Below are 72,089 nucleotides of genomic sequence, written 5' to 3'. Positions count from 1 at the left end.
TGAGATCGAGTCCCGCATCGGGTTCTCTGCTCAGCAGGGAGCCTGCTTCCTCCTCTCAATCTGCCTGCCTCTCTGCCTACTCGTGATCTCTCTCTCTCTCTCTCTGTGTCAAATAAATAAAATATTTAAAAACAAACAAACAAACAAGTTTCCCCGGAGGCTATAAATTCTTTGTCCTACATGTGTTGGCCATGAGGCTGCCTACTTACACGTTGGGACGAGGTAGGGGGTGGTGAGTGCTGGAGGGGATTCTGACTTGGATAAGTGGTTCCAAAACCAGGCTATGCTTGAGGATCAATCTAAAAATGTTTCAATTCAGATTCCTGGCATCTTGCCTTGACGTTTTTAAAAGAAGGCCTAGGGGAGGGCCTAAGAATCTGTATTTTTAAAACACTCACCAAATGCTTCTGATGTAGCCTGCATGTAGGCCAAGAATTGAAAAATGCTGAAGTAGACAACCTCTAGAATCTCTTTGAATTTTGAAATGATAGATTTTATTAGCTGTTATGTGGCGATGTTATTTAATACAAAATGTAGCGAGAATCAGATAATAAAGGGTTGTCAACAACCCCATCCACAGTTCTTTGACTCTCCGACTAGGACCTACCTAAGGAAACACGAGAAATAGATTTTCCTCCTACAAATGAATGCGTCTGAATTGCAGTCCTCAGACAAATGAAACTCCTTGCAAAATTATGAGTTATAGGTTAATAATTTGCAGACAAAGCCTCTTTGGAATTCTGTATTTGAGTGTGGGGGGTTGGGGTTCATGATCTCAGAAGTTAATTTTATAAGGAGACAAATACATTCTCTATTTAAAATGAGCCATCGATAAAGAGGACGAGCTTTGGGTCGAACTCGCTGTCCACCTCAATCTCCTTATCTCTAAAGTGGGGGCGACAATCCGACAAGAGCGACTTTGAGGGGATTTCCCCTCAGGATTAAATGAGATTGCCCAGAAAGTGTCTACCACCGGCACTTGGCACAAAGAAAATACTTAACTATTAATTTCCTTGCATTCTTTCCCTCACAGACCCAGGACTCTATTTTTAACATAAGCTTGTTTTCTTCTTTCTACAAAGCAGGAAGTCAGAAAAAAGTTTGATCTTGATATGGTGGTTGAAAAATATTACCAATAGTGGTACCCCAGTCATTGCTGGCGGGGGAGAGTTTGGGGAATGGTACAATACATGAAGGGGATTAAGAGCTACTGACTTCCAGGGGCACCTGGGTGGCTCAGTGAGTTAAGCCTCTGCCTGCAACTCAGGTCATGATCTCAGGGTCCTGGGATCGAGCCCCACATCGGGCTCTCCACTCAGCGGTAAGCCTACTTCTCCCTCTCTCTCTGCCTGCCTCTCTGTCTACTTAAGATCTCTCTCTTTCTGTCAGATAAATAAATAAACTCTTTAAAAAAAAAAGAGCTACTAACTTCCAGTTATAAAATAAGTCAGTCACAGGGGTATAAAGTACAGTATGTGGAATATCGTCATTAATACTGTAATAAGTTCATGTGGTAACAGATGGTAACTAGACTGATCATGGTGATCATTTTGTAATGCATACAAACATCTAATCTCTATGGTGTGTACCTGAAACTAATATAATATTTTATGTCAACTATACTTCGGTAAAAAATATTATAAGCATTTTGATATATTTGGCTCCTTCATGATAACTATTGAAGGTACATACTGTTTGATCTCTGGATGCTGACCAAACATTTCAAGGATATTTAAAGGAAAGTATTTATATTCAAGGAAGAGAAATATTTGGTCGTAATAGGGACATTTCAAAGGTCACGAAAGGAAGGCTATTTTCAGAGTATTTTCATCTGTTCTGAAAGGATTGAATACATTAGTCTTTTCTTTACCTTTCAACTGGTTATTTTGGGTTTTAGCCATTTCCTCAAGTCTAATATTCAGTTAATGTTAAGCTAACTGAATATTTTTTCTACTAAATAAGACAGTGAAGGCTCGACTTGCCCAAGGGCCCCCGAATAGCATAGGAATTTGGAACTTGGTCACTGAGTCTCAGGTTGTAGTAAGGGGTAGTTAACCCTTTGGGTAAGAGGAGACACCTAGAACTTTTTCCCTTGGGCCAGGTGAGCAGATAGGTAGGTCAGGCTCAGTTTTAATCAGGTTGCCAGGGACAGGGGATCTGTCTTACTTGTTTTTGTGAAATAAATACTCGATCCATCATCAGCTCTCAATAAACGCACCTCAGATAAATGAATGAATGAAATAAGAACTAGGAGCTAAGAATTGGAAACAACAAAGCCTGAAGGGGAAAAGTTAAAAAGCAGTACCGATCAGTCTGGTTTTAGGCATATGGAAAACCAGAAGACCCCACACTGTTTCCTTATATCACGGTCCAATACATATTTTGGGTAATTAATGGAGAAAATATCCCTGGAATTCTTTTTGCAAGAACACTGTATCGGTCTAGAAGAAATACTTTAAGAAGCCCTTTGAGGTCGTAGGTGAGACACCCCCCCCCCACAGGACACAGCATGGGAAGTTGTCCGTATAAGGCCAGGGAGGACGGATGGATTTATGACTCCAGAACGGTGATGGGGTGAGAGGATCCTGAACTTGCCAGAACTCCCACGTGCTGTGACGTCCACGTGCTGTGACGTGAATGAAGTCTACGAGAGAGCCAGCGGTGCTTGCCACTGTTGAACCGCATGTCGACAAAACAAGAGAAGAGGCAGCTTGGCAAACGGAGGCACCCAAAGGAAGCAGGCCTGGAGCTGAGAGCATTGAGGCCGAGAAGTGCAGAAGGAAATGAAATGCAAGAATTTGCAGAAGTTATGAAGAGAGTTTGGGATTATCTCAGGCCTTGGAGTTAGGGTTTAGACAAGTTTATCAGACCCAGGGAGACTTGTGGCATCTTTTTTTTTTTTTTAAGAGTTATTTATTTATTTTAGAGAGTGAGAGAGCATAGGGGGAGGGGCACAGAGGGTATCAAGCAGACTCCGAGCTGAACAGAGAGCCCGACGTGGGGCTCGATCTCATGACCCCAAGATCATGACCTGAGTGGAAAATCAAGAGTCAGATACTTAACAGGCTGTGCCCCCTCATGCCCCCTCGTGCCCCCAGGGACTGGTGGACACTTACGCGAGTAGGCTCCAAGAAATTACATCCTTGGAAGAAAGCTGACTGGCCCTTCTAAGGCTGAGTCTTTCCCTGGGTCAGACATTGCTGCTTACTTTATCTCATGAACGTCCACTGACAACTTGACATCCTTTGTGTTCCTGAGACTATAGCAGGCTAGGGAGTTTCAAATAGTTATAATAATAATATACATTATTATCTATACATATTCATCAGATGTATGCACACACATATACACGTGTAATTTTTTTTCTCTAGGAGCTTACAATCTAGTAGGATGGACAAGGCAAGCTTCCTAACCTCAGTGCAGAGAAAAATATGTGTATTCTGAGATATAAAGGCATAGCACAGGCTCACAGGAAGGAGTCCCTTTAGGCTGGAAAGAACCCATGAAGCTGCTTCTGAGTGAGCTGGCCAGTGAAGCACGAGTCATGTTTCCACAGGCAGCCATCTGAGGGGAGGGCACGTCAAGTGTTTGGGATAGCAAAGGGAAAGCAATGGAGATGAGAAGAGACGCATCGTTTCAGGCAAAAGCAGGGCAGATCTGTTCTGCTGAGCAGAAGGCGCACAGCTTCCTTCTGGTTCTTGAGCCTGGACATCTGGCCATGAAACTATCCGTTTCTCAGAAGAGCCCAACTGTGTTTATTGCCAGACTATGACCAACAGGTAATTGTGGATGAGCTTATGATTCAGTCTGTGACTGAGCTAGACCTAGTGCTTTTAGGAAGGCTTATTTCACTGTCCTTAAGTGAAGCTTGAAGTTCACTTTAGGATTGTTACCTATGAGCTTAAGGGGGAGAATATTTCAAACCACTCCCCCCAAAAACACCTACTGAACCCACCTTATCTGCTGGATTCTACCCAGTAAAGGCCACCATTCATTCATCCATTCATCAAACATTTATTGAGTTTATTTATTGGGTCGAAATGTTCTTACACTAGCTAGAGGGCTGTGCGTTAACATTAGTTCCCAGTTAATACAGAGAGCTAAAGGGATTACCACACCCAACCCAATGCCCTAGATATTTTGGGTTTAATTTGTCTCTGTTCTGGAGTTTCCAGATATCCTAAAATTATTAGTGTAAGGACACTCTTTCCCCTTCTCCAAAATATACAAATATGTTAGCCTCACAGAAACTGCCATTGCTTCCACCAAGCAAAAGGAAAGCATTTTTTTTTTTAACTGCTGCAAAATTCTGCTGGAGTAAGTCAGCGGAGTATCAAAGTTAGGTCTCCCATCTGATCTTTCTGCCATCTGCACCAAATGAGCAGTTGTTTCTATGGGCTTTGTGATGGTGCCAGGATTCGATACATGTTGCCAAAGGCCCCGAATCAAGCTGGCAGGTTGAGGCCAGTAGCTTATTCCTCTGCGGGGAGATGTCACTGCCTACTTCACACTTTTGGCTAGAGTGCTCAGTTTCCTACCCCAGACCTTTGATTACTAAAGTCCTGTCCTTGGAAAGCCGGGAGTTGAGCCTACAGCTTTGTTTGTTTCCTAGCAAGTTGATGTTCTGGACTGAGTAGTGACATCTGCTCCAAGTCCATACTGCTGGAAATCAAGCTTTTGTTTTATGAACTCAGATGGTCCGCATGTCTGGAAATGATTCCACCCAAAACCAAAATGAAAGGCCTACGTGGCAAGGCATGCTCTGCTTTCAAAGCCTCATTATTTTCAAGCATTTCCCCAAGATCCCTTTGATGTAGCTCTTCTCGGAAAGCCTTTGGTTGTGCAGAAACATAAGCCTCAGGAAGTAAAATGAAAAAAATTTCAAGTTGCTGAATTGAAGATGTAATTTTTTTTGTTAGTTCCAATATGGTTCCTTCTCATTGTTATAAGGTTGACCCTGCCATTCCTATTTGTCAAGTTTGGGCATTTCTATTCCTTGAATTTCCAAGTGCTTTCTCCACCCCCACTGTACCCTTGGGCATCTTTTCTGAAAGACATTTACTTGACCTTAAGCTTCATCATGGCAGGATTTTGTTGCATGAATAAATGTTGCCCAACTGTCATTTTCAAATATTTCAATTCAACTTATTTTATCTCGATTCAATTCAATTTTAATTTTTATAAATCAGTAAAAGAATGGGAAGCTGGAGAGAGTGACTCTACTTTTCTTGGACTCCCCGGGGGGGTCAAGACTTGTTAGGAAGTTCCGACAGAGGAGCAATTTTGGGTCCTTATTACTGGCCAAGCATCTAGCCTCTGGGTTACAGGGAAGATAGGACTGAATTATTCATGGTTTCTCTGATGGGACCTGAAAAGGGAGGCTGATCTTTCAGAATGGACGGTTAAATACTGAAGATGGAAAACCGATCAGGAAATCCAGTCTTCTCAGTGGTACAGGAACACAAGGACACAGATGACAGTCTATCCAGGCATGTCTCCCCCTGCCCAGTGACATTACAGTCCCCTATAAATTTAAGACTGGGCTATTTCACTAATGTGAGATTAGCATAGGTGCAAGCCTAAGCATCATTGAAAATCCACAGGAAAGTGAAATCTTCATGAACGCATAACTCCAGAAAGGGGGAGGGTTGGGAGAGCTATATCAGTGATAACTGTGACAGGATCAGAGTCATGAGGAGACAATGTCCCCAGTCAAATGACACTCTGGATGTCCCTGCCTCTCTCACTTAACAATGTATGTCTTTGTTTCTGCAAAAATAAACAACATTTCTGACTGTGTGTTTTAAAGCGTTGTGTGGGGACTGGTGCAGTTCGAAGTACCATAACAGTACAACAGAAAGCACAAAATTCCTTAGAGCTGGCTCTCCCACAGAGCCCAGGAGTCTGATGCTTCATGTTTGCCTACCAGTCCTAGCCGCGTTATAATTAGTTGTAATAATCCTGACCACCAATCAACATCACAGAAGATCAAACTTTCCATTTGAAACTCTAGAGAAATACTAACTCCTTGTGTAATAAAATCCAAGATACTCTTACAGAATTTTTATTTCTTCTTCCTCCTACCCTCAAATCTACCCCCCCTCAAAAAACAAAACAAAACAACAACAACAACAACAAAAAACCCAAGTCTCTCAGGCATTTCTGTTCAACTTCACTAGACTGAAGCCCCTCATTTCTTTTTTGTTTTATTTTAAACATTTTTATTTATTTATTTGACAGAGATAGAGAAAGAGCACAAGGTCAGAGTGGTAGGCAGAGAGAGAGGGAGAAGGAGGTTCCCTATTGAGCAAGGAGTCCGACGTGGGGCTCAATCCTAGGACCTTTAGGTCATGACCTGAGCTGAAGGCAGCTGCTTAACTTATTGAGCCACCCAGGTGCCCGTTTCTTAATGAAAACACAGTCCGGATAGTCCTTTAAACACGGAAGGGGTTTTTCTAGGTTAGCTGTGCATCTTGAGATCGGCACTGGATTCTTCAGGCCCCACTGGTTCCTACCTTCTCCTTTTCTGGTTCCCCTCACAGATCACAAAATTGCCTTTGAGTCAAACAACCCACCCTCAGTCCAACTTATCATGAATGTCTTGGCTTTTCCATGGTTGAGGAGATATCTCTGAAAATCTCTCTTTGCAGAATCTGCTCTATCTCTTTTGTCCTAGTCTATGCTTAGAACCATGAAGGGTGATTAAAGACATCTTCACCCTCACATGATTCCACCTCAATGTAATTCCTAGCCAACGGAGATTCACTTGACACTCTCTGACATCCATATGATACTCCCTTTTCCCCAACCCTGTTATCCGGATATAACTGAAAGAGGTTTCTTGTGGTCATAAAATATGTCCAAATCTCTCCCACTGCATTTTCCTTGCCAGTCCTATTTTGATTAATTTGAAAGAGATGCCTCAAATCTACTGTTTCTTTCAGCTCTTGTTTCTAAAGAATACTAATTCTTTTCATGGGCAGCTCTTGTTGCTTTCATCTAAGGAGGTCTGAATGGCTTCCCTGTAAATTAAAGAAGGATGCTGAGCTCCCATCTGAGTACCCCAGGCCCCAAGGCAGTTAATTACTAGCAGAATGTCTCAGTGAACTACATTGTCCTCACATTTCATAGAAGTGCATTGGGTTGAAGGCAATTTTCTTGAGTGGAAACATGAAATGCTCTAAGATCCCTAGAGTCAACTCTGCCCCTGGCATTGCTATAAAAGGAGAGAGCTTCTAACCATGGAAGACCATCCAATAACCCACATAGTCCCAGGCACAAAAGGGGATAAACCTGGCAGAAGTCCACACTTTCAGTCACATGCAATGCAAACCATCTGTAGGCAGTTTATTTTGAAATCATCCAATTAGGAAAAGAACTTGTTCTTAAAGTCTACTTGTTAATTTTGCTCACTGACCTCAAATGACATTGAATGTGGAGCACTCATTTCATTATACCACACACAGGTACCTGTAAGACACCATGAGGTATGTGTGCCTCTCCTTTCTCACTCTCTGCCTAACCTATGAACATAGTTATACTCAGCTCTGCTCACCGTAGACTATTCTGGGCAAGAGGTTGGACCACTACCTGGCACTGTAATGGTCCTCTGATGTCCATTTTTTAAAAAAATAAAACATTTTATAGTAATAACAGTCTATTTTAAGCTGGTAACTTGAATTCAAATGTATACAAAAACTCTACATTTATAAACTTCCTCCCCCTTTTGTGGCTTTGATATCATAGTTTTTACTTTTTATGTGGTGTATCCATTAATAAATTATTGTAGTTATAGTTATTTTTAATACTTTTGTCTTTTAACCTTTGCACTAGATTTGTAAGTGATTTACCCACCAGCATTACAACATCAGAAGGTTCTGAATTTAATGATATATTTACCCCGCCCCCAGCTTTATTGAGATATAATTGACATACAATATATATTTACTTGAGATTTATATTTTTATATATTTTCCTGTTAAGATTAGCATCTTTTTGTCTCAATTTGAGGAAATCCCTTTAAGATTTCTTGTCAGGCTGCTCTAATGCTGACAAACTTCAGATGGCTTGTCTGAAAAACTCTCTCTCCTTCAATTTTGAAAGACAGCTTTGCTGGATAGAGTACTCTTGGTTGGTCATTTTTTTTCTTTCAGCACTTTGAATGTATCATGGCACTCACTCTCTTCAGGCTTGGAAAGTTTCTGCTGAAAAGTCTGCTATTTTTAGGGGGGTACCCATATAGGTAACAAGCTTTTGACAATTTAGTCTTAAGTCTTAGTGTGGGTCTCTTAGGATTCATTTTATGAATCTCCTCTGGTCTTCCTGGATTTGGATATCTGTTTCTTTCCCCAGGTTAGAGAAATTTTCAACTACTATAACTTTGAATAAGCTTTGTCTCTTTCTCTCTTTTCCTTGGAACCCCATTAATGTAGATATTCATTCAGTTGATGCTATCTCATAAGTCCCTTTTGCTGTCTTCCCTCTTTCCCCTCCCTGCTTTGAGTAAATGAATTCCACTGCCCTGTCTTCAAGTTCACTGATCCTTTCTTTGCTTGATCTAGTTTGCTGTTGAACCTCTCTACTGAATTTTTCAATACATCAGCTCCATGGTATCTGTTAGGTACATTTAAAAAAAATCATCTTATTTTATTTTTCATCATGATAAGTATACTCTTAATCCCCATCCCCTATTTCTTCTTTTTTTAAATTTATTTGACAGAGAGAGAGATCACAAGTAGGCAGAGAGGCAGGCAGAGAGAGAGGGGGAAGCAGGGTCCCCGCCAAGCAGAGAGCCCGACATGGGGCTCCATCCCAGGACCCCGGGACCATGACCTGAGCCGAAGGCAGAGGCTTAATACACTGAGCCACCCAGGAGCTCCCCCCATCCCCTATTTCACTCATCCCTCCACCAACCTCCCCTCATAACCATGAGTTTGTTCTCTATAGTTAAGAGTCCGTTTCTTGATTTGTTTCTCTCTCTCTTTTTTTTTTCTTTTCTCATTTTGTCTTTTCTTAAATTCCACACGTGAGTGAGTCAGTGAGTGGTATTTGTCTTTCTCTGACTGGCTTATTTTACTTAACAATTGGTACATTTTAATATTTTCTATCTCTTTGTTCAAATCTCATGTTGTCCATGCATTTACTCTGAATCTTGGTGACCATCTTTATGATTATTATTTCGAATTCTCTGTCACTCATCTCTGTTTCATTAAGGTCTATTCTGGAGTTCTGTCATGTTCTTTTGTTTGGAACACATGCCTCTGTTTCTTCATTGTCTTTAACTCTCCACTGGTTTCTGTGCATTACGTAAAACAGTCACCTCTTCTAGTCCTGATAGATTGGTTTTGTGTAGAAAATGAACCCTGGCAATCAGCCTGGTTTGAGCTCTTGGTCGTGTCTCAGACCTTTGTGATTGCAATTGTTCAAACTACGTTTTTGCTCATGGTAATTCCCAAAAGTTGAGGGTATGCCAAGACCCATTGGTGTCCTGAAGGGACAGCATAGTAATGAGCATATATGCAGAAAATTATTGGAACCCAAGCCCACAAACCACAGCTTGGGAAGTATGTAGCCAGGCCCCTTCCAGGGAGAAACTGGGAGATGGGCATTTTTGCTTCTTCTCTCTGCACTTGTCCAAGGTTTACAGCCACTGGGGGAGGGGAGCTCCTCTTGTGCCCATTAATAAAGGCTTGTTCATTTGCTACAGTCCTGAAAGACTCATGAATGCAAGCTCCATTGGCCATCAGAACCAGGCAGTCCAGGGGCCCATCCTTTGACCAACAGCTGTAAAGACTGGGGAAGCTTTGTGCATAAGCTCCTTCCAGGGAAAGACTGACAAATTGGAGTATGTGCAGATTAGAGTGAGAGAGAGAGGACAGGAAAGACTTCCCTAGTCTTTAGAGAGGTTCCTGATGGTCACTTATTAAGTATTTATGGACTGGTGAAATTTCCTACAGCCTAAAAAAAATTTTGCTCCATGAGCCACAGGTTCTAAAGTCCAAGTACAGAAAGGAATCAATTCCAGAACCTCCATCATAGGATTTATCTCAGGGGTACCTGGCTGGCTCTATTTGAAGAGTGTGCAACTCTTGATCTTGGGGTCATGAGTTTAAGCCTCATGTTGGGTGTAGAGATTACTATAAATAAATAAATAAAATTTAAAGAAGAAGAAGGTCTATCTGACAGTGGGAAGAGCCTTGGTATTCAATGGCTCAGAACCAAATTTTTGCCAAAGATCCACAGACAGGAAAGCCACTGGAACCCAGAGTAAACCTGAGGTGGCTTCAGAGTCACCAGCAATCTCAGTTAAGAATAGTGTCTGTGCAGATGCAAAATGGACTGAAACCCTGAGTCAGAGACAAAGGCTAAATCAGAAATGACATTCTCTTAAAATAGCTCACAGAAGAAAGTTCGTTTTCTTTCTTTCTTTCTTTCTTTCTTTCTTTCTTTCTTTCTTTCTTTTTTTTTTCTTTCTGTTCCTTCTCTCAGTGTCTCAGATGGGAGGTTTTTGTTCTGTTACCTAAATATTTTAAAAAATTGTTAGTTTTTTCCCAGAAAATAAAATCATGGAAAGCATGTTTAATTTGTGTCTTGTGCTTCACCTTCTGATCTTGCTTAAATACATCAAGAATGACCCTGGAGTCTAGGTTCTAGGACATAAAGAAAGTTATGGTAGGAGTCAACAACCACGTGAAGGTTGAATCCCAACATATTCATACCTGTCTGTCTTCTGAGCTATCCTCCACCAGGAGGTGAGTTGATGGTATTGAGGGCTGCCTCTTTGAAGTGGCTGTTGAACACACATCTTGGGAATGTCATTGCTGGTATAGGAAATGACAACTTCAACCTAAGTCAGCTCCATTCCTTGACTTACTTTATATTTGGGAGGTTGGAAACTACCTACTTTCTGTGGATCCTTTGTTTTCCCCAAGGATGTAGTATTATGTCAACTAGATACTGTAATGTAAGAAAAAATTATACGCCCAGGAGTTTACAACCACTTTAATAAACAGCTGTGTGTGTGTTTTCAGTTTTTGCAGTTCAGAACAATGACCTCTAGGTGGTGGTAAAAGTTCCAACCAGTTTTTTGTTTTGTTTTGTTTTTACAACAGGAATGAACAGCTAGTCCTCAATTGCCCTACAGGGTCTTAAGGAGTTAATTGGCAGAGCTCAAGCAAAGTTGACTTTTTCCTTGTGGTTTCAGTATCACGTTTGCTCTCCTGATTCTTGGTAAAAGGTGCATTGTGCATGTCAAAGAGCCCTGAAAACCAAGCATGAAGTTGAAAGCAAGGCTTAGAGACTGCTTATCGTAGTTTACACTTAACTTGAAACCTTAGGTAAACACATTGCAAACCAAATCCAAATGTCTTCAAATTCTAACTTGTTTACTGTAAGAAAAGTATAATTTCCTGTTTTTCACGGGAAGTTAGGTGGTTATCAACTGCCATTAACCAGGAATCTGTTGGATGAGTACAGGAAGCATACATATAGATTGGATTTCTTATATATATTTTTTTAATTTAAGAGAAAAACACACTTGAAGAGTGTCTCTTAGCCTTAAGAAATAAATTTTTCAAAAAAAAAATTAAATTAAATGGGTGACAACAGTAGTTCACAAACACTGGGGTCCCAAGGAGTCGACATACTAGATCTTGTCTTTCTGGAGGTCAGTCTGTCCTGAATATCAATTCCCAGAAACAAGCCCTAGATAGATTTTGAAGGTCTACAGATTATTTTTCACATTTGTTTCTTACTTAGGTGGTATGAGTATCAGACTCTGAAGAACACGTCTCAGTGTGCCCTGAGCTATCTGTTGGGATGGACCTGGCTCAGGGCTTCTGATAAACGTTCCAGTTCACCTCGGGAATTAGGACATGGGATATCCTACTCCGACAAACAGGCCTTGCCTACTATTCTTATTTGTTGCCTTAACTAGACCACAGCAATATACGTTTGCGTCAACCAACTTTATTCTAAAATCACAGCAGCAGCCAAGTTAATTATGAGTGTGGTAAATAAGACTGTTAATCGAATGGCCAAGTTGAATAACGTTTGTTGAGTACCTACTATGTGCAGAGCACTCTGCTGGAATTTGCTGGCCAGGCTGCGATTTTCTGCCTATAGATACAACAACTCTTCCAGATTTGATTTCTTCCTCCCAAACTACCTTCTGCCTCTGTAATTTCAGTTCTCTAACTACATCCCCTTACAATTTGGGGAGGGAGGACCGGTCATACCTGTCCCGCCCTTTAGCCTAGACCTATTTGATGTGGCTCACTCCTATAACATTTGTCTCCCCATTCAATTTAGAACTACCAGATATAGCTGACTTTCCCATATAGACTTTTTTTAAAAAAGATTTTATTTATTTATTTGTCAGAGAGATAGACATGAAGCACAAGCAGGGGGAGCAGCAGGCAGAGGGAGAGGGAGAAGAAGGCTTCCTGGCAGAGCAGGGAGTCCGATGCGGGGCTCGATCCCAAGACCCCAGGATCATGACTTGAGCCAAAGACAGATGCTTAACCCACTGAGCCACTCAGGTGCCCCCCCCATATAGCCTTTAATCCAGAATCCTGTGTGTTCTATTTATTGCCTGTGCCCTAGCATAGATGCTCTTAGAACCTCTGGCCCTTACATTATGGAGGAGACCAGTCACTAAGATGACAAGCCACATTACAAGCTGTGAAGAAGGAACAGGAGTGCCTACTAAGCACTTTTTCATATTCTGTTCATTTGTTGTCACAACCAGGCAGCATGTTGTACTAAAAAGGGCACAGATTTTGGAAGTGGCAGGCTACAGCTGCGCTCCGGGTTAAGCTATCTGCTAACCTGTTGACCTCCAACAAGTTATTCATGGACATGAGAGTCCTCAGCTAAAAGTTCAAATGATATATCTGGCAATGGGTTGGTATCCAAAATACATAAAGAACTTATCAAACTCAGCACCCCCAAAATGAATAATCCAGTTTAAAAAATGGGCAGAAGACATAAATAGACATTTTTCCAAAGAACACCTACAGAGGTCAACGGACACATGAAAAGATGCTCAACGTCACTCATTATCAGGGAAATAATTGTAAGACTACAATGAGGTATCACCTCACACCGGTCAGGATGGTTAAAATCAACAACACAGGAAATAACAGGTGTTGGCAAAGATGTAGAGAAAGGGGAACCCTCTTACATTGTTGCTAGGAATGAAAATTGGTGCAGCCACTCTGGAAAACAGTGTGGGGGTTCCTCAAAAAGTTAAAAATAAAACTACTTTATGATCCAGCAATTGCCCTACTGGTGTTTACTCAAAGGATACAAAAATACTAATTCAAAGGGATACATGCACTCTAATGTTTATAGCAGTGTCATCTATAATAGTCAACAATGGAAACAGTCCAGGTATCCATCAAGTGATGAATGGAAAAAATGGAAGAAGTGGCACACACACACACACACACATATACACATACACGGGAATATTACTTAGCCATAAAAAGAACAAAATCTTGCTATTTGCTATGACATGGATGCAGCTAGAGAGCATTATGCTAAATGAAATAAGTCCATCAGAGAAAGACAAATACCATATGATTTCATGCATATATTGAATTTACGAAACAAAAGAAATGAGCAAAGGGGAAAAAAAGAGAGAGAGAGACAGACTCTTGACTATAGAGAACAATCTGATGGTGACCAGAGGAGAGGTGTGGGCGATGGGTGAAACAGATGGATGCGGATGAAGGAGGGCACTTGTTGTGATGAGCGCGGATGATATATGGAAGTGTGCAATCGCTGTATTGTACACCTGAAACTAATATTATACTGCATGTTAACAGGAATTTAAATAAAAACTTAAACTAAAGTAAAAAACAAAAAGCAGGATTCTTACAACAGTCCCATTTTGTACTGCTGTAGGAATCACCAAGTGCTTAGGTCCCACACAATGTTGTTCTTACTTGTTTTTGGTGTGGGGAAAAGTAGAGAATAGGTTATAGGCTGAGTAGGTATGTTTTATAAAACCAATCATCAGCTCTAATGCAACTTCACAAACGAAATGACGTATTTCAACCATTTCAAGTAAAACTGATCCCAATACATTCCTCGTTTCCTGGAAAAAAATTTAGGTTAACTCCCTTCTCCTGTAGTTGCCTGAGGGGTGCAACCTGACTCATTCTGAGATGTTTGGCTGGATCATGTGGAAGAGCTAGCTTGTTTTCCCCAGAGAAAACCCGGTAGAGATACTCCAGTTCACCCTGTAAGATTCTGATGTTGCCACTTATTACATAAATGATTCATTTGCCTAGGAAAACCAGCTGAAAGCTTTTAAACCTCTCTCTTAAATTGTCGTAAAGATGCTGGTAACACATCAACCACCATATTTTTCTTTTTCGTTCATGTGTAGTTATGAACGTCTCCGGAAAGCTAGACACAAGGGCTGGAATCAGAGCTAGGATGGGCAGATTGGCAAACACAGAGGACATTTACCTTGCAAGTTCACCCACCTCACTTTCTATACCTTTCTCCCTGTTCTTTTGCTTCTAGTCCCTTCTTGCCATCGCCAATTTTAATAATCCCTATAAACCCAGGAAGCGCCAATCCTATAGTTCTGTGGCCCAGCCTCTCCCCTCAACAAACCCATTATTTGTTCCATTTCAACTCTGCTACACTTGGGAAAGCTTTGGCAGACTAATTCATCTTATTGGCTCACAAATAGTTTTCTTTATTACCCCTTGGGGGTGGGGGAAGGGAGGAAAATATTGTTTTGTTGATGTAGGCTGGATTCACTCTCTCATTTTTATCCCAGAGACAACCATACAAAGTGTTGTTGGGTCCATGGTCAAAGGAGCGAGACTGATAACAAAGCAAAGGTCAAGAAAAGCTTTATTTTGAGCCAAGCATCGAGAATCAAACTTACCGGCCAGGGCCGTCTCTTGCAAAGAGGCAACCTCTCTCTGCCTTACAGACTAGCTTTTAAGGGCAAAGGCCATGTGGTTGGGCCTGGCCACGCACAGGTGACCAATGAGATTGTAACACAGAGAAAGTTGCACAGTCCTGCTAGGTCACACATAAGTGACCAACTGAATTACAATTTACCCTCTAGTGGATATTTGAACTAGTCTATCACCTTGGTCAGAATTGGCACCCAAAAGGCACCCAAAGGGCGGGGCCCATACTCCTTGGTAGCTAGGGAGACAGTATGCGCCCCCACTGATTGAATACCTCCGCCTGTCCTGACCCACTCTTGTATTTGGGCTTTGTTACCTGGGACTGGTTTCTGGGACTTGCTTTTAAGTAAGTCCCCTAGGGGGAGGGGGGCAGGGACAGTTTAAGTTTTACTGCATAAACAACAAAATCACTGTTTAACCGGATGGCATCACTCTGGCTAAATAGGCCCTTACAGTATAGATCTCAATTTCCTTAAGTGCAGGTGAAAACATGGATGCTTTGAGAGGGAACATTTCCCCAAGTAGGAAAGGTCATAAATGGCAGAGGTAGAACTTGGTCCCGGGTTTTTGAAATTCAGAGCACAAACACCATTCACCATTGTCCTAACTGTGTTAGTATGCTTTGCCTGGAGGCCTTGAGCACAAAGGTCACGAATCCCCAACACAATGGCTGCCTGGGGTAGAGGTCATAAACCTCACAGAGCCTGCTTCAAGCTAGCCAGATCCTGGTAGAAATCCACTTCTCTCCCTTTGTCTTGCGTTCTAATTCAGGAGATGCCTTTTGTTTCAGAACTAACACAATGCGGCCGGTTCCTTGACCCGCTATTGTTTTCCTTGGCTAACCCAAGGGCAACCCCTTGAGAAGAGAAGGGAGAGCCTGTGTATTGTGGAAGGTGGTGAGAACGAGCAGCTCCTGTGGGCAGCACAAAAGCCCCCAGAATGGGCTCCTTGGAGAGAGCTTAGCTGAGCCTCCTCTGATGTGGGCAGAACAAGAGGCTCTGAGAAGGACTCTGGGAACGCTCTTTTCTAGAAGCCACTTCAGGCTCTCAGTGGCCAGACCTTGCTTAAAGAGAGAGAGACAAAAAAAAAAACAAAAAACAACTCCCTCGAGTTTCATAGAACTGAACTGATAATAATAGGCTCATAATGGGATGAGAATTCTAGCGTGTATGGACAACAGTCCTAGTTTTCCAAGGTCAGCATTCTATGAGTCATGGTTAAAGGGTGTGAAGAACCACGGGTCTGAACCACACCCCAAACTAGGGAAGAGCCCAGCATTTCCTTCTCAACAGTACTGCTTGGTTGCCCTTCAATGAACCCATTTGGAAACTGAGAAGGCATGGAGGAGGGTAGAGAAGAAAGAGAGGTGTGGAATTTGAAGGAGCCTATTGTGTGTATTTTAGGATCAACATTGCAGGTTGTTTGCCCTGAGATTCGATCAAGTCACCAAAATGAACTCATGCGACAACATACTAAATATTTTAACTTTTCTTCTCCTCTTGCCCCCACCGCCTGGCTGGATTGATGGCAAGCGGGGGGGTGGGGGGGGGTGGGGACTGGGTGGGGTGAGTGAGTCAGGATAGGGCATTTAAAATAAACAAATGGTATTGCAAAGAAAAGTACAACTTTGTTAGACGAATGTTGGTGGCTTAAAACTCAAGGTCTGTGTGCTTATATTTAACACTCTGGAAAATAAATAGGCCGTTTTGCTTGTGTTCTGGAATTTACTGCCATCCTTCCAACCCTCCAGCCAAATGAGGGCGTAACCTGCAGAGTCTGTGGGCAAGGAAGTGAAACACCTCCCAACACCAGAGACAGTTGCCTTTTCAAAGGGAGAACAAATCCCATATTATCTGCTGCCCTCGACCACCAGTTCGAGATCTTTCCTTCACCTCATCCATGTTTAAAAGAGGGGGGAAGTGGGGCTGCGTGTTAAGGCAGTGGAATACAATGTTGAACAATATCAAGGGAAGAGAGACAGCAAAATCTCAGCTGTGGAAAAATTCCAGTCTGTCCAAACTGTGGAGAAACCATTTTCTCTTTAAAAAAAAAAAAAAAAATTGCACCCCTGCCAGAGAGATAGAAAGAGAGAACTTTACAAGTTAAAGAGACTTAGGAGACATGCCAACTAGTTAAAAATGTACGGATATTATTTTGATCCAGATGAAAGCCAACATGTAAAAATAAATGAGTAAGTAATGCAAAAAAAAATATTTACAAGGCAATAGAATTTCAACCCTGGCTGGATATTTGTTTTTTGATTTTAGAAGACTTATTTTTTTATTTTTATTTTTGAAATATTTTATTTATTTATTTGACAAAGAGAGAGAGAGCTTAAGCAAGGGAGCAGCAGAGGGAGAGGGAGAAGCATGTTCTCCCCGCTGAGCAGGGAGCCCGATGCGGGGCTTGATCCCATGACACTGGGATCATGAATTGAGCCAAAGGCAGATGCTTAACTGATTGAGCCACTCAGAAGCCCCCAGATCTATCTATTTATTTGAGAGAGAGAGCATGCATGTGGCAGATGTGGCGGATGTTGGGGGAGGGGCTGAGGGAGAGAGAGAATCTCAAGCAGACTCTCCACTGAGTAGGCAGCCATGCAGGGGAATTGATCTCACGACCCTGAGATCATGAGCTTGGAGACAGTGTGAGGATTTGGGCCTGATTTCTCTTCATAGACACCTTGGGGGAGTTTCAGTTACATCTTCTGGATGGTGACCCCAGGCCGCTGGCTCACAAACGAACAAGAGGACTTTATCTCCATGTCAGGCAAGTGGAACAACAGGGCAATACCAGCCCAGGCTTTAGGGAAATACCGGCTCAGATACCAGGGTTGAGGCTGGAACTGAGTTGTTTCCTGGGACGGACTGTGGAAAACAGGGGCCAGGAGCGAACGGGAGCCTGAGGAGTGGGCCAGAGCCAGAGCCACCACAGGCCTACCGGAGGGCAGCCTCTGGCAGCCTCGTGACTCACAGCTGAAGAGGCTCGAAGCATTTCTGTTTCTGTCTTACTTTGTAGGCTTGACCCACAGTGTCCCCAGACTAACAAAGAACGGAGAGGCAGGAAAGAAACAGAGAGAAGAGAAGGAAAGAGGTCTTTGACCACAAATATTCATGAAATGAAGGTAGTGTGTCTGTCCCTCTTGGGGCTCTGATTCTTCCAAACCACTCCCCCCGTCCCTCCCCACCCTCTTCTCTGCCCAAATGAGCCTAAACAGACTTCCACGTGCAAATCACACTGCTCCTTGGGCTGACACGGGTAGGTCGTTTGAAAGAAAAAAACAAAAAACAAAAGGAATCCAGAATATAATTTTACATCTTTCCAGGGTCATTGAGATCTAATGGACCTATAACTTTGCATTAGTTTAAGGTGTACAACACAATGTTTTGATATGTATGTGTAGATTAGGAAGGGATTGCTATAGTAAGTTTAGTTAACACCCATCACCTCACACACTTAACGATTTTTTTGTGTGACAAGAACTTTAAAGATCTACTATCTTAGCACCTTCAAACTTACACCACAGTATTATTATTATTTTTGAAGATTTTATTTATTTATTTGAGAGCCAGTAGGGGGAGGAGCGGGGAGAAGGAGAGAGAGAGAGAGAGAAAAACTTAAAGCAGACCCTGTACCGAGCACGGAGCTCAGTGCAGGCTGATCTCAAGACCATGAGATCATGACCTGAGCTGAAACCAAGAGTCAGACATTTAACTGACTGAGTCATCCAGGCGCCCCTACAACGCCGTGTTAGTAACCATAGTCACCACACTGCCCATCACATCCTCTGGCTTTATTTGCCTTATAACCGGAAGTTTGTACCTTTTGACTTCCTTCACAGGTCTCCCCCACGGCCCATCCCCTGAAACCACCAATCTGTGCCCTGCTTCTGAGTCCAGTTTTCTAAGATTCCACATACAAGTGATACCATGCTGTGTTTTGCCTTTCTCGGTCAGCATATTGCCCTCAAGGTCCATCCATGTTCATGCAAATGGCGGAATTTCTTTCTTTCTCATGGCTGATTACTTCTCCATTGTGTGTGTATACACACACGCATCTCCTTTACGCATTCATCCACGGACAGACACTGAGGTGGCTTCCATGTCTTGACTGTTGTGAATAATGCTGCAGGGAAGACGGTAGTGCAAATATCTCTCTGAAATCCTGTTTCAATTTCCTTTGACTATATGCCCAGAAGTGGGATTACTGGATCATATGTTAGTTCTGTTTTTAGTTTTCCGAGGAAACTTCCATACTGTTTGTTACCGTGGCTGTACTGGCCTGCGTCCCCACCAACAGGGCACCACGCCCACCCCCTGTGTCTTTGTCAACACTTGTTGACCAAGTGTTTTTGACAGTAGCCGTTCTAACAGGTGTGCAAGGATATCTCGTTGTGGTTCTGATTTGCATTGCGCTGATGATGAGTGACGCTGGGCACCCTTTCATATGCCACTCTTGGCTCAATTCTACTTTCTGTGGCATCTAGAGGAAAGGTGTGCCCATATTATGTTTCAAGCTTCCTTAACTTTTTAAAAAATACCCTCAATTTGAGAATAGTTTTAGATTTACAGAAAAACTGTATAGACAGTACACAGGGTCCCCACATGCCCTGCACCCACTTCCCTCTATGATGAACATCTTACATTCGTGTGGCTTATTTGCCACAATGAATGAACTGATGTTATTATTATTAACTGGAGCCCATAATTTATTGCTACTGTCTCAGTTTTTATCGAAGGTCCTTTTTCTGTTCCAGGAATTTGTCCAGTAAACCAGATTACAGTTAGCCTTCGTCTTCGTCTGTCTTTTGGCAGCCCTTGGCTGTGAGAGTTTCTCAGACTTTCCATGTTTTCCGTGACCCTGGCAGTTTTGAGGGGTACTGGTCAGGAAGTTTGCAGAATGTTCATTGGTTACGCTTCAACTGGTGAGACTAGGGTTATGGATTTTGAGGTGGAAGCTCCTTCACTGTTTCGTCTCTGAACATCACATGGTTATCCCTTAGCTCTCTTCAAAGTCAGATATGGGGCTTTAGGCTGTAGGAAACTCAGCGCTGGGGACTTGTTGTTCCTGTGCCCACATGGCCATTATTATTTGCCTTCAAGCACCTTTTGCTGTTTACTCTGCAAAAGAATAAAAACATTTTTAGAAACTGCAGTGGTGTTTGGCAATCACAGCATAAAGGAAAGGTATAGAACTCGCTTCTAATTATAGTGGCTGTGCAGCATTAAGAAATGGAACAGTAGCAATGGATTATTTTCATCACAAACATGAATGGCATATAAATCCTCTTTCCCTGTGAAATAGGGTATCTGTTATTTTTCTTCTGAAATAATTTGTGCCCTTTCTATTTTTAGTTGTAATTGCTACAAGACTTAGGCTTCTCTTTAATACGGTGCTATTTTCATACCTTCCAGCAGAACTAAGATCTGGAAAAACTACTAGAAAGGACACAAGATTGCATCAGATAGAGAACTCTCCACCAGTATCATTTATAAATATCATTGCAAAAGTCTTAAATAAAACATTAAAACACACAGTATAGCAGTTCATGGAAAAATAAGCAATCACAAACAAGCAGGATTTATTCTAAGAAAGCCAGGATGAGTCGTTATTGGAAAATTTAATAATATAATTCTTTTATTAAGAGAGCTAAAGAGAAAGATCATCTAATCATCTCCATAAAGACATTTAATAAAGTTAACTTTTATTCAGGTTAAAAGTATTCAGTAAAATAGTAACTAAATTAAATTACAATTTCCTTTATATGGTCTTGGGGTGTGTGTGTGTGTGTGTGTGTGTGTGTGCACACATGCCAGCGTTAGCTCAAAACCCAGCATCTTAGTTAACGTGGTAACACTAGGAATTTTCCAGTACAGTAAAGAGCAAGACAAGGATGACCATTAACCTCACTACTATTTAATACTGGGTTGGAGGCACTAGCCAATACAATTGGACAAGAAAAATTGATTAGAAGGATAGATATTGGAAAGGAAGAGGCAAAACTCTGTAGGCAACGTGCTTTTACACATATTCACCCAAAGAACTGATGAAAAACTACTTTAAACACAGAAAATTTAATAGAATTCCAGATGACAAAATTAATATATAAAAACCAATAACCTTCCTACATACTAACTAAAAATCAGCTAGGAGATATAATGAAAGAGATGACACTGCTTTTGATAGTAAGAGAACAAAAACAAAAACCCTAGGCATGAACCTACATACTTAGAATTTATTTGAGGTTAACTATGAAGTTCTGCTGAATATACAGAGGAGGACCTGAGCAGGTGGGAAGGCATACCACGTTCTTGGGTAAAAAGCCTCAACATCAAAAATATGTCACTGCCACTAATTAATTTAAGAACTTAATGCAGCATTCCAGTAGAATTAACATTGGAGATTGTCCTAGAGTAAGACAAGACAACTTGTTTATAAATTCATCTAGAAAAGCAAAAAAAAAAAAAAAAAAAAAAATAGTCAGGAAAAGCCAAAAGCCCCAAACTACAAAGCAGAAGCGGAGGCTAGCCCTCCCAGAAGTGACATATTATGAAGCCTCAACAGTAAAACAATAAGATATTGTACATGAATAGACAGGCTAATGGAAAATAATAGCAAATACAGAAATAGACCTCATGACCCACACGAATGTAGGATGTAACGAAAGGGGGAAGCTCAACTCAGAGAGGAGAAAAGGGATTTTTATTAGTGGTGCCGGGATCACTGAATGACCATATAGAAAGAAATTATGTCTTTTTCACACTATATACCCGTGTATATTCCAAACGACTCAAAGACCTAAACGTAACATATGAACCACCCATGTACTAAAGAGGAATGAGTTTCTTTCTAGCCTGGGGGTGGGAAAAATGTCCTTTGTTGTGATTCGGAATCCAGAGCAATTTAAAAATTTCAAAAAGTTCTTCAACATACAAGGGGGCATAGCAGAAGACACCTTCCATAACGTAAAGCAGAAAATGGCAAGCCGGGGAACATACCAGCCGCTTAAGTCACAGGGCACTGTTGGTGCCTTCTAGACAAAGACCACCAGGCACACATCTGTGCCTGGATAAGGGAGGCTTATCGCCTCGCCGCAAGAAGACAGAGCACCGAGGTGAGAGGCGGGGAGTGGGTGGAGTCGAGCTGTGGTGAGGCAACTTTGAAGGGGTTTGAGGAAGTGGGGTTTTGCTCTGGATTGGATGCTTTCAGGGAAAAAAAGGAACAAATCTATTACTATATATATGTATATATTTATGGTATATATCTATGAAATATGGCTATACACACACATACATACACAAACCTTACCTTACCTCTAACATGGGAGAATGAATCAAGGTGACACCTACCATTGCTAGAGTAGCAACAGTCACTCGTGTTAGCCAGGATTGGAAGACACGGCATTTTTGTGGCTGGTGCGTAAGCTTCTTTTTTTTTTTTTTTTTTTTTTTTTTTAAGATTTTATTTATTTATTTGACAGAGAGAAATCACAAGTAGACGGAGAGGCAGGCAGAAAGCAGGCTCCCTGCCGAGCAGAGAGCCCGATGCGGGACTCGATCCCAGGACCCCGAGATCATGACCTGAGCCGAAGGCAGCGGCTTAACCCACTGAGCCACCCAGGCACCCCCGTAAGCTTCTTTTGACTGCCCGTAGACCAAACTCTCAGATGGTGTTGTGTTTGGTGGGGGGGGGTTCACTCCATCGCAGCTGCCGAGTGGCCTCTCTGATGTTGGTGTTTTATGAGACCGTTTCCATCCCACAGGACAGTAGCCCAGGCTAAGAGTCAGTCCTGGGCCACCTTTGGGCAGGGAACAGGCTACGTCTCAGATGCTGGGCCTGCTTCTCTTTCTCTGGGAGCTAAAACTCCTAATATATAAAGAGCTTCTAAGAAGACAGACAAGCTCCCAAATCCTCATTATACCTGTGTTATCAAATGCAGCTGTCAATTGTCATGTGGGGTGATTTGAATTAAAATGAATGAAAATGAAATCAAATTAAAAAATTCGGTTCCTCAGTTGCACCAGCCACATTTCAAATATCTGGCAACACATGAGATTAGTAGCTCCTGAATTACATAATGCAGGTGTAGAAAGTTTCCATCATGGCAATTACATTAAAGAGCCCTGCTAAACAAAACTGCTAGAGAAACAGAGAGGTTACTGAACAGGAAATGAAAATGGCTTTTAATTATATGACATGCTGCCCAAACTTGCATCCATTTTGCCCTAAAATATTAGCAAAAACCTAAAAGCTTGACAGCATATGATATTGGTAAAACTGTGGGGAGGGAGGCATCTTTATATAGTGTTGGGGCAGACACAAAAAAATGTAGAATCCATATAGAGGGGAATTTGGTCGTGTCTGGCACATTTACTCTCTGACCCAGCAGTTGCACAGAATCCCACTAAAGATGACAAGGAAAACACAAAAGGACAGATGGACAAGGCTTGTCGTGATCAGACTAATTTCAGTGGTAAAGACTGGAAAGAAACCAAAGGTCGATCATTAGGAAAGTGCTTGAATAGACCAGAGCATACCCGTATGATGGAGTATTACGCAGCTGTACAAAGTGCTGAGGCCCATCTCTCCGTGCCAATATGGAGAGCTCCCCCCACAAAAGTATAAAAGATGTACTTTTAGGTGAGATAACCCAGGGGGACAAAGTGGGCAGGGTCTGATACTGTTTGGGACACATACACACGTGCTTGTGGGTACACATACACATAACCTGCTTATATTTAAAAACAAACAAGAGATGGAGGGTTAAACATAAAAAAAAAAAAGGCAATTTTATCAGGGAAGGGCAGAGTGATAGAAGCTGGATTTCTCTGGATAAACGTGGTGTTGTTTATTTGACTTTGGAACCCTGTAAAGATTTTATGCAATTGCAAAATCTTCAAGTCCTTGAAAACTTTTCCATTGAAAGGAACAATCTGTGAGAACGGAAAATAAAACAAAAACAATGAGCATGAATGTATACCCATTTGTGAGGGCAAGATGAAGCAGTGAAAATTATTCTTAGTGATTTTACACGAAAGCTAGATCGTATGTCCCTAATGAAGTACCCTCCAAGAAAAATGAGGTCTTCCAAAAGCCACAAGCAAACCAAATCAGCCTACACTGTTTTCAAGAATCATCTTCTTGGGGATAGCATCAGTATTATTATTCTGAACTTGTAGGGTGTGGTTTCCGGGATAAAGCAAATGAGTAATTATATTTGAATTCTAGCATCCTTGCTGTTTTGGACTTCCAGATTCTCCGTGTGGGGAAAAAGGAGGTCCAGATGAAGACCAAGGGTTAGAAGAGAGTGTGATTTTGTGTCAGTGAGAAGCAGATGGAAGAGAAGGTGTTGGGGGGAGAACGGGGCTGCCCACGCCCACATCCCACCGCATACCTTCCCAGACTCTGCAGCTGGTCGGGGAATGCTCAGGGGCCCTCCGGGTGGTCAGTAAGCAAAGAAACATGAGAAAGTGCTACCTCAGGGGTCAAGTATTTCCTCCCCAGTGGGGCTTGGCAACATCCCCCCTTCCCTTGCCCGAGAAACCTCTCTCTCTCTCTCTCTCTCTCTCTCTCTCTCTCTCTCTCTCTCGTTGCTGCCCTCTGCCCTGGGTCAGGCAAGTTCCAGCTCGGAGGCTTATCCGGTTACTCGCTGGCTGAAGTTCTTTTTTTTTTCTTTTTTAAATAAAGATTTTTATTTATTTATTTGACAGAGAGAGATCATAAGCAGGCAGAGAGAGGAGGAAACAGGCTCCCTGCTGAGCCGAGAGCCTGGGATCATGACCTGAGCCGAAGGCAGAGGCTTAACCTACTGAGCCACGCAGGCGCCCCTGAAGTTCTTTTGAATCTCGGTTTCCTTAGACTTTTCCCATTTGTCTGGCTAACTCCAGGGAGCCCTTCAAAGTAAGACGTGGTAAACTGCGCCGAATAGAGTATTTCTGGAGGAAACGCAAAGCGTATACTTAAAACATTTCGCTTCAAGCGGTAGGACCAAGGGCACTTTTCCTATTTTGACAAACAGAATTTGAGATAAACCCGGGGACTGTTGAGGGGCAGGCATGAAGGGGTTTATCACGATGGGTGGAAACCTGAGCTGGGACTTCAGGCTCTTGTCCAACGAATCTAGATTCAGGAGGAGCGATTCTGCACGGACACTGGCGTGTGGACAACTCCAAGACCATTAACGCTGGGGCCTTGCTCTGAATCCAAGGCAGTTCAAGGTGGGGGGGGGGGAAGCCACCGTGACTTTTCATCTCAGCTGGCTTTGTTCCATCCATCCCTGGAGAGCCACAGACCATGAACTGATTTGAAAAGAAGAGTAGTGTTAAAGAAGGCCTATTGCTGATTGTTTTCTGTTATTAATTATTCTCCACTCTCCATATGTCTTTGAAATAAACACTTCAGAAAGAAGCAGACTGAAAGGGTGAATTTTTAAGCAGAAAAAAAAAATTGTTTTAAGATCAGACCGAACACGCCATTAAGCATTTGTTCTACATTCATTCCTCTCTTAAATATTTCTAAAGCACCTGCTATGTTCCCAAAGGCGTTGCCCAGGTTCTGAGGTGACCTAGGGGACAGGGTGGTCCCTGGCAAGGACAGGCTTTGGGTGAATGATGCGTTAAGTTTGACTTCCATTAGATCAAATTAAAAACCAGTTGTTATTTAAACATTTATATAATTACAGGCAGTCATTATCCGGGTTGTTTTCCAAAGGCCCGATTGGAGTCGGTGAAGCCCTTTGAAGACCCAGACAAGGCAGCAGGCCCATGAAGCATCTTTCCAGAACAAAGCTCACCAAAGAAACTGTTACACAGGAGGCTTAGCCCAGGAAAAAGGAACAGAGAAATAGCTCTGCGTACAAAGCTCTTATCTCCGTTTCCAAAGTGCAGTGGTTTAACATATAAAAAGGGCACTTTGGGGAAGGTTTTCCCCTGGAAGTTCCTTTCACACATTTACAGTCACGAACTACAATAGAGCCATGAACATCTTCTACTCTCCGGAGAGGATTTTCCTCCTTTGACTTACGTATTAGATTAAAATAGCACTTCACTTCTCTTCAAGCCTGAAAACAAGATTGCCTTGGAGTCTGGGTCTTCCATTTGGAAATGAGAATTGTTCACCAGCAGGTAATGAGACCTGACTCTTGACGGGCCAGTCCTCGCTATCGTGAGGGTTGGTACCTTCTGTCCATAAAGATCCCCCCAGGGAACATGAGCACCAGAGGTCTGTAAATATCCACACTGTCACCTCTGTCCCCTTGTCCCCTTGCACGGACAAAACATTTTTTTAAAAAGATTTTTAAAATTTATTTATTTGACAGACAGAGACATCATAAGTGGGCAGAGAGGCAGGCAGAGGGGGAGGGGGAAGCAGGCTCCCTGTTGAGCAGAGAGCCCGATGTGGGGCTCGATCCCAGGACCCTGGGATCATGACCTGAGCCGAAGGCAGTGGCTTTAACCCACTGAGCCACCCAGGTGCCCTCAGACAAAACATTTTAATGGTTGTTTTTCCTGGTCCAATCCCGCTGCCTGAAGACATTGCAATATTCATTTCTCTCCTGAGAAATGACTTATTTCTCTCCTGAGCTCCCGGAGCTTTTCACTCCTTAAAATAAAAGGAGAAAGTGAGAGTGAGTAGATCAGTGTCCTTTTAGACGCATTTCTGGTTTAAACTGTTGACGCTCCAAACCCTAGACAAGATAGGTCTGCTGTGATTTTACACCTTGTCAACATGTCTGAATCTGAATCGTGTTCCCTGATTCAGAGAAATGCAAGGATGGTACCAACTTCTCTTTAAAGAATCGACAAAACAAAGCGATCTGACAGGTAAACTCATTAACTGGGAGTATTGACTACTTGGATTTCTGATATTTAAAAAAATGTGAATTGGTAGAAAAATCAAGTCATAGCTAGATGGGTTTCTGACATGTTCTGTAGAACACATGTTCTCCTAGCAACATTTTTCTAATGAGATTAGACATGATGAAGTTCTACTAACATAATATAATTAATGATAATATATTAATATTATAAAGCGCCAATAACGCCCAGGGTTATAATCTCAGAGCTGCAGAGACTTGTATTGGCAATCCAGCCTCCTTATTTTGCCATCATGGAAAACGAGGACCAGAGAGGCTAAGGGACTTTTCCAATATCACATCACTAGACTTCAGTCTACGCCTTTCTGCAAGATAATTGCATTAGAGAATGAAAGAAGGAAATATCTAAAGAATGTCCCCAAATAAGAAGTCTTCTTTTAAAAGAAGGCCTTAGTTCAAGTGACACACTTACTTGGGATGCCGGGGTGGCTCAGTCAGTTAAGCGTCTGCCTTTGGCTCAGATCTTGATGCTAGGATTCTGGGTCGAGCCCCGCATCAGGCTCCTTGCTCAGTGTGGAGCCTGCTTCTCCCTCTCCCCCAACAGCGCTCCCCCCCAGCTCATGTATGCTCTCTCCCTCCCAATAAATAAAATCTTAAAAAAAAAAAAATGCCATCTCTGGTCACAAGACATCTTTCTGCACATCTTTGCTAAAAACACCAGACCTCTTCCTGAGTGCATGTATTTATCATACTCTGGTGTCGTCTGCACTAGAATGTCAGCTCCGGGGGGCAGAAGCCCTGTCTGTTTCGTTCACGGCTCTGTCCGAGCTCCAGGACGGTGCTTGGCTCCTGGGTGACGCTCAGTACTTGAAAGAATAAGTGAACAACATGAAATCTGGTTCCCACCAGAGCCGAGGACCATGACAGGAGGAACAAACGGAAGATATGAAAAGGCTGAATGTTCTTATACTACAATTTAAAAAATAATAACAAACTGGAGCACGTGGGCAGCTCTGTCGGTGGAGCGGCCGACTCTTGATTTTGGCTCAGGTCATGATCTCAGGGTCATGAGATCGAGCCCCACATCGGGCTCCGTGTTCAAGGCGGAGTCTGTTTTTTCTTCTCCCCTGCCCACTTGTGTTCTCTCCTCTCTCTATCTCAAATAAATAAATAAAATCTTTAAATAATAATAAAATGAGAATAAACTGAGTGGCTGTCTTGCGAATTTTCCTATAAATTCCATCCTCCCTCCTGCCCCATGAAGGCTAGGAAGACCCCGGGTATTGCAATCTTCTATACCCAATACCCACGCCCTTCCTTATTAGGGTGAAGCTCTTGGCATTTAACCATTTAATTTATGCTGGCTAGACATTTTATAACGATATTTCCAATATTAGGATGAAAAGCACCAGTGGTGTCAGCAAGAAGAAAGGGAAGCCAAGACCTAGAACTAAACGTCCAGCTCCGGACTGTCCCGAGTTGCTCCAGTAGAGGTCTGGGGACCTCAACATGCCCCTGGCATTGACGTCCTTCTTCCTGGGTTCCCAAACAGCTGAAACGCATGCATGTTGCCTGTCATCTTGTGGGGACTCTAAAAATTCAATTTGACTTAATTCGAAACAATTTCAGATATTGAGTGTCTAATCCACAAATTATTACACTCAGCGTTTCAGGGAGAGCTATACAAAAAAGGTCGTGTTCTGATAAATGGTGACTGTTTGATGTATGGCCTGCTTGGCCTATTGCCTGCGGGATGCCCATGACAGAGAATTTTATATCTTACAATTATGAGGCAGGAAGGATAGGGGAGGAGCCCTCTCTGTTGGATTAATAGGCAGATAATCAAACCTGAGGACAAAGATGTCAGATCTGAAATACGTTCAGTGGGAATAAAGAGCCTCCTAATGACCCAGATGAGAGACCTTTTCAATGAAGAGAAAAACAGGAAAAATAAAAATGAAACAATCAGGCAACGAAAGCACTGGCTGCTCCAAAGGCACAAAAGATTTAAAGATTGTTTTCTTAACATTTATTCTTTTTTTTTTTTTTTTTGACAGACAGAGATCACAAGTAGGCAGAGAGGCAGGCGGAGAGAGAGGAGGAAAGCAGGCTCCCCACGGAGCAGAGAGCCCGATGTGGGGCTCGATGCCAGGACCCTGGGATCACGACCCGAGCCAAAGGCAGAGGCTTTAACCCACTGAGCCATCCAGGCGCCCTTAACATTTATTCTTAAACGCAGTTTTCAGTGCCTTGATTTTATGCAAGGTCAAGAAAAGCAGGAAAGGAAGAATAGAGAGCTTTCAGATGGAAATAAATGTGAAAGAAAGATGGCCCTCTAGACAGGTGAACACAACCAAAAGTCTCCAGACGTCCTCACTGACAGCAGACTCATCAAGAGATTGGGCATATGAGGAATTAAAACAGGGTGTTCAGCATCCAACAGGAAAGAACCTTAAAAAAGAGAAAAAGAAAATTTGTCATAAAATCCCAATAAGTTGTCCAAATAGAAGCCAACACAAATGTTTCCCCCATAAAGGTATTGTTGACTTCAGTTTCTAGCGTTTCTTATTGGTTGAATCGGGTACCAGTGGCTTCACAGGTAGCAAATGCCAACTTGTAAGCTAGAGACAATGACACAACAGAACAGACACCAGTGGTGTCTCAGCGATGGTATACCAGATTCCTGCCCTGCATTCCTTGCAGTTGGTTATTGGCGACAGCCCTTCAGGAAGACGCTAGAGCCATTTCTAAGAGTGTGGGGTCCGTGTGTTAATCATGATGCTTTGGGCTGTGGGGGATATGAAAACCAAATAAAGTGGCTTCAACAATAAGAATAAAAAAATGAGTTACCACCTGTAACAGTTGCATTGGGAGGTAGTGGGTAATGCGGATCGCTGGACCAGTGAGCTCTGCTGCTTGGAGCTGTTGGGCTGACTCAGATTTTTTCCATGCGTGTGGTCTGCCATTCTCTCCACGTGTGCTGCCCCCCACCCCCAGCCCACCGCCCAGTCTTCACAAAATTGCTGCTCCGGGCATCACGTCTTAACTCCGTGTCAAGAGCCGGAAAAAAAACAGTAAGTCCTAAAAGGCACATGACTGTCCTGGAGCCTCTATTGGAAGAGGAAATAGAACTCGAGCAGAAGCTTCCAGACCTAACCCCCTGCTCCGCCATCTTGGATTGGCACAAATTCTATCAAATGCCATTCTTAGCCAATCAGCGACCAGAGGAATTGGATTTTTAATTGGTTTAGATGAATCAAGATGTATCTTTAAGCAGCAGGGAAGGTCAATCCTCCCCTGAATAAAATCAGGATGGTGTTTGGCAAGAAGTTGGTTCGGTGTGGGAAGAAGGCTGTTGTGTGGGCAGCAAAGGTGTGTACATACCTCCTCTCTATTTATACACGATAGCGATCCCTCCTTGTGGTCTGTAGTTCTGGGGTTTTGACAAATGCATAGATGTGTGTAATCACCACCACTACCATCAGGATTTAGAGAAATGTATTGTGAGAGTGGTTGGTAGGTTTATGATCAAGGTCATGGGCTTACTATTGTGGTATAGACAAGCATGAGAGAGTCATGGTCCTTCGCCCTATATGAACACACTTCCAGGTGATAGGCAGAGGTTTAAATAGCTGATCTGGGGGCTTACAGAAGCTCCCCACTCTGGAGCTATAGTTGATCTCATCCTTGGGATGATGTATGGTCACCCAAAAAAACAGAGGCTGCAAGGGACCTTATTCCTGAGAGGACGAGCTAGCCTCAGGATGGCACAGTGCTAACTCGGGTTTGCCTTTTGATCTTTATTACGGCAGGTAGATGATGCTGGTGAACTATTTTCGGAGACAGGCATGGCCTCTGCGAAGAGTTCGAACACCGTAAATAACATCGTGAACTAAAATGATTATAGTAAGAACGACAAACACAGCAGTCAACTTTTACAAACCCAAAGACTGTCTGGTGAGAGCAGCTTTTCAGCCCCACTCAACAATACTGTCAGTGTTTAGAGTCCCAGAAATGAGCCCAGTGCTGGCTACGATCACAGTCATCTATCCCGGCTGCTTTCTTCCAGGAAGCTGGGGGCGGGTCTTTGCTGCCTGGGGCAGGTCGTTGCCCATAGAGTGCCTTCGGGAAAAGTACAAGAATCTCCTCTTCCTTCACTTTATTGACATCGATTAGAAAAATCATTGCAGTAAGCATAAAATTGTACTAGTCCGTATACAAATCCATGGGGCATGAACTCTGAATAGTGTCTCTTAGGTTGTAATCAACAGATCAATGCGTCATTGCTCAGAACCCGGTTGTTTGGAGGACAAGAACAAGACCCATTGCTTCAGAAATGTAGCAGGTCTGGACCAATGGCTTGGAAGATCCCTGGCAGTTTATTAATTTATTCGTTGGGGATTTACAGAGTGGTATTCTCTTCTACGTGCCGTGCTAAGGGCTAGATGAGCATTAGCTCATTTAATCTCCGCAAAATAACTGTGAACAGGTATTAATTCCATCCTTGTTTCACAGACAAAGAAATCAAAGTGTAGAGAGCTTGTATGGCTTGCCTCTCATTCACAGGGTCAGGAGCTAATGGAGCTTTGCTGGCATCTTAGCTCAGCTCTTAGCTGATACTAACAGCTCTGAATGTCCGTGTGTGTATACGTATAAATATATATTTACAGATAACAATTCTGGTGGAATTGATGTCAATGACTTTCCCATTGTATCTCTTTATTTTAATAGGTTTTGGCTGCATTTCTCAGAAAGAAACGAGGGGCCCCCATGGTAACTAAGGTGTGGCAGGAGGTGATGATGTAAAGATGAAATTAAAAATTGCAAAGATGAAAGGGAAGTATTTATCTGTTTCCGATCGGATGGCTGAAGGTACAAGCAGCCGGGCAGAGGTCCCGGTGAATGGCACGGTGCTTCCGTGGCGCCTGTTTCAATGGGGGACCGGTGTCCTTTTGCTCAATTAGGAGGATTAGCTTTCCAAATTGGGAGCATGCTGGCCACGATTCAAGCCTGAGACGCTGAGCTTTCTCAGCGGTAATCCTCAGGGTCTTAGGAAAGGCGATGTGGCAGCTTCCTCCCCAGCACATGCCAGAGGGGAACCTCCGTGGCCGGAGACCAGGTTTTTCTTTCTTTTCAGTTTCTGTCGGCGTGGGAGCACAGCGTCTGGCCCGACAGCACATCGGCGCTCAGTCTGCCTTTCTGGCCACCGTGTCTAAGGAAGCTGAATAAAGTGAATGGGAATGGAAAAATTTGCCCGGCAGCCTCTTCCTGGTTCTCTTACATGAGGGATTCTTCCTAATTAGATTGAGCTGTGAGGATTCCCCAGGAAGCTCAAGTTTTCCTGTGGAAGTCCTGCCCTCCATCCCATCTGCCTGCCTCCCAGCACCATACAGCCTCCTACTTGCACAGAAACCCAGGTCTCCTCTTCAAAGCAGAAGAGAGGTTCGGTGCCAGATCCCAGTGTCACTGCAGGTGCCGAGCACTTTGCTGGCCACTCCGGGGCGATGGGAAAGTGGGCAGGATAGTCTGGGAGCACTAGGATCCCATGAACCCTTCATGCATTCAGTTAATGCCTATTTATTGAGTACTTACTGCCTGCCAGGCACCGTCTTAGGCATGGGGGATACGGTGGCAAACAAATGAGACAAAAAATCTCTGTACTTTCTGGTGGGGGAGATGGACGATAAAGAAAGAAGCAAGCCAATGTAGAGTGTGTTCCATCGGGGGAAGGACAACAAAGCAACTGTTGAGATCTGTATTCAGAAACGGACCCCTTCTGTGCTCTGTGTTGGTGCAAAGTGCTCTGGGTTTACAGTGGAAGAAGAAATTCTTTTTGATGGAGGAGGGGAGATTCGTGGAAGGATTCGAGCAAGTGGTGAGATGGAAGCTGGCTCTCAAGAAAGTTTCGGCCCAGCGAATGAAGGTAGCCGTCGTGCGGGGAGGCAAGGACAGCAAGGCTCCCCAGGCGTTATGAGACACGGCAACAAAGCCTCAAGAGTGAGGAAAGAGGTTGAAAAGTACACTCAGAGGAGCGGAATAGCTTCTCCAGGCTCAACGATGGGTGGGATGACTCGTGGAGCAGGAAGAGTCTGGAGAGGTATAGAGAGGCCGAGTGATGGAGGGTTTTGCCTGCGAAGGATATGGGTCGAGCTCTGCATGCAGTGGAAGATTACACCGAGTGTTTTCTTTGGGGAGTGCCCAGGTCTGATATGTTTACAGAGGGGCAGTGTGTCCGCCGGATGCCTTGTCCAGGTACAGGGAGACACCTGGATGGTGGTGACTCTGGTGGTTGACCCCTAGTGGCCTTGAGACAGGAAAAGTCTTTGGTTTCCCTTAAGTACCAGGAGGCATTGTCTTACGGCGCAAGTGATTCAGGATAACAAGCTGGACATTTCCATTCGAACGCTATCTTTCCTTCCTTCCCAAGCCACTGATATTCAAGTTCAAGGGGAGTAAACTGAGTTTGGCACAGACAGGTTCAAAGTTTCTTTTACAGTTGTGGTGGAGCAACCCAGGAGGCGATGATCTCAAGAGCTTCTGGTAACTCGCAGTGACTTCTTGCATCAAGCCCCTGTGGAGGCTTGAATTAAGATGGCTGACCTGAGTCTTCTCTTGACAAATCGCCTGTAGATGGTCAGAGAAATCTGGAAAGGAATGAATTCATCATCTTCACCGCCCTGACCTTGCAATCTACCCTCATGGTTTAGGAGTAATACAGAGCGCCAAGGAGAAGAGAGGAAGCGGAGACTTACATTTCACAAGTTTCATTAATATTCTCCTGTTCACTCAGCCAACAAAGCTATCTGGTTCGTCTGAGTTAAAGAAAAACATCTAACTCCCTGGTTCTTTCTCTTCTTCCACACTTTCCTTCCCTGTATTGACTACGCTCATCGTCTTTTCTGCTCTCTTTGTTGGTATTTATAATGTCTGGGAAGGAGGAACATACATGCTTACATGGGCGATTTGAGACATTTTTGCCACACTGTATGTGGGATGTAAATCTTGCCCCAACTTTCCTTGAGTTTTGAGGGAAGCATCCATGTCTCAGGAAAGTATTTGGGCCTTTCTCCCGGGTGTTGTGGGCCTGGAACAGGGGGTGCCCTTGTGGGGGGCCGTTCACAAAGAGTGTGTGGGACCCGTATGTTCTCCCCTCAGACTCAAAAGCCTAACTGGGCCCACGCTCTCATTCTCTCCCCAGGGATTAGTGGTGGAAATTTGAAGCCAGTTGAGGATGGCTGGCAAAGAAATGGATATTAACATTGATACTTTGAAAGTGCAAAGGCTTGCCAAGACCTGACGCCTTCAGTTGTTTTGACGATCCTTTTAAACACACAGCGCTGGAAGTCCCAGAATCCTGATCTCATTTGGCTCTACCTGTATGCCTTCTGACTGCGCACAGTGTTTTGCCCCTAAAAAACAAAGCAAAACAAAACCAAACCACCTGGTACTTACCAAAAGATAGTGTTGTGAAATTGCTTCCTGGGAAAGAGTTGGGCTGCTTCTGAAGTTCTGCTCCTTCTGAGAGGGGACGTGTGAGAACCGGAATGAAGGAGGTCCACGGCACTTAAAAGCTATACCTTCCAAGCTCCAGGGCTTGGGATAGAATTGGGGCTGTTAGTAACACTCCTTAGAAAAAACAAAGCAAACAAAAACAAACACGACCATTCATTGCCTTTCTGTCCCTTCAGATGTTCTGCGTGAAACATCTGAGGCCCTGTGTCCTTTCAAGACGGCGTCGGGAAGTTAGCCCCGTCCTTCTGGGTTTTTATGGAGACTTAGCTCCACAGACACGAAGGCTATTGGTCACTGATTTGACTTTCAGTCCTTCTCTTGATCCCAGAGGTCAGAAGGGGGGACGGAAAGTTCCAACCCTCTCATCACAAGCTTGAGTCCCCAGGCAACTAGCCCCCAACCTTAGGTTCTTTCCAAAAGTCTCCTCATTCGCATAACAAAAGACACCTTGATCTCTCTCATCTCTTGGGAAATTCCAAGGGTTTTAGGAGGTCTGGCCAGAAGCAGGATGAAGACCAAATATGTATTTCTTATTATAAATCACAACATCTCCATTGGACTCCTGGCTCTCCCTTTCTCTAGCTCTGTGCATAAGATCTATAAACACGGTCCCCAAGAGCACCAGCTTCCCAGGCATGTGGCGGAGAAGTAACGAGCGGATTCCTGGAATACTAGAGCTGCCCAGCATCCCATGTTGGGCCCTTATTTCCCTCAGGCTGAGCGAGCCCACCAAGGATTCTCTAGCTCCCTATGTAGATTTCGGGGGGATTCCAGAAAGCCACGGGGAGGCGTGGCTGCTTCTCAAAGGGAAAGAAGAGCCTTCAAACCTCAGGGTGATAATGGGCTGGGAAAAACTTCCTAGAATCAGTTACAGGTCATACCTCATTTTTCAGGGCTTGGCTTTATTGTGCTTCATGGATACCGTGGTTTTTTTTTAATAAATGGAAGGTTGGTGGCGACCCAGCGTCGGGCAAGTCTGTTGGCCTCACTTTTCCAACAGCATTTGCTCACTTTGTGTCTCTGACACATTTTGGCAATTCTCACACGATTTCAAACTCTTTCGTTACTATTACGTCTGAGTTGCTGCAATCTCGTGGTAACACATGAGCAGAGGCAGAAGTGGTTCTCAGGGATGAGAAAAGGGAGCAGTTTCTTGAGATGGAGTCTGCGTCCGGCGAAGACTGTTGGCATGACCACGAAGGATTTAGAATATTACATGAACTCGGTTGGTCAAGGAGCGGCAGGGTTGGAGAGGACCGACTCCAAATCGGAAAGAAGTTCAGCGGTGGGTAAAATGCTATCAAACAGCATCCCAAGCTACAGGGAAATCACTAGTGGAAAAAGAGTGAATGAATGTGGCAGACCTGGTGGCTGCATTATTTTAAGAAATGGCCACGGAACCCCCACCTTCAGCAACCACCGTCCCGGTCTGTCAGCAGCCCCAGCAGCAGGACTGAAGCTCGCTCAAAGCTCAGACGATGGTTCGCACTTGTTAGCGGTGTTTTAAATTTAAGGTATGTCCGTTGTTTTTTTTTAGGTGTATCCTATAGCACACTTAACAGACCACAGGAGAGCATTGGTATCCCTCTACACGCACTGGGAAACCAAAACCTTCATCTCATTCTTGATTGTGCTGTTTCAATCGTGGGGAGATCTGGAACCAAACCCAGGAGAGGGGAGCTCATGGCTCTCCCAGACCAGGAAGGACAGGTGCACCTTATACCTTCTCCTACAAAGAGGGGAAAGCAGAAGATGGTGCTCTGAGAAAGAGTCATAATTCTGCTTCGAGTCTCCTTTTCTGAAGTAACACGTTCATTTGTAGAGGTTGTGCTAACTTTGGTAGAGCTTCTATAATACCTCAACCCCAGGAGAGCCATGATCAAACATCGTCGGGAGTGGGGCTTGAACACATAACCCGAGTGCCCTTCCAGAAGGTGCTGCCTGCGTCTAAGGGCTACACATTCCCTCCACCCATGACCCTGGTTCCTGTAGGAATGGCCCTTGGAGAAGTTTGCGAGGGGTAGCTTTGTCTCCCTCTCCCTCCTCCCCCCGATAGTGCTCCCGCGTGCTCTCCCAGCCAGAGGCAGCAGGAGAACGCCGATTTTGGACATGAAGGACATTTGTTGCATGGAACTATCGAATAAAGCTGGCCTGCTTCCAGATGAATAATCAGAAAATTGGGGGTGGGAGAGAAAGGTAACTGCATGTTTGAAGTTATGAAAGGGCCGTGATTCATTTTTGGTCTCTTTCTTACGAGACTTAGTCTCAGTTAGATCCTTTGCAGCCAAGTTTTACCCCGGAGCTCGTTTCCTCAGTCATGTTAAATTCATGGGGGGAAAACCCTCCTAGGATTTCGACCTGAAAAATAGACAGCTTTAATAACAGAAACGCTGATGTGAAGAGCAGGGAAAGGCAACGTGTTCCAACCATTTAGGGAAAAAATGGGGAAGATGTTGCTAATAAGCTCTGTTATATTTTTATCTTACCGTTTTCTTCATCTGAAGGAATATTGAGATGAGGTTTTAAATTCTGAATGATTATCTGACAGCTTCCATCTCCAGGGCAAATTATTAGCAAGAGTTCTATTTTGCTATTACCTTTACTCAAAACTCAGAGGACACACACTTATCGGAGCCCAGATGAGAAGTAGAATCCAGAGACGAGAGCACCAAGAGCAAGGCGCCAGGTCCCAGCTCTTTCTAGACTCCCTTTTATGAACTTTCTGGATTTTGACCTTCTTCTCCAGTACAGCGGGGGTAGGGATGGGCTGGGCCCCTCGCACCTTCCTGGATACGTTCTGCCCCCGACCCAGTGGCACCTGTCACCATTCCACGCCAACCCATCCCACTGCATTCCATGGACACCAAACGCCCAGTGGTCCCCAACAGGCCACCTTTTTTGGTTTCCTATTTATTTATTTAATTGTATTTCTTAAGAGAGAGAGACTGTGTGTGTCCATGCCTGGGGAGACGGCAGTGCGAGAGGGAGAGAGAGAATCTTAAGCAGTCTCCATGCTCAGCGCTCAGTGTGGAGCCCGATGTGGGGCTCGATCTCACAACCCTGAGGTCACGACTTGAGCCGAAACCGAGAGTCGGACACTTAACTCACTGAGTCACCCACGCCCCCTGGGCCACCATTTTTGAACAATCTCCTCCCACCCCCCGCCATTCCCCTCTGGGTAACCGTCCTCCTATCTTTCAAGGCTCATCTCCAGTATGACTTCCTTCCAGAACTCTTTCCAATCCCAAGCAGAGTTAATGGCATCTCTTTCTGCTCTGATGTAACACCCCGTCTCTTTTCCACTGTGGAGCTTGGTATATCGGAATTTTCGTTTATCATGTCCCCTCCCCAGCGTAACCCAGAGGGCAAGGACTTGATCTCAGATACTTGTTCCCTCTAGCCCGGGGTTTCTCAACAAGAGGAATATTGACATTTGGGACTAGAAAGTTCTTTGTTGTAGGAATCATCTCTGCCCCCTCCCCGGTCTATGCTAGGGGCACCCCATCCCCAGCGTGACAATGAAAGCTACCTCTAGACACTGCCCGCTGCCTCCTGGGGGAGAAAAGTGCCCCTGGTTGAGGGCAACTGCTCCAGGCCTAACAGAGAGCCTGATGTGCACTAGGTGCTTAAGAAATATTTGCTGAGTTGATCAATCAATGTCCGAGTAAATGAATACAAGGCCGAGTGAATCAGCAGATGCAGAAAGACCTTACTATAGCTTCTGCACACTTAACCCTTCATCCAGGCGGTCAAGGCTCTTGGTGAACTCACTCTACTTCTTCCTTAAAATTCCCTTGTCCCCTTGGCTTCGCATCTGTGGTCTCTTCTCACACTTCCACTTTTCGCTGTGGTCTCTTTCTCACACTTGGTTTTCCCTCCCACCACTCTAAATTCTGTCCATACTTCCACACAAAGAAGAACTTAACCACTTCAGAAAGGCTTCCCCAACTCACTTGGTCTACAGTGATCTCAAGATTTATGAATGGGATGGATGAGGGAAACTTACAAGAATACATATATACGGGGCCCCTGGGGGGCTCCATCAGTGAAGCCTCTGTTTTAGGCTCAGGTCATGATCTCAGGGTCTGGGGATCGAGCCCTGCATTGGGTTCTCTGCTCAGCAGGGAGCCTGCTTCCCCTTTCTTTCTCTGTGATCTCTCTCTCTCTGTGTCAAATAAATATATAAAATCTTTTAAAAAATTAAAAAATAAAAATAAAAAAGAGAATATGTGTATATGGAATGTGTATGTAATACATAGGTCTATACCCACATATACATATGCACATGTTGTTTTGGGTCTTAGAACTATTCATCTTTTCGTTTCATAAACATGTATAGGAATTTCCTCCTGAACCAGAAGGATCTCTCCTTGATAGAGGGCCCACTTGCACCTTCACAAGTGTTTTTCTCCACAGCAGCAGCAGCAGAAGCACAATGAGAGATGCTTAGCTTTGGCTTACGGTGAATTATTTTCTTTAAGCAACTGGCAGGCATGTGAAGTCTGTGTCATCTGCGGGCTCCTAGCATTCGATTTTAAAAGGCATAGGGCTAATTCTTCAGTATCTTGCAGTTTTCAAACAAACTCATTTCAAGGAGGTTCTGCAAACATGAATGAAAGTGATGGACACTTTAGGATTTCTGTGAGAAGGCACTAAACACGAAAAGCACCAAGAAAGACAAAAACGGCTCCTTTTGTCTCAGATTTTGACTGGGCTCAGATAGCATCTAGGCTTTTCCCCATTGCTTGTAAGAACCGTATCAAAAGCTTTGGCCATGGGGCGCCGGGGTGGCCCAGTGGGTTAAGCATCTGCCTTCGGTCCAGGTTATCATCTCGGGGTCCTGGGATCGAGCCCTGTGTTGTGTCCCCTGCTCAGCGAGGTTGTCTGTCTCTCCCTCTGCCTCGACTTCTCCCCTCACCCCGCTTGTGTTTGCTAATAAATAAAATCCTTAAAAAACCAAACCAAACCAAAACTTGGGGCTTTGTGGCTGACTCTGAACTCTCTCAGCACCCAGGTGTCCCTCGTACTCCTCCTCCTTCCGGAACCCTTGCCGTGACTGTGGGCACGCACGTTCCCCCATGTCTGTGCTGGGAAATGTGCTCCAACTTCTGTCCTACAGGGCATTTCTCAAGTTTTTCTTGAAGAGATCATGCTTTACCCACGAGCTGTCTGGTTCTCCATGTTCAAGGGCAGAGGTAAGGGGACAGCCCCAGAATCTGTCAGCATCATGTTTGGGTCCCCATCCATGAGGGGGTAAATACAGACATACGGGAATGGGGCAGGATGGGGAAAACCATTTCTTATTTTTGTAACTGTTAAGAAAAAGGTGAAAGAATTCTTTTGTTCAAGTCTTATCACTTATGTCTTTTGACAGAAGAGCCTCCTGAGGCTTCTGTCTTCCCATTTATCCCTCCCTGCCGTGTCTTTAAAGCCCCCTGTCCAGGGCTGTCTCCTCTAGGCCGACCCACACCTCCCACTGAAAATACTAAACCACGATGCTTCTCTGGCCTGGCCTCCTCCTAGAGCACCTCCCTGATTTATTTCCCTCACTACCAAACGTACATCTCTGTCCTCAGTTCACTGCCCTCTGGCAAGCTCATAGCCTCTCTTCACTTCTCAAAGTGCACTCACTTCTTCCAGAACCTGAGCCACGTTTTATGACCACCTTCTTGTGACTCAACCCCTTGACCCTGCCGGGACTCTTCCGGGGCTCATGTTCTATGACTCCAGTATTACTGAACCCCTCTCTATGAAGCAATGACAGATCACTCCCGTCTCGATCACTGTTAACGTTTCCAGCAAGCATTAATAACCTAGGTAGTCAACACATGTGTGGCGTGAACAAAGGATTGCTAGAATGCGATGGAAGATAGGATTAGGCATAGGAATCAGAGAACGCAAATCCCCATCTCTCAATTTTTGGAAGATCATTTTCTGGAAATAATTGTACTGGTCAAGGGCTGAACTTCTGCCGCGTCCTTCCACCGCTACTGGTAATTATCAGTTCCGTACATGATGCCCAGGTTCCCGACTGCACTGAGCACTTCTTGAGCCGCACCAGCGGACATGCCTGGAGCGGATCCTAGCAGTTCGGCATTGCACAGAATGCGGCCGCGAGTGTGCCGCCGAGACGGTGACTGTTTGGACCTGGACAGGTGCTCCCCTGTCCCGACCAGGCAACTAACTTAGCAGCATCCCCTGAGTTTAAATGGTTAGCTTCCATCTCCATGATTCCTTTCCCTCTCCAGGAACTTTCTAGTCCTGTCCCCAGTGTTAAAATTTCATCCATTTATGTATCTTCTTCCACTTTCACCTACATTTCCATCCCGGACCAGAAAACAGAGTGAATCATGGAACGAACATGCTCGATTAGGGCTGATAGCCTCAACATTTTCAAATTTTCTGTATGGGACCAAAGTAGGTACCAAGCGGGATGTTATCAACGTTCTTCCTTTTTTTAGTGAATAAACCTGGTTTAAACGACAAGAAACGTGAAGACACAAACACACCATCTGCTTTAAAGTCTTTATTATCCTGAATACAAAAGACAGAAGTCCTTTAGGATATAACAGAGTTCTTTATGTGGAAACATTATTTTTTTTTTTACAAGTGAAAAAATAAATACCTCTTGGAATAAAGGCTTATATGCTAATATGTGCCATAAAAAAGTAGAGTTTTAATATTTGACAAAATGTCTGTGCAAAGAAACAAATGCATAAACACATTACTGCTACATTAAGGCAATATGAAAAGTATACTCGGAAATCTCAGTAAAGTGACAGTGTAGGTTTCTAGCTTTCACTGAGCTAGTATTGCACCCAATAAGGTCATCTAGGTGTCCCGACGTCCTAGAAAACCCACAAGCTGACCAGCGTCCAAAATGCCCCAGTGGGAGTGGAAAATGTGACTAAGAATGTAGAAACAAAGAAATTCAAAACCCCTCAAAGACCTAGGGAGGGGACCACCGGAAGTTAATACTTAAGCATTTACTACCAAAAAAAAAAAAAAAAAAGCATACGATAATCTAAGATACCTACGATAAGGCTCTAAAAGGCTTGATGGCTCGAGCAAAAGCAACCCCAGGGGATGAAGCTGGAGTGGAGGTTTTGGGAGAAGTGGGGACCCCACCCCCAGGTTCTACATGGTGAGGCTTCATCTCTGCAGGCAATGCTCTGCTTCCCGAGGAACAGGTGTCCCCTTTTCAATTTCAAAAAAATATCCCACCAACTTAAGAGCCCAAGGAGTGCGGACTGCTCCCCAGAAATCTTATAACCAGACTGGTAGCATTTTATAATCGAAAGACTTGGGGGAAAGAGGGCAGGGAGGGGGGAAAGGAAGCCGTGCATACTGAGTTCTGTCTTCCACTAGCCAGACCCGTTTATGTCTGACAACCTGCCTGTCAGCGTTTTGAAAGTCACAGAATGGACTCTTTGACATCCGTTTGCCTTCCAGTCGTTCTTGAGCGAGTTACAAAAACAGAAATGACATTAAAATGACAGTTTCTTTAAGAAAAGTTTCCTATTAAAATGTTCAGAGCTCCACGACCGTACAAAAAGAACCAAGTAAATTCTTAAAACGAATTCTTACAAAATTTGCTGCCACGTAGGAAACTTACCTCGGGATACATCAGGAGACTTCACAACATCCTTTCCTAAAAGGTACCCACTTTTTGGCTCTGCGGCCACTTAACTGACATCACAGATCCTACTTATTCCTCTAACTGGATGATGAGAAGAGTGAGTCCAGGGAACGTGTCCGTGTCCAGAACTCTTCCCGGCCCCACACCACCGGCGCGGACTCTCCACATGGTATGTTTTGGCAGCGAGGAAAACTCTATTTGTCCTTTTCTTCCTTTGTTAAATGTTGCATGGCAGATGGGCGTGGCGGGCTTTTTGTTTTCTCCACGATCTATCATTTGTGTGGTTAAGTAGCAGTGCGGTCCATGGAAACGTGGCAGGTCCCGTGAAGGGCACAGCCGTCAGATTACGGTCAGGTTGAGCAGACTGGTGTGGGTCGGCAGATAGACGTGCTGCACGTGCTCCACCCGCGACCTGCAGACCGGACACGACTGCAATAGAGAAGGGACGGCCCTGGTTAGGACGCCTCGGAGGATGGGTGTCCAGGGCTCACGAGCGGCACCCACTCTACTCAGTCTGCTGTGTAACTTGTGGCCGCGACTATTTCTAGATCTAAAGGGGAGAGATCTTTGTCGTTTCTCTCTCCTTTTTAAAGATGTTATTTATTTATTTGATACAGAGAGAGAGAGAGAGAAAGCACGCATGAGCAGGGGGAAGGGCAGAGGGAGAAGCAGGCTCCCTACTAGGCAGGGAGCCCGATGCGGGGTTCGATCCCAGGACCCTGGACTGTGACCCGAGCTGAAGGCAGATGCTACACCAACTGAGCCACCCAGGCGCCCTGATATCTTTGCTTTCCAACAGGTTTGAAAGTCTAGGGATTCAAAATATTATGAAAAAGTACAAACCGCAGGCAAATTATTAGGTTTTTCGTCCCATTCTAACCCAGGCACGATGAGTAAAGTGATTAGCACGAATTCTTGCTGTGTGGTGAGGCTGTGCTCCCTGTAAGGGCAGAGTGTGACCCTCTGGCAGTGGGATGCAGGAAAGCTGAGACCCTTCCAGAGTCTGGGTGTCCCTGGCTCAGGGGGCTGACCCGGGCCAGGGCGGCTGGGCTGATGCCATGTGGCCCATGAACTTGGCTCTGCTCTGAATCCCACGTCACAGCTTCGTATCCCCAGCTGGCTTCTCAGCAAGCATGGCCCTCCCTCAGCCACAGGGAAGCGTTAGGCGTGGGGGTCCAACCATGTGGGGGGTCCAACCATGTGGGGGTGGGGAAAGGCAAGTCCTTGACCTACTGTCCCTGGAGAAGAAACTCCTTGTTATTAACTCATTATCTACTCTCAGGAAGGACAAAGGCATCCTGCCAGCTCAGCATATAACCATAAAAATAGTTCTGAAATGAGCAGCTTTTGAAGGACTAGATAGTGTTTGGGGCTAATTTTAAAATAAAACCACAGTGACATTTAGCAACCAGTTCTTAGAAATGACATGTTGAAAAGATTATTGTTAGCGGAAAATGTAAGGTGTGAAAAAGAAAAACATACGTGAGTTGCTTTTGTTGATTGTATTAATATTAAAATTAGTTTGACTTGCTACCTAAGAGCCAATCCAGGATGCCCCCTCGAGGCATATGTGGCAATAAGAGGAAATTAATCACAGATAACCACAGCTGACAATCCCTCCATGGAACCGAAAGTGAGCTCTAACTACTGCTTCTCAGAGTTCTTTTTCCAATATTTTAAGTAAATCATAAAGACACTGCTCCTCAGTGTCAGGAAGCGGGGAGCAACGGTCCTAGCCTCCGGCTCACCCGCTCACGAGATGTTACCGTGGGAGTCTAAGCCTCGTTTCCAGAACCTAGAAAGGGTCTACGATGTAGAGCAATTACACTGTTGGAAACAGTGCGCTGATCCAGGGTGTTTCCCAAGAGCAGTACCTCTGAAGTCCCCACACGGGAAGCCCCCACCCCGGGGGTGCAGGTGGGGCTGGGCATCCCGGCTGGTGCTCACTGACCGTGAGCGGGGGGAGGGGCGGCCGCCGAGCACCCCTCACCTGCAGCTGGGCGGCGCAGCCTTCACAGCACACGGTGTGGCCGCAGGGGCAGAAGGCCGAGTTGATCTCCTCCTCACAGCACACCATGCACAGCATGGCCTCCTTCAGCTTGCGCAGCTTCTCCTGCAGCGCCCTGGTCTGCTGGCAGCTGAGGCCCTCACAGCTGGTGCAGTTCAGGCTGCTCTCCGAGGACTTAAGCGGGGAGCTGGGAGGGCTGTGCTCGCTTCTCGACACGAGGTCCACAACGCCGGCGTTGTACAGAGCCCTCCTGGCGTGGTCATACACCTCCTTTGACGTTCTTTTAATATCGAAGACGTACTTCTTGCCAAGGTTAATATTTTCATTCAGAAACAGAGAGGCCAAGTGGCCCTTCAGGTCTCGGCTGTACTGCATCATGACGGCACTGGTCACCGTGTCACACCTGCAGGGACAGACGGAACGTCCGCTTCAGTACCACAAGCCCCAGTATTCCCATGATTCGGACCTTCCGATGCTACCATGCCTAAGAATGTCCATGTCAGCAGACATTTGTATTCTTTACTGCATGCCCAAAAGTAAATTCTTCCAGGGTTATGTGTGTTAAACATTTCAATGATTCTACCTCTCTGTTTCTCCAGTGTCCCCAGAGGACCTGGGTTAAAGCAGCCGTCAATGGCGAGGACAGTGAGCGTGCGCCTCTACCTCCGGGGAAAGGAGCTCCAGTCAAAAACAGCTCGTGGCAAGAAAAAAAGGACATGTTCTTCTTTCCTGGCTTTATGCTAAAAATTCCCACCAATTTTCCATTCTGCTCCAAAATTTTTATGTCTATCTTAACAGGAAAAAGGTTAAGATTGCAATTAAATTTCTTAGCCTTAATTTCTCACATATTTGGGTCAAATCACAAGTCTGCTTTAAAGCACCTTCTGAAATGAGGGTTTCGCTAGTGTGGCTAGAAAATCCTTCCTGGGCGCCCAGTAATCGGTGGGTAGCCGCTCTCCCACAGAGATGACTTAGGTCACCCTGCTGGGGAAGAGCAAAGCAGCTGTGGGTCAGGCCCAACGAGGAGGCGCCGTGAGGGAATAAGGTCAGAGAAGCAGGGGTGTGTGTGCACAGCTCGTTCCCACGCACATGTTGTGGGGAGAGCGGGACCACATTGATAAGAAGGACTCCCGTGCTACAGCAGAGCAGGACCAGTGTTCGAAAGCAGCGGATTTCCTAAGTCCTGCACAAGATCCACGGACACAATGGTACCAGAAACCACAGGGACCTTGTTGTCACTGAAAACCTGGAGCTGTGGACCGACGCTAAGGTTATGGGGTACAGGGCGCTACGTGCCTGTAGAAAGCGTGGGTCTCCGTTATTGCTCGGTAGAGCCCGCTGGCCGCCCTGGTGCTGATCATCTTGAACAACAGCACCACGCTGTTCCCAGACTCCTTGGTGACGGTCAAGTACACGTTCTTTCCCGACTGGGTGGCCATCTGCACCACAGGGTAAGCGATCCTGAAAACCCGGAAAGAGAAAAGTGAGCCAGCCCTGGAGGGGAGATCTGTCACGGGATGTGCTCGGGACCCAGCGGGGCAAGCGGACGCTTGGTCTGGGGCTGTAAGTTGCCACTGCACTCCCTGCGCAGAAAGGCGTGGGAGAACGGTGTAGAGAGAAGTGCTGCCGTGAGCTGTGTGTGTGTGTGGGGGGGTGGGTGGGTGTGTGGGAAGGAGACTCTAACAGCAGTGAACCTTTTTGAAAAATATTAACTCTGCCACATCACTACACTTGAGTTCATAGTTTAAAAAATAATGTAGGGGCATCTGGGGGGCTCAGTCCAGGAAGTGTCTGCCTTCGGCTCAGGTCGTGATCCCAGGGTCCTGGGATGGAGACCCAGGTCAGGCTTCTGGCTCAGAGGGGCATCTGCTTCTCCCTCTGCCTCTGCCCCTCCCCCAGCTCATGCCCGCTCTCTTTCTCCCTCTCAAACAAAATCTTTAAAAAAATAAATGAAATAAAAAAATAATTGAATGGTTGTCCACGCCTGAGTAAAATTAATATCCATGCCCAAAATGAAACATCTGATTCCTAAAAGGTAAGAGTCTAGCAAATCCCTTTCTGGTTTGATCTATTTTCCTATGCAGAGCTATAAAGGGATATGCATGCTTTGGGCTCAATAAAAATGTAAGACATAGGTTACCTATTAATTGGGCAGAAGTCGTCTTTGCAAATTGAGATTCCTTCAGGTCCAACTCCAATGAGGAGCTTCTGGCCCTCGCTGTCCCTCACGGAATGCCACTCGATGCCATAGTTTTCCATTGCCGACACAATCTGCAACACCTGGTATTCGGCCGAAGCCTGGCTGGTCCCCTCCAACTCTTTATGCTTCGCAACAATGCTGTAGGACACCAAAAGGGCAGAGAGATATGGAGAGATGAACTGATGTGGACTTTAGAGAGAAATCAGTATCATTTTCACTAGTGAATCACGTGGATGTCAAAAACTCAAAGCAATGTAGCATCGGCATTTCATTTATTTAGCAAATTGACTGTAAAATACTTCTGAGCACCACTCTAGATCCCAAGTGTTCAATATTCAGTAGAAAAAGCAAGTGGGGGGCTGCCTGGGTGGCTCAGTGGGTTAAGCCTCTGCCTTCAGCTCAGGTCAAGATCTCAGGGTCCTGGGATCGAGTTCCTCATCGGGTTCTCTGCTAGGCGGTGAGCCTGCTTTCCCTCTCTCTCTCTCCTTGTGTCTCTCTCTGTCAAATAAATAAAATCTTCAAAAAAAAAAAGCAAGTGGGTATGCTGGGTGGGGTGAACTCGAAGAATTACGGAAAATCTCTAGAAATATATGTTAAATTTTGCATATAGGAAACTCACACACGTGTCTACACTTACTTTGTAAGTTTCACTGTAAGGGATTGATGAGATCATCTGCAACCGAAGACTGCAGGATTTATTCTACCTGGGATGGCAGACAGCCTCTAACCCAGTCTTTCAAGATCCCCACCTCCCGAGAGTCACACCCTTGTACACGTCCCTTCTCCCGAGAGTTGAGTACCAGCTGTGTTAACGGCTGGCTGGATTCACAACTCACTTCTAATGCACAGAACATAGCAGAAGTGATGGTATTCGGCCATCACTCGCTTCGGTATCATTCGGTATTCACTCGCTTCTGAGATTAAGTTCTAAAAGGACTTGGCTTTGGTCTTGGGTGTTCCCTCTTGCTCTGACTGATGGCTTGCCCTGGGGGAAGCCAGCTACCATGTTAAGAAACAGCCCCCCGGAGAGGCCTGTGTGCTAAGGGAGGAAGGCCCTGCCAACACACCACGTGAGTCAACCTGGACGGGGATCCCTCTTTTGGTTGAGCCTTTGGATGACAATGAACTCCACCAACAGTTTGCCTCATGGAAGATCGTGGAGAACCCAGCGGGGCCACAGATGGGTTTCTGACCCACAGCAGGGAGAGATACTGTTTGTTGTTCTAAGTCCCTAAATTTGGGGTAACTTACTCCCCAGGAATAGGTAACTAAGACACGTTAGGTCTCTTGGTTCAATCCTCGCTGGGACGAAGAAAATACCAACATACGTGATAGACTTTTGAAGGAATCTGTATCCTTCAGAGGTCAAGAGATTTTAAAAATTCCTCTTCCATAGCATTTTATATAAGGGCATTGATTTAGGTGGATTATGTTTGGTATCTGTAAATTTCTCAAAGAAAAGGCTAAGAATCTTTGGAAAATAACTGGCTAAATTGGGCAATGGCCTACTCTTAGCCTCACCAATTATCCGTACAGAGACCGTAGATCCATTTTCTTCAGGAAATACGGATAAATTCACTAGCTGTATGAACACGGTTACCCCAGGGCAGCCTCACCTGTTCAAGGTGGTGCTGGAGAGCTCCTTGGCACACAGTTCCTCGTAGCTGTACTTGGCCGTGTTCTGATTGTAGTCTCCAAATTTGGTCTGGGCCAAGAGGGCGCTGAGCTCCACTGCCTGCTCCGGGGAGCACTGGAGGTGGCCGGCCAGGAGGGTCTCCTTGATGTGCAAGAAGAAGATATGCCTGCAGAGCCATGAGAGAAGGAGGTTATCCCGGGGACGAGCTTGGTATCAAGCTTAACCTGCTTAGCAATTCCATAAACCGTTTTAGGTTAAGGAAAACACAGTAATTTAAAAAGCTACCCTGAAAATGCTTGCCAGTAAGGAGCTGGTTTTTTGTTTTTTGTTTTTTGTTTTAAATCATGAGTATTAAGGCAACATAAGTGTAAAAACTCAAGTTTCTCTGGAATAAAATGTGTAACCGAGACAAAAACAAATCGAATTAAGACAAATCCAGCAACATTCAAGTTATCAAATATAAAATAACTTCACACAAGTTTCTGCATTCAATTAAAAAAAATTTTAAAGAAATTATTTTGAGAAAAACTTGATCTCGATATGGACTTGATATCTTAGCTCCTCACCTTTATTCAAATGACCCTCAAATCTCTAGTTTGCCCCAACTTCTCTAAGCATGATATTCAAATGTCAAATATAGACACTTCCATTTGGGATATTCAGGATCCTAATTTCACTTTGTTCAAAACCAGACTCACCGCCTTTCTTCCCAAACGCACTTTTTCTCCCAGTAGAAACCTGAGGCTTATTTGTTATTTTACCCATAGACCCACTTTGAACAATTTGTTTTATTTCTACCTACTTTCTATCTCTGCAAACTCTTTAAAGTCAGTTGTAGTCTCCGTATTATTACCTCCTATGTCCTATTTGTGTCTCTCAACTGAAAATTTACACTCTCCCCCAAGACGATCTCTCTAGACTCTGCTAATCCACTTCCAAGCTACTTGCTTCTGGGATACATTTGCCATTTGTCCGCTCAAAAACTCTTCAAGGGATCCCAACTGTTTGCCAAGGAAGCTTGCTATTGGCATGAATCCGGGTTCCGTGGGTCTGGCCCCCAACGTTCAGCCACATGTCCCATCATTCCCTCCACCAACTGTGCTCCCAGGAAAGAGACAATTTCTCTTCCTGGGAAGACCTCGCATGTTCATGTCCTCGTGTCTCTGGTCTTGGCTGCTCCCTATGTCCTGAGGGGCATTTTTCCTGTCCCTTCACTGAGATACTCTTTCATCCACATCATGTGCAAACTGTTTATTTCTCTATCACAGTATTTGAAGTTAACTTTTACAGTGAGCTGCACATTAGCTGACTTCAAGTGTCTCGAGCACCAGAGAGCCTTGTGAATGGATGTAAAACCCCACATCATCTGTCGACCCCAAGTTCCATTCCATTTGTGCCTGTCCTAACGGCATACAATGGTACATGCTACGTTTCCGATAAGGTGTGTCAGACTCAGAAACTCCCAGGAAATGCCACCTACATTGCCCGTTAATCCAGACTGCCCGAGATTCCCAAAGAGGGTCTAAAACTGCCACAGACACACCAGCCTAGGTTATAAAATTTGACTCTGGCAAACGTACGGGTATAACCTTCCTTTGATGACTTGTTACAGCTTTTCAAACTTGCTTAAATACCACAATATTCCTCCCACTAACAAATGAGTTACGACCAACAGTAAATCTCTGACGCTGCTCTGAATACAGCTCATACGCCCAGCTTCCCGCTTGAGCTGGATACCCTGATTCCAGTCCTCAACAGTGCTTTTTTTCTTTTTTAAAGTTTTTATTTACTTATTTATTTGACAGAGATCACAAGCAGGCAGAGAGGCAGGCAGAGAGAGAGGAAGAAGCAGGCTCCCTGCTGAGCAGAGAACCCGATGCGGGACTCGATCCCAGGACCCCGGGATCATGACCTGAGCTGAAAGCAGAGGCTTTATTTAACCCACTGAGCCACCCAGGTGCCCCATCAACAATGCTCTTATTTATATACTGGTCCTATGTCTAACATCCTAGGTAGAAGGGACACATGAGCAATAGAAGAGAAGCCAGACTAGAAGTACAAGGGGGAGGGGCCCTATGGACAGTCTCATACCATCAGGCAGACAAGAACCACTAATCTTCCTTTAAGAGATGTTTACGTTCAACGTTTTGTGTATTCTAGAAAGATAAAGAAATATTTAGAGTTATCAGATTCTGACAAATACGGCAGGTTCTTCTGGATTCAAAGCCCCAATGACGAAATCACGGTAAGAATGCCTAAGAGCACGGAAAGAAGATAAGCACGGTTTTTATTAACCCAAACATCTGTTAAAGTATTTTTGACACCACTCAACTGAGAAGGCGGTCCCTACTGGGGCAAAGAAAGAACCACAGAAACAGCTTGTTTTCAAATAGCTATCGGAGCAGGGAGGGCTCACACTCCCATGAGATCGTGGTGGTACAACACCGCTTCAGCTGTCCAAGGCTTTCTCGCAGGCTGTTCAGTCAATTTCACCTTGGTGGACGTATCCCTGTCTCTGTCCTCACGGGAGGGCCAGCAGTTGGGACACAAAACTCTGAACACATGGTGATGGTAAAGAAGAAATTAGAGGCTGAACAAGGGCATCGTACAAACCAAGTCGTCTTCTCCATGTAAATACTGCTCAGGTATCTTTTAACTTCTTTATATTAACCTAGAGACTGTTCTCTGTTGCATGAGTGACGTTTCACCTCCAAGAGTCTCAAAATCGATCCAAGTTCTCTTTCTGAACTATCCACGCCCGCTCCCAGAGAGGCAGCTGCCGGAGTCAAAGGCAAAGGAGCAGGAACAGAATACGAACAGGTGGTCAGGGGTCTGAGACCACATGCGGCTCTTTTCTCAGCCTGTGGGTCAGCATTTCAAAAGGGGAGCAGCAGAAGGACAACTGGCCTTTTCTACGTACCTCCTCTAGGCTGGACGGCAGTGTATACCCTGTAAGTAGAACAGTCCTCCCCTTCCCCGCTAGGTGAACTTTCTGATAGGGCCCTTCCTGTATTCTGCAGTTTCATGGCTATCAGCGAAACTTTTCATTTGAAGTCAACAAATATTTGTCATTTATTGCCTGTGTGCCAAGCCCTACCCTGGGGTCACAGGGTGAACCGATCTGATAGATCCTTTTTACGTGGAACAGGTGGGCCTTTAGCATGAAGTAATGATGCCCTATTGCGGTAACTCCTCAAACTGGTTTTTGGGGGACGCGTTGATGCTCTTGAGGAGAACAAGACAAGGAAGCAATGACCACAAGGGTCACCAGCTGCGGTGAGCCACCAGCAGACTATTTCATGCCCTCTTCCCAACAGGGACGGTGGCACAGCTCGGAGACACATTCCAACAAGGAATCCAGTGATGGCTCAAGTGTTCGCAGGGTGATTTTGAATCAAATACTTTTTTTTCCTATTTTCTCTTGAACCATTTGCTCTGTAACTATCTAGTTCATGGACTAGCCCCCCGCCATCCCTTTTTGTAAAATGGGCAAAAGGTTACCGATCATATCAAAATAAGCAGAGGTGAGCAAAGAAGTCATACCTGCAATGAAATTGTTTAGGATTTGTTTACTTGAGAGAGAGTAGAGAGAAAAAGAGAGAGCGCACCAGCAGAGGGGAGGGGCAGAGGGAGAAGCAGGCTTCCCGCCGAGAAGGGAGCCCAGTGCAAGGCTTGACCCCAGGACCCTGGGACCATGACCTGAGCCGAAGGCTGTTGCTTAACTGACCGAGCCACCCAGGCGCCTGCCTCATTGAAAATTTTTTTTAACTAAAGATCAAAAGTGGTTGACATCTCTCATTGGCTTTAGGCTATGTGCTAGAATCACAAACAGAAAGAAAGTCTTTGGGGAAAAAAAATTCTTTGTCTTAAGCAAATATCTGTGAATATGTCCTGCAGACAAAAGCTCAAACTGAATTTTCTAAACATTCTTCTGGCTGCGTGATTCCTCAAGTTTTACTCAGTTATTAAGCAAATGAATTCCATCAATATGCGGATCAGTCTGGAGGCTCAAAGCGAAACATTCCCGCTCACTTGGGTCTTTGCATCAAGGGTACAAATGAATTCACCCCTGCTGTGTCATTATGGAAGATTTTAAAAAAAGGAATAAATATTAAGGAGATGTCATATTCTAATTAAAAAAAGTCACATATCCTTAAGACATTTTTGTTTCAAAGTCCTTCAAATTTCTTCTACTTTAAAAATTAATGCCGTTCCATAGCTTTAAGGAATAAAGTGAGTTCATTTAAGAACTGTGAGCCTAGAACTGTCCTCTGAACATCGGCTTGTCTTGTAAAGAAATCACCTAATAATCAAAGCAGAACTTTTTGGCAAACCGACAGGGGTTGCTGACCTGCCCATCACAGGGGGGTTGTACTCAATCACTGCCATCTGGTATCTTCCCGGTGACGTCATTGTGAAGAACTTTCTGTGACACAAATGTAAATCAACTATATTCACATTTGCTGTTAGACTCCACACTGGAGTAACCAGCCTAAAGCATCTTTAAAATGGCTAAGAAGTGATTTTTAAAAACTCTCCAATGCCAACAACTGAACAGTGTTTCTCCCCCAGACCTGACTGACCCTGGCCAGTGATGCTGGTGTGTCTCTCACCCAGTCAGACCCGCTCTGAGCTCCCCCGCGTGCCTGCCTCAGGCCAGTGAGCCAGTTCACCACACGGGTTTATTTTAAAACCAAGCTCCAACTGCCGAGCTATATTTAAAAAAAACCATCAAATTAAAAAAAAAAATTACTATACATTTTTTGTTTTGTGTCTTAAATTCCACTGAGATAAAAATCAGTTCATGACGGATCCTAGGCTTCAGTGTAAAAGCTAAAACTGTAACAACTCTTAGACAGACACATGCGAGGGTATCTCCATCCCTTGGGCAGTAGGCAAAGGTATCTCAGGATACAGTAAGAATCATAAAAGAGAAAAACGGGTAAGTCAGACTTTACCAAAATTAAAAATTTCTACTCATCAAAAGGGATTAAGAAAACAGGCAAGGGGTGTCTGGGTGGCTCAGCTGGTTAAGTGTCCGCCTGCAGCTCAGGTCATGATCTCAGGTCCTGGGATCGGTCCCACATGGGGCTCCCTGCTCAGCAAGGAGCCTGCTTCTCCCTCTGTCTCTGGCCCTCCCCCTGCTTTTGCTCTCTCTCAGTAAATAAGAAAATCTTTTTTTTTTTTTTTAATTTTATTTATTCGACAGAGAGAGACACAGCGAGAGAGGGAACACAAGTAGGGAAAGTGGGAGAGGGAGAAGCAGACTTCCTGCTGAGCAGGGAGCCCGATATGGGCCTTGATCCCAAGACCCTGGGATCATGACCTGAATTGAAGACAGACAGACAATGACTGAGCCACCCAGGCACCCCAATAAATAAAAAAACTTAAAAAAAAAAAAAAAGAAAAGAAAAGAAAATGGGCAAGCCACAGGAGAAAATACATTTACAAAACACGTCTCTGACAAAGAACTGGTACACAGCAGAATCTGCATGGATCAAAAACAAAGGCAACAACTCGGTAAAAATGGGTAAATGACGAGTATAGATACTTCACAAAAGAATATGTAGGAAAGGCCAATATGCACATGAATAAAATATTTAACATTATTAATCAAAAGAGACCTATCAATGACCAACCCCCGCCCCCCCTCACCACCTCCCACCCCACCCCGGAGCCTGGCGGGGATGTGGAGGACTCAGACTCTCAGTGGGAGGACAGAGTGGGACACTTTGGGGAAAGGGCTGGCAGTTACTGACAAAACTAAATGATCACCTCCTCTGTGACCCAGCTACCCCATTCTGAAGTATTTCCTCAAGAGAAATGAAATATAGGTCTACAAAAGAGATTGCTCTTGACCACAGCAGCTTTACTCGGAATAGTTGGAAAACAGGTGTTCACCAGCACAAGTACGGATCGACAGTAGCCTATTCACAGGATGGACTGCTATCTAGCAAGCGACAGCCGCTGATATATATGTTAACAATAAGATGAATCTCTAAAAAATTAAAATGAACAAAAGACGCCAGACACGAAAGAGCACGCGCTGCCCGATCCCATCTGTGTGAAGCAGCACAGGCAGAACTACCCCATGCCCGGAAAACACACAACCCTGGTTGTGCAGTGGGGGGCAGGAGTGCGGAAGGAGGGCGGAGACCGACCTCGCAAGGGCACGAGGGAACTTTCTGGAGTGGAGCTAATGTTCTAAATCTCAATGAGGATGTTGTTTAAGCAGACATATCCATTTGTCAAACCTCATCAAATGGTATAATTAGGACTTACGCATTTTGTCATATGTAAATATCTTATCAAAAGGGAAAAAAAAAGAACTGTAGACAAATGCAGAGTTCTACTTAAGGATATGGATACTGAAGTCTTTAGGGGGAAGTGTACTTACCCAAAACTTAGTTTGAAAAACATCAAAAAATAAACTTGTGATAAAGCAAGTGTATTAAGCTGATTAAATTATAATAGTAGAATTTAGATCAGGATATTGGCTGTTCACTGTAAAAATCTTCAACTTATCTACATGTTTGAAAATATTTATAGTAAGAGGCTCAGTAAATAACATTGGTGGAAATCCTTTTGGTCATGGTTCAGAATTCAAATGAACAGCTACCTATCTTAAAATGAACTATCAAATCTACTACACTCCATGGAAGGCTTGTGATTGAGAAGCTGTCAGGACCAAATAATGACCAAGTCAGGTCTCTATTCAGCTTAAGGAAATCCTTCTCAAAGCCGAAAATGGGAATCACGGAACAAATTTGTTCTTCCTCAGATTCCAAAGCAGTTAAAAGACACAGGGTTGGTGGTAGGGCAGAAAGGGAATGGAAACCTCCTATCTCAGAAGTGATTAACAGAAGCAAGAGATCTGCACTTAGAAAAAATAGGATTACTAACTCACAACAGATACCTGACCTAGGCAAAGAACAACCCAGGTTATCCCACAGTTTAAATGTGTTCCCTACAAGATCTTTCCCAATGGTCTGGATCGTGGGGAGTGCTGTTAGATCCAGGAGAGTTCTAGAAACAGGCTACAGTGGGGCATGACTGAGAGAGGACCTCATTCGCCTGGAGCTGTGTGTCACTGGGCACCCTGAGTCTGACTCTATGTGCCATCTAAATAGTCCACTTTTAGTTCAAATGACAGATTTAAAATTAAAAGTTCATTTTGGTTACATAAAAAATCAATTTCTTAATGTTCTTTGGAAACTTCATACAAATATACAAGTATGAGAAATTCATAAAGATACTTGAACGTGTCTAGACGGGAGATCTGTGGCTAAAATAAATCTATAGTCCTATAAACATCCTATATTCTGCGCAAAAAGAAAGACTTAATAGTTAAATTAGAATTCAGAAATCTAAATACTTTCTGAAAACAGTAGCAAAGTCTGCTTTTCTTTCCTGGAGCCTGTTTTGTCCTTGGTCATACAAAAAAAGAAAAAGAAAAGGAATGTGTCATTCTACTCTTTGGCACAGAGTTGATATGAAAAACATAGTGACACCTTTACAGCAGATAAATATTGCTGCAACAGTATCTACAAAACATAGGCACTCTGAACCCCACAAAGGTAAATTACGCTAAGCAGGCTTTACCAACAGTGACAACGTACTGAAAAATTTTGTACATAATTACAAGTCCTGGCTAGGATCCATCTGATTTGGTTTGAATACCTTTTAAAAAATATTTTATTTTTTAAAATTATTTTTAAAGAGAGAGAGAGAGAGAAAAAGCACCAGAACAGGGCGGGTCAGAGGGAGAAGCAGACTCTCCACCTGGCGGGGAGCCCAATGTGGGACTTGATCTGGAGACTCAAGGATCATGACCTCAGCTGAAGGCAGACTCTGCCCATGGTTGCATCTGGCACTTGCTTTATGGATTCAATGGGCCATCTTCCCTGGATTTTGACATCCAAGTGATTCTTTGCTGGGAGAAAGGGGACACATGGTTCAGTAAGTACTCAGAACCTACAAACTGGCTGAAAATTAGATTAAGAGAGCCTCTTGCTTGAAAACTATCTGAATTTCATAAACGGTCCAGGCAAGAGGTAGCATATTTTAGATGAGAACTCATAGCCACAGTAAACAAAAGGCTTGGAGTGGGGTAGAAAGAGTGAAGGAAGGAAGCAAAAGAATGCCAAGCACGGAGAAAATTCTTAACAGACAGTAATCACTACAAAACATTTTTTAATGTTGAGATTTCTTTTAGATTGTCTCAAACTTTTCAGTTTATAGAAGCAAACCGGTAAACGTTTCACTAGCTGTAAGAAAATTTATATTATGAATATCTGTCAACCCCATTTTTATTTCTAATTTCTTAATTCATTGATTCAACAAATGTTTATGCACCAGACACCTGGTAGACTCTGGGGATACAATGTTGATCAGCCCCCCGTTTCACGGAATTTAAATTATTAGAGTAGCTGACAATAAACAAATTGTCACATAAGTAAATGGCAGTGTTACATGCTCATTAGATGCTATAAAGAAAAGCTTCATGATGTCTTGGGACAGTGCAGTCTCCTGGGCAGACCCAGCAAAGGCTTTCCCAAGGAGCAATGGAAGACAGCGGGATTTAACCAGTGGAGTCAAACTCAGCACACCACTGGCTCTTGATGAAATTCAACATTCAGGATTACAGCATTTCTCTGAACATGTAGTTCAAGACTCTTGGAACCCTTGTACTGTGGCTGATTTCTGGGAAAGAGAATTCAGGTGTTGATGAGTCTTAAGGACGTGTGGGAGGGCCCCTAGCAAAGATGACAGAACTCTGCTAAAATGTAGCAAAGTCAGGAGAAACAAAGATTTTATTGGCAGTGGGCGGTATAATCACCATCTCTGAAGATGAAGCATGTAATTCTCAAATCTCTGGCTTTGAAAATGTTGACAAAATCTGGTCTCAATTGCTGTGAATAACTGAGAGACTTTAAAAGGCAAGAATTTCAAAGATCATTATTATTTCAGATCTACCTCCAGAATACACTGGTTTCACTTTTAGTTTTAATGAACAGCATGGTAAACATCTGTGGAATATACCTGCTTGTTTCTGCCTCTGAAATGACCGCTGAGTCTGAACCAGACTCTCTGGTTACTTTCCAGACACCCCTTCCCCCCCCACCCCAAACCTGCCACCACCTTCAAAGCCAAACATAATAATCTAGGTAAAGAACCAAATCTAAAATTAGGTCAAATCAGAGACCATATTAACTGTATCAATCTAAGCAGAAACTTGATATGGTTTCTCTTCCTTCATTTTTTTTTGGGGGGGGGCAGGTCTTCAGAAAAATATATTTAGGAAAACATTGAGGAAAATAAGATAGAGAGGAAGCAGAAGCAAAGGAAAAAAAAAATTACTGCTAGAAAGGATTTTTAGAGACAAACTCTTCCTGGGCTTTCAACTTGAGAAGCAGCTCAGGGTTGGCTCAGTCCTGGAAGTCTGGACACTCTGGTAGTTGGGGGCAGAGCTGTACCTAGAAAGCAGCACTTCTGCCCCCCTCCCCTCCCAACTGCTCTCCTGTTACCAACAGGCCTTCCTGTGGCTGCCTCCTTAATCTGATGCAAACTAATACATTCACTGCCCCCACTTTGACCAGCTCTACCGTGAGTAGGCCACTTTAATTCTCCACAGAGACCAATTTGGCCAGGATAGTTCAGAACCATTTAATAAACTATCCAGACACTTTCAGTATACTAAATATCCCCTCCTGACTTGACTTTGAGATGGTAGAAAATCACAGCTCGTAACTGGACTGGCAGAGCTGTGTTTACAGACCATGTAAACAGATCTACTTTATTTTCACAGGAGTTCCTATAAATATTTTATAACGAATTATTAAACATCAAAAAGTTTACCAACTAGCTTTATCTGACTGACATGGCGTGAGAGAAAATCAGTATTTTTGCTCCAGAGTTACATGCACATAAAAACAAGGCTAATTTTAACTATAATGGATCCAGCACAACTTGTGATCCTAATAAAAAGGTACAAATGTTAATTGCAATCACTTTAGTTACTAAAGCAGAATGCTCTATGCTTTAGGTGGCATTTTCTTCAAATTCTGTATTTTGGACAACCCCATGAAAAACCAGTAAAATTCACCAGTATTTTAAAAGCAAATCAAATGCTTAGGTCACGCTAACTTTTTGATAAGATTTCAAAAGGAACTGGAGTAAAAAATTACCTAGGTAACTAGGTATATATTCTCTGAGTGCTATTAAGCATGAATCTCAAGAGTTAAAGTCAACTAGTCAACAAAGTAGGAAATTTCTAACTCAGAATATCTCAATTTCTTGCATGAATAAAATGGACTTAATAATGGTTATTAACTCAATTGCAGAAAGCACAGGTAAAGACCATCCAGTGGCAAACTTTAAAGTCTATAATCATTCATAACACCATTGGATCACGCTATTATGACTGCAGCTATCGTTTAAATGAGATGTAGTTGGTCCTCAAAGCTTCTGCAGATTTAAAAAATAAAGCTATAACATCAAAATAGATTTGCATCCAGAGATCTGCAAAGGATTGCAAAACTACGCAATGAAAATTCCAATATGTTGTAGTATGTGTGTGTGTGTGTGTGTGTGTGCGTGTGTGTGTGCGTGTGTGTGCATCCTTTTCTCTTACTCGACTCCAAGTTATCACACTGAAGTGCAGAGTGGAAACTTTCATGAATCAGCCTTAAGTTAAAAAACAAACCAGCAAACAAACAGCACCTATTCTGATTAATATAAACAGCTAAAACAATCTTAAACATTCAATTATGTGAATATTTTGCAAGACACTTTCAGGAACACTAAGAATGCAATATACTAGCTTGCCCAGAGACAAATTGAACATTTCCCTTACCCTTTAATAAAGTTCGGTAACAAGGTAAAGGAGACATTTCAAATTCAAATAAACAGTATTTCAAAATGTTTCTATCAGTCCTTCAGCAGAGGACAAAAAAAAATGACATGCTAACAACTCTTAAAGGATTTTGCTCACTTATCTTTACTCAAGATTGTCACACTCACGTTTTTCAATCGTGAAAATTTGCCATGCACTGTGCATGGCAAATTTCCAAACCAAAGGATTATGAAAAAATATTAGAACTCAGATCCAAAGTTTGTTATTTTTAAAAGTCGTTTTCTTTTTCTTTCGTTCTTTTTTTTGTACCATGCCGCTATATGATTTAGATCTCTTACATTTCAGCAATAAATACTGAACGCCAGTTACTTAATTTGGCTCATCCTTGAGAAGTATTACAGTCAGTCCAGGGGAGTGTTTCTGTTTGAAAAAGGAAACAACATGCTCCGGTTGTCTACCATGGCTGGTGGTTTTCTAGAAGTAAAGAGATGAATTCAACAACCTAAACAATCATGTGTTATTTATCTATAGGTTGGAGTTCGATTACACTGGCCTTACAAAGTTCTCTTACCAAGTACACAAGAAACTTAAAAACTTCTACAATTCTGCTCTGAGTCGGACAGAGCTCTTTGCTGCATATTGTAATCTGACACTACGCAGAAGTTGACTAAGTTTAAGTAACCCAAGAGGAACTGTTTCCTGCTTTCTGTTAGAACGGTCTACAGTGACCTGTAGTAACACAGCTGAAGCAGAGGTTACTATCGGGCATTATGCCGCTATCAGGAAGTCAGTTGGGGTTTTAACCTTTTCTTTTTTTCTTTTCTGCGTTGTGGCACTGATCCCGAGTGTTTGTAAGTATTCAACCCTGCTGCCTCATTGTTTACAAGACAAGAAAAACCTCAAGAGCTAGAAAATGCCCCACAGGCCAACTGGGCAGCTCCCTGTTCACCTCAAAAGAAGGGCTGGGCCGTGGAAAACTTCTCAGTTTCGAACCAGCTCACTCTGTATTAAACCATTTGCCTGTGAACATCGCTGGGGAAGGGCAATGGCCCTTTCTAAGTGGAATCAAAGGTCTATCTGACATTGGTTTATTTCGGTATCACTTTACCTAGTCTGCTCCTGTAAGATGAGATGAGGCTCCACGAAGAACTTGACTCTCAGTTTAAGCCGGTAAGGGGCTAGCCCATCCATCTGCTGGGAGATCCGATTTCTCAGATTTAGCCATAAACTTTCACCTTTGCTACCCGTAAATTGCAGTCCAAAATAATCAACTTCTATAATTCCCAACCGCCTGCACACCTAGAACAAAAATGAAGGCAACAAGGATGAGGAGATGGTTCATGGAGTCCAAGCAAACCCAAGGACACCATCTGGGTCTAAGATTCCTGTCTGCTTTTCAACAAAGTTCAACAAAGGTGTTACAGTGCCTGTTTTAAGCTGTAAGAACAAAGTTCTAAGATCCCGGTGTTGCTAAACCAATAGAGAGGCTTGTGCTTCCTTTATCACCCAGGACACTGTCCTCTGCAGTAGAGTAAAAGATGTCCTCAAAAGCAGCCTTCCAGAAAGGCTGAGGAAGGGAATCTACAGGGTATTTTCCCTCTTATTCCAATCACTGGAATTTCCTCCACCAGCACAATCTGCACAGCTGATCTGGCAGATTATCTGGACAATTTTAACCATCTGGACTCCAAAAAAACAAACACATTGAGGAAACACGCCACAAGTGTCAGCTAAGCTTGTTACAAGAGGTTTTGCAAACATCTCAGGTCTAGGGGGTGTGAGGGCACAGCTTTCCACTTGAGATCAAATTTGCTGTCTGTCCTACCAACACGCACTGTTTCGAACCATTCTTCTCGACTCCTAAGGAAATGCGTGCTTTAAAGGCAGCAGAGTGCATGACCAAAACCCACGGTCCTCTCGATCCCCGCAAACGGGGAGGTGCAGGTGAACGGTCCATTTGAGAAGCAGCAAGAGACGAGGGCCCCGCTTGTCTGCCAAGCAACCCCAGGGACCTGCGACCGCCAGCAGCCACCTCATCTCAGGGCTCAGCTGGCGCTGCCAGACCCCGCAGGGACCCGACAGGCGGCATCAGGCACACACCTGCGGCAGGTGTGCTGGGCCGCCTTCTTCGGGAAAGTGCGGGGTTTTGGGGGGCAGGGTGGCAGGCCCGCCGCGCGCGTCCTCCGCACCCCCCCCCACGCGCTCGCAGCCTGCAGGGACCGCGTGCCCCACCGCCGCGCGGAGGAGGGGGCGCGGGCCGAGCGCCCGGGACGCGCTCCCCCCCGGCCGCCGCCGCAGCGCCGCCCGCCCCCCGGCAAGCCGCGCTCCCCGGAGCCTGGCGCCGCCGCGAGGCCCCTCGGCCTCGGGGGACCAGCCGACCCCCACCCGCGCCTGACCCCCCGTCGTCACCTGGTTGAGGCAGTCCTCGCCGTTGGCTTTCGCCTCCACCTCCACCTCCATCAGCACCGCGTCCGGCCTCGTCACATAGCACAGCATGGCTGGGGCCGCCGCTGCCGCCACAGCCGCCTCCTCTTCGGTGCGCGCGGGGCTGCCGCCTCACCGCGGCTCAGACCCAGCCCCGGGCTCGGCGAGGCTGGCCCTCGGGAGGCTGCAGCGCCGCAGTCCGCTGCCCAGCGCCCCGCGGCCCCCCGTGCCCTCCTCCCCTCCACCCCCTCGCCAGCCCGCCCGCCCGCCGGCTGCCCGGTTCTCCGCCGCGGCGCCGCACTCCAGCAGCCCGACTGCCTGCGGCGCGACAGGGACTCCTCTGATATAGTGGCCCCGCCCCCTCCGGCTGGGGCCCCCGCCAATCACGGCGGCCCCGCCCCTCCGCCGCCGCCCTGCCAGCCAATAGCGGCTCCGGCTCGGCCGCGGCTCGACCTGCCAGCGCGGGCTGAGTTCTCCCCGCCGCCCCGCGAGGGGGCCGCCTGCGGACGCCGCGGGCTGCGGGAGGAGGGCGGCTCCGGGACGCGCCCGCCGCCTCTGCCCGCTGGGCGACGCTGCTCCGAGCCGGCGGCAGCCCGGGGCTCCGAGGCGGGGGCGCGCTCGGTCGGGCTGGACGTGACCGGGACTCCGCGCCTCGCAGCCGCCGCGGGTCTCCGGCAAGCCTGGGATCGCTCCGAGAACGCTCTTCGGGAGAGGCGCAAGCGGAGAGCCCAGGCAGCCTCCCCCAAGCCCGCTGCAAACTCTTTTCCCCGGGGGTTTGCCACAGCGGGTGGTTGGAAGGAGGGACGGTTGCTCCTCATTTTGGACCTCGTCAGCTGAAAAACAAAATCTGAGTATAAAAGTTTGTGCCGTTGACCGCTGAGCCGGGGAGCTTGGTCCAGAGCTTTTGTATAGATCCTCTCCGGAGGCTTCTGTTTACTGGTTGCGCGGAACCGGAACGCCTTGCAGGGCCCTAAGGCCCTCTCTGGTGTGGTGCATCCTATCTCGTGCGTCATTCATTCATTAAACGTTAATTGAGCCCTTGCTGTGCTCCCGGGCCCTTCTCTCGGGCAACCAGATGTTATCCCCATCTTGAAGGTTAGGGACTTATCTCAGAACCTAACAGGGGGGAACCTCAGTAATGGCTACTAATAATTCAAAGCCTACTACTCCTCATTCATTTACTACTTGTTCCTTTTTGCCAAGTACACTAGTTAGCCTTCCTCTTTGGTTTCTTTATAGGAGAAATGAGAAGATGTGGGTTTTAGCCTTGGACCCTTGGAAAACCTATTTCCTCCCTCCGAAGTTCAGCGTTTTCAACGGTAAAATGAAAACCACAATATTTGCTCTGCTCTCCACCCCGCCCCCCACCGTCCCCCAGTATTGCTGGGAAGAGCAGCAGAGATGTCTTCCTGACAGCATTTGAATGACCCCATATTTGCAAGAAGGAGATCTATAATGTCAGCTCGCCCACTGCTTGCCAGTGGCTTCTGGACTTACCCCTTTTCCTGAATCTCAGTGATCTCCGTCCCAGTGGCTTTTATTGCTGAACAAATAAGCAGGGCATTGGGCGCAGTTTTTCACTAAAGCCAGCTATGGGTAAAATTGTAAATACTCAAAGTCCTTACCCCCAGTGGGACACTGGGGGTAAGTGAGGACTTACGCACTCACAGCTTTCTTTGTGTCTTACAAATATACCTCGTCATATCCTACTGCTGAAATATTCTCCTCTCGTATCAGCTTCTGTTCCTCCTTCCCTTAAATCCGGTTTACTGCTTGCGAAATTTATCTGGGAAGACAAAATTTGGATCACTGTTACATAATCTATGCTTAAGCACTAGCAAATTTAGGACAGGAGGAAGAGATGAGAGCCAAGATGAGACCCAGGCGTATGGGTTAATATTTTTGTTTATGAACAACTAAGCTGGCTAACCCAAAGCCAGCTAACCAAAAGTTGGCTAACGTAAGCAAAAGGGAATCAAGGGCATGACTTTTGGTAGCTCATAAAATCAATGGGGACAAGGCATGGAAATGAATAGAAAGAGAAATATTGGGTGGCTGAAAACAAACATAAAAATGGCAAAACAAGCCACGACCAAAACCAAACACTTGTTTTGTTGAGGAACCACTTTAAAAATAATTTATATTTTTGGTCTTGGCAGGGATGTGTCTAATCCAAACCCAGATTATGCTCCTCCTATGGGATGGTTGATAAAGATTGCAATTGTTTTTGAAATTAAGAATCACCGGGCAGGTGGGTGGAGGGATGGGTGAAACAGATAAAGGGGATTAAGAGCACATTTATTGTGATGAGCACTGAGTAATGCATAGAATTGTTGAATCATTAGATTATACACCTGAAACTACTATAACACTGTATGCTAATTATACTTCAATAAAAAATAAATAAAAAAGAATCACCAGATAAGCCTAAGCGGGGGAAGGATTTTTTAAAAGATATTTATTTATTTATTTGAGAGAGAGAGAGAAAGAGGGAACAAGATGGGGGGGGGCAGAGGGAGAGAAAGAAGCTGGCTCCCCACTGAGCAGGGAGCCTGACGTGGGACCAGATCCCAGGACCCCGGGATCATCACCTGAGCTGAAGCAGATGCTTAATGATTGAGCCACCCAGGTGCCCTGAGGAGACCGGTTTTAAAATAAAACAAAACAAGGCTAAAAACATGAACGTGACCCTTGAGGAGGTGGAGAAATCCTGATGACTGGGAAGAAAAATAATATTGGCTTCTACTAGCATATATGGAAAATAGGAGACCATGATCTCCCTCTCTTTCTCCTCTCTCTGGTCCCTGTCTTCCTCTCCTAATTTCCTCCTAGAGTAGACATAGACACCGGTTAGTTAGGGAATGGGAAGGCTGAGTTTGCTGGGGGTGAGAAACACATTATGTTCAAAGACCTGGTTAGGGAATAGAAAGCCCACAGAATTACTTCCTCAGAGGATCCCACCATCTGGTGATGCTGCTAAACGTCTGGAGCCAGTTTCGAGCCCCAGCTGGGTCTAACTGCAAAATCGGAGACTCTGAACACCCAGGCCTGGGTGTCGCAACTGTATCAATCGACACCAGAGCTGTGACTGATGCAGTTCGGAATAAGCCTGAGAGGTGTTACATTTTATCTGCCTCTGCCTTCTTTTGCTGACAATGAGCTACCCTCTCTTAAAGGGTTAAAATTAACCAGCAAAGCAGAAGGATCTGCTGCACAAGGTAGAATTTTAAACAGAAACCGTAACTAAGGGGTAGAGCCGGTTAAGCCAGTGGAGTCCTTGCTGTCCAAACACACCCAAAGCACTCACAGTTAGCTTTCTGTCTCCTTGACTAGGGCTCAACACAGAGCACTAGGTAATACCTGAAGGGTGTGATGTGATGGTTGACTGGCTGCAAAATTTTTCTTCTGGTTGAGCGCAAGGTCTGATCCCGCTGGCTGAAGATCTGATCCGGCCGGCAGGATACCTGTCCCTGATCCTTTCTCTCTCAGTCCTGCCAACCCCCGGCAGACACCCTGCTCTGGGTCAAAGGAAAGGCACACGTGGGTTAGAATGTGTTGAGTGCGAGCTGAGAGCTCTTGCTGGACATATCAGACTTGTAAAAGCAGGAGTGATTTAATCTGATCCTGGCCTCCCTTCAAAGAAGAGTGTCTTGTTTCCCAAACTGCTGGTTTGAGGAGCAGAGAAAGGGATGGAGAAGAGGAGACGCCCTGTCTTTCAAACTGGAACATGTAAAACGGTTTCATCTTCGTTAATGGGCAGTTTATGTGATTTCATTTCATGGCGAGAGTAGTTCATGCTCGCGGCAGACTACTCAGAAAAGGCGAGAAAGCCAGGAAGTACCCGTAACTTTTTCAGGCATTTCCCGTGAGTGGTGATGTTTTACTTTTGTACAGTGTGGACAATGCTCGGTAAACCTCGTGACATCATCAAATACTGACCGTGAACTTCTGGAGACACATCAAGAGAGTACGAGACGCTTGGGGTGGGGCGTTCCCAATCTACAGCTAATGTTAAGAACATTAGGAAAACTGTAAACAGAAAGAACAACCTTTGTGGAAAAGTTCCAACTACTAATGTCTCTCAGCTGTCTTGTCTTCTGGGATACTACTCCCTCCTCTGTCTGCTTTTCTTCTCACTGCCAGTATGCCCTGCAAGGTCACATTTTGTGGTAATGCTTACATCTCAGGCAGGGAGCATTTAGTTGAGAGATGCTTAGAGCTGGGAAATCACTTCTGACTTGGTTCATTTTGTGTAACAATAGAAAGTTTTCATTTAATATTTTTGATATTTTTGATTAAAAATATTTTTAATATTTTGATTGCTTTCTTTGGTGGGGAAGGTCCAAAATTAGGCATGTGCCCTTATACTTCTCAAGTCTGGTGCTACGCAGGTGCTGATCCACCCACAACAGGGTTCACCATCATTTTGACCTTGAAGGAAGTCTTGGTGAATGTTGGGGATGCAGCTGGGAGCCACGAAACACAGAACAGGCCCAAGTGGCCCAAGGCTCAAATTCACAAAGCTAGCCCAATTGGTGGTGTTCTAACCAGCAGATCCGTAAGGACACCTCCCCTCTGTCCGTCCCTTGTTTGAGCATGCCTTGCTGTAAACGATGTATATTGTGCATGTGGCTGTGACTCAGAACTTGGTGGGGGAGGCCATTCCCCTGGCACAGCAGGGTGTACCAACTTTCCAGAGAAGAAGTGATGACTGTTAGAAGTGCTATAGGAGGGGCGCCTGAGTGGTTCAGTTGGTTAATTTCAGCTCAGATCACCATCTCAGGGTCAGAGATCGAGTCCCAAGTTGGGCTCCACACTCAGTGGAGTGTCTGCTTGAGATTCTGTCTCTTCCTTTCCCTCTGCCCCTCCCCCCAGCTTTAAAAAAAAAAGATTTTATTTATTTGTCAGAGAGAGAGAGAGAGAGAGAGAGAGAGCGCACAAGCAGGAGGAGTGGGAGATGGAGAAGTAGCCTCCTGGCTGGGCAGGGAGCCTGACGCAGGGCTCTTTCCCAGGACTCTGAGATCATGACCCGAGCCGAAGGCAGACACCTAACAACCTGAGCCAACCAGGCGCCCCAAATAAATAAATCTTTAAAAAAAAATGCTATAGAAATCCCCAAAGTACATGAAAATCAGCTACATCTGTTGGAGGTACCACACGTCTACCAAGCAATACTGAAAACAACGTAATGGAAACTATGAGTGCTTTGGCAAGAGGCAACTTCTCACGAAACTTCAATTACCCCGTCTCCTCCCAGCTCATTTATTGTTGCTGACATTTGCATTGTTTCTATCACTTGATATGCAAATCTTACTCCTCTTTCAGTTATTCAATATTTTGTTCTGGCGGTGTCCTCGGAGATTGTGATTGTTTGAAAATGACTTGAAAACAAGACTAATTCTGCCCTGGCAGTCTCTCCGCGGCTATGAGTAACCAGCACACTCCAGCAACTGCTTTCTCCTCTCTCCCGTGTTCAGAGTTCCTGGGAGAACGGCACAGGAAGCCATGGTGTCCCAGGGCGGAGGGGAGGAAGTCCTGTCTCGCCCATGAGGGATCTGGACCTCAGATCCTAGTCCTACATTTCCCTCCATAACACGCATTTCAGGCCTGGAGCCCAGGAACACAGCAAAGATTAGGTGGAGGTTGTGAGCGTTTCCCTGATTGGCACAGCAGGAGATCCTGCCCTCCCTTCAGGTCCAGACTTTAGCGGGAAGAGCTTTCTGAGCAGGTGTCCCTTGGTGGTTGGTATGACGCTTGGTGTCCACCAAAAGCTAGGTCTGCGTGGGTCTTATGACGCCCAGACTGCAAACCAGATCTTGAGCTGATCTACCTAGATTTTGTGAAGTCACGCTTGGTTATCTCTTACTCATTTGTACAACTTGCCCAAACAGCCTAGCCCAGTTTTTGCACCATTGTGGTGAGAATGGCCTTAGGATCTCCCTTGGGTCTGAGTTCTAAAGTAGAACACCCCTGGGACCAGTGTGAAAGCAATAATAGTAATCACAAGAGAGTAATTCTAGAGAAAGGAAAGAAGCCCAGCAGCCCACCCACTATGTGGGATGTTTGCTTCTTATTTCTCATCTTGGAGGGTGTGGTTTGTAATTTTATTCAGTGTCTTCCTCCGCTCAGGATGCCATAGCAACACACCATAGACTGGGTGATTAAGCGACAGAAATGCATTCTCTCCCAGTTCGTCCAAGATCAAGGTGCGGGCGTGGTTAGTTCCTGGTTTACTCCATCCCTGTGTCCTCACATGATGGAGAGAGAAGAAGCAAGCTCTCTGATGTCGCTTCTCAGAAGGGCACTAATTCCATCATGAACGCCCCACCCTCCTGGCCTCATCTAAATCTGATCACCTCCAAAGCCCCCACCTCCAAATACCATCCCGCTGAGGGCTAGGGCTTCAACATGGGAAATTCAGGGGACACTATTTAGTCCATAGGATTCAGAAAGGTAGCAGTGTCTCTTCCCACATACATTTCACATTTTTATCCATTTTCATATAATAAGTAAATTCAAATACACGTCTATTAACGTTGACCTGGGGAAGGAGCTATTCATAGTTCATCAATGGAGGTTTGGTTCCCATTTTCACTGAGAAATACAGTAGCTTGTTAGCTAAAGTACAATTCTTTCTAGCACCTATTTACAGGATATAAATTGAGCTGCACATCTGCTATGGCGTTCACTACAGGAAAATTGAACATACTCTTGTATTTGTCCACACTAAAATCAGCGAAAGAGTAAAGATAGACAAACCAGCAAACAAAATACTTATAACTGATAGCTGTGGCAGAGCACAGTTCATAAATTAGTTCATAGCTATTATTATTATTATTCATTGCTACGAATCTTTATTTGGTCTTTAGCCTGCACTCATTTATTCAACAAATGAATTATGTGCCAGGCATTGGTGATAGAACAAAGAACAAAGCTGCCTCGTGAAACTTACATTCCAGGAAAGGAAACAGACCATAAACAAGATAAGCAAGTAAACTGTAAATATTAAACAAAAAAACTGAGCAAGGAAGGGGAACAGGAAGCAGAGAGGTTAAGGGTGGGGTATGATTTGCAATTTGGGATAGATCTACCATGGAAGGCTCATGGAGAAAGTTACAAAAGCAAGACTCAAAGAATGCAAGGGCACCTGGCTGGCTCAGTGGGTAGAGAGGGCCACTCTTCATCTTGAGGTCATGAGTTGGAGGCCCACGTTGAATGCAAAGATTACTTTAAAAAAAAAAAAAAGATGCAAGGTATGGTGAGGTGGAGTCCTGTGGATGAACACTTGTGGGGGAACCCTCCCTGGAAAAGGAAGTCACCAGTGCAGAAGTCTTTGAAGGGGTTGTGGCCACAGCAGGGGGCAGAGGGAATGAACTTGAGGGCAAAGGGAGGTATTAGGCAGACAAGTGACATCACACAGAGTCTGAATTACATCCATCGTTAAAAATTACTGCATTTATTTTCCTCAGATTTTAAAGATAAAGTACAGTAGAATTAAACATGTAAATAATTGACAAATTTGTCTCAGAAATCCTTACATTTGACCCACTTTCCCTTTCAGATACTGAAAGTTAAAATCCATTGTTATTTTTCTTTTCCTTTTCCATCAACCTAAAAAAAACCTCTTTTTTTTTCCATCTGTTTCTTAGAATCTGGTCACCAAGGAATGGTGCTAGTAAATGCAAGGAAGACAATGTTTAAACACCAAATCTCTTCATCTCAGGGTGTCATTTAGGTGGAGAGAGTCTTGTGATACAAAATTCTAATTAGCTTCATTGTAATAGATTAGGACTAACATACTTACAAGTACAAGATTCCACTTGGGTTGATGTCATTGTTCTTGTCATGGCTAAAAGATATTTTGATTTATCATAGACAGATTGCCCAAGACAGGTGTCAGATCTGAGGATTGTGATGGATGAAGACTAAGGTATATTTCTGGGCGCTTTTAGAATAACACAATTCTCCTATTGCTAGCCGCAGTCAGTAAGAGGTCTTTCTCAGATTGTAGTTATTTTTAACCAGCTTCAAGTATATGTATATAATTTAAATCTCATCTGTAGCTATTTTTAACCAGCCTTTTACACACACACACACACACACACACACACACACACACAATCTCATCTAGCCTGTGAAACGTGTACTTAAAAACTGCAAGTCTAAGATAGTACATGAATGCAAGGTATAAAATGAAATAATATAGGCAAAAACATGTAGAGGAGAAAAAGTGATATTCAAATGTACAGTGATAAAATGATATTCCTTTAAATTCTCCTCTATGTCATGTGTTTTTATCATCCATGTGAGGTCCAGATGTGTACATCAGTTCTCTTGGGGGACAATTCCTGCTACTGATGACTGAACCAATTGCTGATGTTCATAGCATAAGACCAGTTAGATAATTATTTTTTTTCATTTTTTCCATTTTATTTTATTTCTTTTCAGTGTTTCAAAATTCATTGTTTATGCACCACACCCAGTTAGATCATTAATTATTGTATATGTTAATTTGTTTTCTACCCTTAGAATTTTAGTGTGTATCATGAAAAGCAAAACATATTATCAATAATTAAAACTATTCTAAGTATTTACAGTGGTGCCTTGCAATATTTATGTAATGTTGACAATACCATCTTAAACATTTTTTAAGGTTTTAAAAGCTATTTTTTATTATTAAAAACTTTTTATTTGGCTTAATTTTCGACTTACGGAACAAAGGCTTTCCTGATAGAGCCCTCAAATATTAACATTTGATTACATTAGCTTCACTTTTCTCTCTCTTTCTGTATCTACTTTTTTACTGAATTGTATGAGAGTAAATTACAGACATGCTGCTACCTTTAACTCTAAATACTTCAAAGATAAGTATTAATCCAAATAATTATCCAAATATCCCCAAATAAGGATATTATCTTATAGAATCATCTATGATTATCATAGTCAGGAAGCTAAGATTGGTGCAGTACTACTGTTTAATACCCAGACCCTACTCATATGTCACCAATTGTTCCCTGACCGTCTTTTCTAGCAAAAGAAAAACTCGGAATACACATTGCATTCTCATGTCAAGTCTCCCTACCTCCCTTTGACCTGCAACAGTCTGTCAGGGTTTCAGGGGCATTATGAAGAGCACAGACCCTGTAGAATATCCCTCAGTTCAAGAATGATCATTTTTGTGCAAGTCAATTAGAGAAAGGGAATTATCAGATGGTTTCACTCATATGTGGAACATAAGGGATAGTGCAGAGGACAATAGGGGAAGGGAGGGAAAACAGAAATGCAAGAAATATTAGAGAGGGAGACAAAGTATATGAGACTCTTGACTCTGAGAAACAAACTGAGCGTTGTGGAAAGGGAGGCGGGTGGAGGGACGGGGTACTGGGTGACGATGGGCATTAAGGAGGGCATGTGATGTGATGAGCACTGGCTGTTATTCACAACTAAGAAATCATTGAACATTGCAACAAAAGCTAATATGTTGGCTAATTGAATTTAGAAAAAAATTTTTTTCAAGGTTTTTTTTTTTTTAGGGTCTGTTTGTTTGTTTGTTTGTTGGTCAGAGAAGAATGGAGAGAGCACAAGCAGGGGAGTGGCAGGCAGAGGGAGACGCAGACACCCCGCTGACCAAGGAGCCTGATGCAGGGATCTATCCCAGGACAGGGGGATCATCACCTGAGCAGAAGGCAGATGCTTAACCAACTCAACCACCCAGGTGGCCTGGTTAATTGAATTAAAAAAAAAAAAAACCAAACACCCAAATCACGACAAAACAAAACAAAAATGAATGATCATTTTTTAGGTAAAATGGTTGAGCAGTTGCCTTCGGCTCGGGTCATGATCCCAGTGTCCTGGGATCAAGTCCCACGTCGGCTCCTTGCTCGGCGGGGAGCCTGCTTCTCCCTCTGCCTCTGCCTGCCATTCTGTCTGCCTGTGCTTGCTCTCTCCCCCGCCTCTCTCTGATAAATAAATAAATCTCTAAAAAAAAAAAAAAAAACAAAAAACCAAAAAACTGTCCAGCATGTAACCCTGTAACACCATGTAACACACAGAGCACCATCTAACACACATTCAAAAGAAGTATAAACATTTTATAAAAGTTCACGGTGTCCCTTTTACACGCTTTTGCTCTCTCCTAAATCAGTTGTCACAAAAGAGATTTTCCGACTTGGAATCTTAGCTGGAAAGGTCAGAGGATAAAGACTAAGACTCACGCCTTTATTTGCAGTGACAATTTGATTGCTGTGATCAGCTTCCAACCAGACGGGTTGCAAGTCAACTCTGCGAAGGGTCGGCCGTTCCTCACAGGCCTGACCTCCATCCGTGTTGCAGCCTTTTCTGAGCTATGCGAGCCCTTGCTGGATATTGTTATTAAAAGAAATCAAACTTGGGACACCTGGGTGGCTTGAGATCGAGTCCTGAATTCGAGGCTCGCTGCTTAGCGGGGAGCCTGCCTCCCCCTCTGCCTTTGTTTCTCCCCCTGCTTGTGCTCATGCGCTCTCTCTGAGGAATAAAGAAAGAAAGAAAGTCTTAAAAAGGTGAAAAATCAAAGAAATCAAACTAGAGAAAGAGTCCCCTGCTCGCCCTCGCTGCCCTCATCCTTGGGACTTTCCAGATCCCGTAGCCCGCACCCTCGTCTCAGGAACCTTTCCACCTCCCCGCTAAAGAGACCGTGGCCACTCGATAGGAATGCTTTGCTGCCTCTCTCTCAGCACTCTGCTTGTGTCGCAGGTTTCAGCTCTCCTTCCCCTCACTGTTATCATGGAAAACGAAGTGTCACATCCGCCTCAGAAACAAGGAAAAGCCTTGGTGGCCCAGAGAGGAGGCAAACCTTGGGGTGCCTGCGTGGCTCAGTGGGTTAAAACCTCTGCCTTCAGCTCAGGTCATGATCCCGGGGTCCTGGGATCGAGCCCCGCATCCGGCTCTCTGCTCAGCAGGGAACCTGCTTCCTCCTCTCTCTGCCTGCCTTCCTGTCTACTTGTGATCTCTGTCAAATAAATAAGTAAAATCTTAAAATAATAATAATAATAAATAAAATAAATAAAACACCTCCCCTGGGAC

At 44.5% G+C, this 72,089-nt stretch overlaps 1 protein-coding gene across 1 annotated transcript; it reads right to left on the bottom strand.

Annotated features, from left to right (window-relative positions):
- Positions 1-40,777: 40,777 nt before the first annotated feature.
- On the bottom strand, positions 40,778-61,221 carry LOC122912934 (myosin regulatory light chain interacting protein). The gene is made up of 7 exons (XM_044259341.1): positions 61,014-61,221; positions 59,713-59,903; positions 47,730-47,915; positions 46,054-46,251; positions 45,210-45,374; positions 43,896-44,316; positions 40,778-42,334 (listed from the first exon to the last, which is right to left on the bottom strand). The coding sequence occupies exons 1-7, from the start codon at positions 61,098-61,100 to the stop codon at positions 42,245-42,247; spliced, it is 1,338 nt and encodes a 445-aa protein (XP_044115276.1). The 5' UTR covers positions 61,101-61,221; the 3' UTR covers positions 40,778-42,244.
- Between the last annotated feature and the right edge of the window lie 10,868 nt (positions 61,222-72,089).

The sequence above is a fragment of the Neovison vison genome, chromosome 1 (genome assembly GCF_020171115.1).
Source record: "Neovison vison isolate M4711 chromosome 1, ASM_NN_V1, whole genome shotgun sequence".
Taxonomy (NCBI): domain Eukaryota; kingdom Metazoa; phylum Chordata; class Mammalia; order Carnivora; family Mustelidae; genus Neogale; species Neogale vison.
This window is presented reverse-complemented; position numbering and strand designations above follow the sequence as displayed.

Excerpts from the sequence above, each read along its gene's own strand:
- LOC122912934 (XM_044259341.1), bottom strand. The coding sequence starts at position 61,100 with ATGCTGTGCTATGTGACGAGGCCGGACGCGGTGCTGATGGAGGTGGAG. Across the intron at positions 47,916-59,712 it reads ATCTTACAGGAGCAGACTAG|GCATATCTTCTTCTTGCACA; the intron begins GTAAAGTGATAC and ends ATGGCTCTGCAG. Across the intron at positions 46,252-47,729 it reads TCCAGCACCACCTTGAACAG|CATTGTTGCGAAGCATAAAG; the intron begins GTGAGGCTGCCC and ends GGTGTCCTACAG.